Source organism: Silene latifolia, chromosome 11, assembly GCF_048544455.1.
Source record: "Silene latifolia isolate original U9 population chromosome 11, ASM4854445v1, whole genome shotgun sequence".
NCBI classification, from domain to species: domain Eukaryota; kingdom Viridiplantae; phylum Streptophyta; class Magnoliopsida; order Caryophyllales; family Caryophyllaceae; genus Silene; species Silene latifolia.
In genome coordinates, this window is record NC_133536.1 from 204,610,836 (window position 1) to 204,682,924 (window position 72,089).

General features: G+C 36.8%; 6 protein-coding genes and 2 long non-coding RNA genes across 9 annotated transcripts in view; 1 reads left to right on the forward strand and 7 right to left on the reverse strand.

Annotated features, from left to right (window-relative positions):
* Positions 1-1,045, reverse strand: part of LOC141615369 (glycerol-3-phosphate acyltransferase 5-like) — a 2,098-nt gene extending 1,053 nt beyond the window's left edge. The window contains exons 1-2 of the mRNA XM_074433758.1: positions 488-1,045; positions 1-108 (exon numbers count right to left, since the gene is read on the reverse strand). The exon at positions 1-108 is cut by the window's left edge and continues 1,053 nt beyond it. Coding sequence (XP_074289859.1) covers positions 1-108; positions 488-1,045 — 666 coding nt within the window. The remainder of the gene's footprint in view (positions 109-487) is intronic.
* Positions 1,046-9,443: 8,398 nt separating this feature from the next.
* On the forward strand, positions 9,444-18,766 carry LOC141612405 (pumilio homolog 1-like). 2 transcript variants are annotated; one of them, XM_074431172.1, is made up of 10 exons: positions 9,661-10,378; positions 11,632-11,726; positions 11,811-12,926; positions 13,025-13,166; positions 13,271-13,378; positions 14,466-14,678; positions 14,763-14,873; positions 15,788-15,982; positions 17,197-17,371; positions 18,246-18,766. In XM_074431172.1, exons 1-10 carry the CDS (start codon positions 9,875-9,877, stop codon positions 18,293-18,295), a joined length of 2,709 nt encoding a protein of 902 aa, XP_074287273.1. In that variant the 5' UTR covers positions 9,661-9,874; the 3' UTR covers positions 18,296-18,766. The 2 variants fall into 2 exon arrangements, with proteins under 2 accessions (XP_074287272.1, XP_074287273.1); XM_074431171.1 differs by having other exon boundaries at positions 9,444-10,378; positions 11,632-12,926.
* Positions 18,767-18,863: 97 nt separating this feature from the next.
* On the reverse strand, positions 18,864-22,143 carry LOC141612406 (ribulose bisphosphate carboxylase/oxygenase activase, chloroplastic-like). The gene is made up of 7 exons (XM_074431173.1): positions 21,944-22,143; positions 20,760-21,079; positions 20,348-20,447; positions 20,168-20,253; positions 19,587-20,059; positions 19,219-19,501; positions 18,864-19,088 (listed from the first exon to the last, which is right to left on the reverse strand). Exons 1-6 carry the CDS (start codon positions 21,995-21,997, stop codon positions 19,221-19,223), a joined length of 1,314 nt encoding a protein of 437 aa, XP_074287274.1. The 5' UTR covers positions 21,998-22,143; the 3' UTR covers positions 18,864-19,088; positions 19,219-19,220.
* A 2,958-nt stretch (positions 22,144-25,101) lies between these two features.
* On the reverse strand, positions 25,102-26,861 carry LOC141614734 (uncharacterized). The gene is made up of 5 exons (XM_074433480.1): positions 26,857-26,861; positions 26,383-26,447; positions 26,130-26,263; positions 25,906-26,052; positions 25,102-25,789 (listed from the first exon to the last, which is right to left on the reverse strand). The coding sequence occupies exons 1-5, from the start codon at positions 26,859-26,861 to the stop codon at positions 25,496-25,498; spliced, it is 645 nt and encodes a 214-aa protein (XP_074289581.1). The 3' UTR covers positions 25,102-25,495.
* Positions 26,862-29,154: 2,293 nt separating this feature from the next.
* Positions 29,155-34,427, reverse strand: LOC141614735 (F-box protein At4g09920-like). The gene is made up of 3 exons (XM_074433482.1): positions 34,237-34,427; positions 32,102-33,145; positions 29,155-29,270 (listed from the first exon to the last, which is right to left on the reverse strand). The coding sequence occupies exons 2-3, from the start codon at positions 33,135-33,137 to the stop codon at positions 29,155-29,157; spliced, it is 1,152 nt and encodes a 383-aa protein (XP_074289583.1). The 5' UTR covers positions 33,138-33,145; positions 34,237-34,427.
* Positions 34,428-39,566: 5,139 nt separating this feature from the next.
* On the reverse strand, positions 39,567-41,745 carry LOC141612407 (uncharacterized). Its single transcript, XR_012529084.1, has 4 exons — positions 41,499-41,745; positions 40,964-41,002; positions 40,641-40,726; positions 39,567-39,823 (listed from the first exon to the last, which is right to left on the reverse strand). It is a non-coding gene; the product is annotated as an uncharacterized LOC141612407 (long non-coding RNA).
* Positions 41,746-44,020: 2,275 nt separating this feature from the next.
* On the reverse strand, positions 44,021-46,105 carry LOC141612408 (AT-hook motif nuclear-localized protein 20). The gene has a single exon (XM_074431174.1). The coding sequence runs from the start codon at positions 45,347-45,349 to the stop codon at positions 44,393-44,395; it is 957 nt and encodes a 318-aa protein (XP_074287275.1). The 5' UTR covers positions 45,350-46,105; the 3' UTR covers positions 44,021-44,392.
* Positions 46,106-53,132: 7,027 nt separating this feature from the next.
* Positions 53,133-55,572, reverse strand: LOC141615370 (uncharacterized). Its single transcript, XR_012529821.1, has 3 exons — positions 55,455-55,572; positions 54,646-54,732; positions 53,133-53,207 (listed from the first exon to the last, which is right to left on the reverse strand). It is a non-coding gene; the product is annotated as an uncharacterized LOC141615370 (long non-coding RNA).
* Between the last annotated feature and the right edge of the window lie 16,517 nt (positions 55,573-72,089).

The following is a 72,089-nucleotide window of genomic DNA, read 5'->3' on the forward strand; positions in this document are numbered from 1 at the left end:
AACTAAACGTCCGTCATGAAAAATCACCGGCATTGGACGGATGATGTCGCGGTGGTCGTCGAGATACTCAATTGTTGTCTTGGTAGTGAATGGTGGGTGGCATTGTTCCTGAAAGAAGGACGTCCAAACCATAAACTTTATTAGTTAAAGGATAGTTATACGTACAATGTCATCCAACTACATAATTTAATTAATATCAATTTATTGTATTAATTCTAACTTTATTAGCCATTTTACCTAATTGGGATAAAATTTATGTAACTATGTTAATAAAAATTTTAGTACCATTTAATAGTACAAATTATAATGACTAAACCATGCAATAATAATGTTAATATTGTCTTCTCTTCTTTTCCTAGTTTTACTTCTTGTTATATATAAAACGTAAACAAATGGCTGATACGGAAAGAGTATATATGCTAAATTAATTGAGACATAAACTTAAGAGTTTTGAGTATAATACAACAAAAAGACATTATGTACTAACCTTGCAAAGTGACATGAATGAATTAGACCCATAACTAGGATTATCAAACATTCCCAAGCCTAAAGAAGGTTTCTCATCACCAAACAACCTAGAAACCCGATCTGAAACCGAACCAACATCCTTAACCAAACCGGTAGCAAACCCGAACCTATTAACATCCAACTCAATCCCAATAACCTCATCAACCCTCAAATGTTCCTTAACAAACCTCTCCACCATAACCCTAGGAGTTTTACTCACCACAACTCTTTTATCAAACTTGCTAAATATCCTCCATGCATCCATATCAACCTCATCCATATAAAACTTCGGTAAGACCGCCCTAGCCACGGATTCTATCTCCGATATCCTTAACCCAGCTACCGCGACAAAAATAGTTAGTTTTAGCCCGGCTTCCTCCAAACCAACCAAATCCATCAAACGGATTATCGGCCATAAAATGAGAAGTAAACTAAAACGAATCACACCCGATGCCTCGAATGCAATAAGCATAAAGTATGAAAACGGGTCCGGATCCTTCACTAGGGTTCCCTCTAACTCTGCCACAACTGACTCCATAGGTGGTATACATGTCTTCATTTTTTATTTTCTTTACTCGATTTTTTTGTTTCGTAAATTCTCGGAAAAAATGTATGTTTTGATTAAAATGTAGGATTGTTTGAAGAGATTTAAAGAGATTTTAAAAGTTTTAGTTTTTTTTTTTGTTTGTACAAAAGTGTACGTAGTAGTTTATCGGTTTACAACTACCATGGGTTATTTTCTTTGCATGGTTGCGCTGCTTTTTATATAGTCTTACGATATGAATTAAAATAAAGATAAAAATTAAATTAAATAAAAAATGTTACGTAATTTCTTTGGTAGGATTTCAGGAACAAAGAAAGTAGGCCACGCTAACATATTAGATAATCAAATATTGTTGATTACTTAACTCCAACAACCATAATTTAAATTGTATATAAAATTAATTCATAATACGTCGGAGTATTATTTTTTAAGTCCACGTAGCGGTCCAAGTAAGCATACTAGAACCATATTATTAGGTTACTAACTTACATATTTATGATATTTACAAAAAAAAATGACAATCAAGCTAGTATACAAAAATAAGTTTATGTTACATAATTTTACAAAACTCGATATGGATTATATACTTATATATTACTATACGTACTCAAACGAAATTTTGGGTTTTATATTTTATAAATGTTATGCAATTAGTGTATTAGTCTGAATATAAAAATTCGAAAAAATTTCTTAAGGATGTTGTACGCTTACAACATCGTGACAAAAACTATCATAAATATAACCCCGGCCATAGTTATTTAAGCTTACACCGGTTATAAGTGAGATTTTGCGAATAATGTCATTTGTATGTTTAATGTATTCTATATATGAATATTTGTTTCTTGAGGAATTTGTTAAGAGGAGTGTCGTCTTACGGTAAGAAAAAGTTGTTAATTCATCATTAAAGGTAGTAATTGAAAATTGATTGATAGTGAGCGGTTGTGTTTTTTATATTGGTTCGGAAGTTTATGTAGTTATTAGTTATACAATGACATTTAGCTTGTAGCTATAATTTGAGTACCCACTCTATCATAGATTGCAACGTTCATTTGAGGGTTTACGAGCACAATAATCGAATAATAACTGTTTACGTGTGTGCAAAGCTGGTTAATACGTATCTCGATTTAATTCAGATGTCGACTAACCTATTAGTTGGTAAAGTCATGAAACATACTACGGAGTATAATATTTATGCTCTGAATTCAAATCCGGTCAACATTAAAATTATTTTTAAATCTTTCTTGTGACTTCCTTTAAACCCAGAATCTCAAAAGTTTTTGGTTTAATTTGTTAACTATAGAAAATCGTAGATTGGTTGTTCTTTAACATTATCATTTAAATATATTTTGAAACACTAGTTTGTTCTTTAACATTATCGTTTAAAATATATGAACAAATACTATGAAAAGATTTATCATAATAAAATTAACTGTATAATATAGTTTTTATAATTTTCGGACTAGTATTTTTATTTTGTTAAATTTGAACTTAAATATGTACCTCAAAAACTAAAAACGTCATATATAAAAAACACTAAACATTTTTTACCAAAAGTTTAAACATGTAGAGACGTTATTTACAAATTACGCAAGTGATCCACGATAAAAGAAAAAATGCGAGAAGAATACATTAAGGTGATTAAGCAATGTTACTTTTTTTTGTATGTTTTTTATTATTTGATCACAAATGAATTATTTAGGTAACGTAACCCTTGTGTACCAAAGTCATTATTATCGTTTATGATGTTGATCAAATGTACACGATAGTTCTACGTTTGCATCTACAACTTAAAACATCTTACAACTAAATGAATAAATGTGCTAGCTCGACATTGTCAATATCGCAGTTTCCATCAACAAGTTCCTCATACTAAAGTGAAAATATGAATTATTGATTCATAAATTAAAAGTTGAATCGCTAATTAATGTGAGCAAATTACTTGCATTAATTAATTAATTAAAAGGATGACTTGGTTGACAAATACATAAAATGAAAAATGAAAAAACACATTTCGAAGTTATATTAATAAGTAATCTATCTCACTATTGGACATGAGATATACCAAAAATCAAAGCGTCATAAAATATGAAACCATCTCAATCAAATGCTTATATTAATGTCAATAATTCATTTTATTAACCTTTTATGTTTTAATCATAATGTACACTCTTGCAAAGCATCATTTTGATAGTTTACAAATTAATTCATACGATATGATTTTAAACTTGAGACCTAGACGTCCCATAGTAAAATCAAGGAAGGGCTAGCATGGACGTTTCCCCCACGATCCCATTGAACGATGAAAATTTTAAAGTTTTGAGTAAAAAAATATTTGAACATTTTTCAAATTTTCCTTATACCATAAACCGCTTGTCCTGTTGAGTTTAGATCCTGCATCCGCCACAGTCGATGTCATGAGAATAACTTTTCATGTAGGCCCTAAATAATCCAATTCCCACCCATCTAATTGGCTATCCACTTTGCATCAAATGAAATGCCATGGAAACTTCTTTTTGTTTGCTAAAATGACATGTGAAAGTTTAAGTAGGTAAGAAAAAGTCGGTTTCTTGTTCAAAAAACATGCTGGTCTCTACTCTTCTTCTTAAAGTTGAACAAAATTGAGCTTTTTGTTTACCGCGATTATTGCCTAATCTTATCAATAATAATTTAGAGAAGAAAGTTATTGTTTGCTTTATTATGTCTTTCACAATTAGGTGTTGGTTGTTAAGAAATTTTATGCATGAAGCCAAAAATTATGTTACAACTTGTATTCAACAATATTGGATAATTGGATCAATTTTCATTATGTTTGACTTTTGTTTAAGGATTTAAATGGGAAAATTATAAGTCAAATGGTTGAATTTTACCAAATTAAAGTTTGTGTATGTATGTATTTGAGAGTTGTGATTTACTTTCTTTCAATTATTGGTTGTTGGGTTTGATAACTTAACTTTCACAAAATGCAAATTCTAATTTATGACAGTCGACAATCCTAAAGTACGACGAGAAAAGTGTTACTCCCATCATTTTATAATAAAAACTGACAATTTTATGATAAAAAAGTTACAATTAAAATGGTCACTTTCTAATACTGTAATAAAATAACACTAATGCTTGTATCGTAACTTTTTATCACTAAAATAGTTAAGTTTAATCCGTCATAACTTAAAACCGTTGCAAGGGAGACCAATTTTGACAAAATAGTATGGTGCCTTTACATACAGTGTTTTAAATTTTTATTTTCCTTATAAAAAAAATACAAACTACAATAGGTTTTAGACATTAGAACATCAATATCAAAATGATCAGTAGTTTTGTATATTTAAGGGAGAAGATGACCAAACAACAAGTCAATCAACAATTGATTATAAGACGGATTATCGTATTGATTTAAAAGATATTTTTAATGGACCAAATTAAATGTGTATACTCCTTCCGTTCCGGTCATTTTTTTACCTATTTCATTTTTGTGGTGATTCAGTCAATTGTTTACCTTTTTATTTTGAGAATATTTTTAATGGACAATTTGATTCTCACATCCATATTTAATTTGGTCCACTTGTCATCAGATACTTGATCATTTCACTTTTTCTTGGTCTTTATGTCAAAACGAAAAATAAACAAATGACCGGAACGGAGGAAGTTTGTGGAAACTAATAGGACCCCTTCTGCGTTGATCCATTTTTTGGGCCCATGTTTCAACTTTTGAACTGAGCCAGAAGTTGTTTGGTCACTTGGGCCTATCTTGTAAAATCCATAAACTTTATGGTTGAGATTCTTGAGAATTTGATATGCACGATGCAGGCATGCAGCCCTATAATTCAATATGCTTAATTTAAAGGGTAATAAACAAGTTAGTCTTGTGTATAACAGTTTTTTTTGTTTATACTAACATAATTGTAAAATAGATTTACACACATTTTTTTAGTGAGTAAAAATAGTCACTAAAACATCATGTTTTACAATATTAAATCGCTTTACACAACTATTTGTGTTATTTATAAGCAAAGGGCAAAGGAAGTTATATGCCAATATGAATTTTTAATAATACAAGTAAACGGTATTGCACTAATACAACTTTTTTAGATTATAAAATAGTTGAATCGTATAATCGAATCATGATTCTGATACCTGTACAACTGATAACTAGGTAATAAAATCTTGGAAAGTTCGAAGTACTTCAAACATAAGGTAGAGATTTCACTCATTTCAGTATAACAATTTAAAAAGTTAGATAAGGTCGACAGTGGCGGATTTAGGGGGTTAACATAGTAGGGGCGCTCGCCCCCAATGGATATTCAAAATTTCAGTTTGTTTAGTTAAAATTTTCGATTTTTTTCGAGATTTACTTTACGGCATTATCAATTCACTCTTATTGAGATTTTTCGCCCTTCCTAATGGGGAATCATGGCGCCGTCACCGATGGTGTGAAGAATCACATGTAGGTCTCCTACATCGGAAAAATAGAGAAAGTGATCTAGCTTATAACCCAAGGTTACTCCACCCATTGTCAATTGGTTTTGGGATGAAACCTCCTTGGACTTGTAAAATGGACACTCTCCCTCCTCAACGGGTGCGGCCCAAGCCCATGTGCAATCTAACATGGTATATCAGAGCCCAAGGTTTAGTCCTGGGTTGTGAGGCGAAGACGGGTCCGAAAAGCGACGACGTTCCCGCCCGACGAAAGAGGTTCAAAAAAACGAATGTCGTTCCTGTCGTCAATCGAAAAGGAAACTTTACATGTGGGGGGCATGTGAAAAATCACGTGTAAGTCTCTGTATCAAAGAAATAGAGAAGGTGATCTAGCTTATAACCCAATGTGTTATTTCACTCATCCTTAATCTTGTAAAATGGATCATCTCTCCTACTCGACGGACACGACCGGGGCCGAAGTGCGATCTAACAGAAGGTAGAGATTTTAGTACAACAATTTAGAAAGTTTCATCACTCTTTAAGTTTTAAACTAAGGGCATTAACGACATTGCTCTCTTAATAAGAGATGCTTGTGTAAGGGCGTGGTGTGTTCATGCGTAAGCGGTCCCAACAACTATAGAGCATGTCACGTGATTAAGATTAAAGCTCTTTAAATATGTCAGTTAAATATTATACTCGTCTTATCCATTGCTTTTATTACATACGCAATCATGTGCAGTATATTGACCTTTTTTTTTCCTAATAAATTGCGTGCAATTAATCACATTACATAAATAAAAAGAGAGATTTGAACCTTAAGTTGGCCAAATTCCTTACAAAAACATCTCAACGAGGGTTGTTTCTTAGAATAATGCCAATAGAAATTGTCATATGAGATCAATTTTACGAGTATTTGTTGAATAAATTTAGGGATGTTTGATTTAACAAATCCAGGGATTGGGGTAGGTAGAATTCATTGGGTATTTAACTGCGTTCCAAAATCACCCAACCAAACACTTGGATGCACTCGATTCATTCCATTCCATTTGAAAGTAGCAACCTATCACCCCCTTAAAGGTTTATTAGGCTTTCGCCTATAAATAAGAGCGGGATATGATATACAATTTGGGTAGAAAAACGTTTCTAGTCAAGTAGAACCGTTAAACTAGATTTATTATTACATTGTACTCTGTAGTCCGTACTATGTAATACCTCTGTCCCAGTAAATTGTTACCATTTGCTTTTTGGGCATTATTCATACGTTAAATAACTTTTCATATATAACATAAAATATAGTATTATGTAGGATTTTGTTCGATTCGTCTTAACGAGTACATTAAGAATATCACAATTTTAGAATTTTTACAATCAAGTAAATAAAGATATTAACGAAATAAATTGATCACTGACAAACGGAAAAAGCAAGTGATAACAATTGAGTATAAAATTATTTGGGTAGCAAAAATTGATCTTCTTAACCAATTTTATGGTGATATCATTACCTCTTGTTACTAGGTAGCTTTTCCTCTATTTATAAAAGGTCTAGAGTGTTTATACATAGAGAATCTATATTTATACTTGAATGACCATCTCATAGATTTATGACAAAATTGCCTCGAAAAATGACGGTTCTTGATATATTTATATTTGTATGAATATGGTTTTGGATTTTTGGAGGAACGAGTAGTATGTAATAAAATTGGATACTTGAAGTTATATTTACTCCGAATTAATGTTTTTATAACTATTTCAAATTATTAACTCGTTTTCAAGGAAACAAAATACAGCCTTTTAAACTGTCTTTGAATAATATCTACCACTCGAAAAGTAGAAATAAATAGAGTAGAGACTAAATAAAAGGATCCCAATGAAGAATACACATACATTACCAAGTTTTTTAGGCGGGACAAATTCTAAAATTGCATACTACTTCCTCCATTCAACTTCACTCTACCATATTTCCTTTTTCATCCATTCAACTCCACTCTACCACTTTCCATAAAAAGCAAGTAAAATGACCCTTTTATCCCCATGACAAACAATTATTTACACAAAATGCCACTAGTTGGCCCACATAATTACCCACTTTATGGACAAATTAATCATCCATCTCATTTCCCATTGTACTTTTATTATTACTTTATTATTTTCTTAACATTTGTGCAAATTGTACTATGATAGAGTGGAGTTGAATGGAGGAAGTACTACTTTACATCTCCAAAGAACATGGGTAGAGTTAATAATAGAAGCCTTTAGATTATAGACACGCATCACTAATCCACTACCTAACATACTCCCCACATAACTAGTTAACTACTATTGTCATCTTCCCAATAAACCAGTAGGCAATTGCCTCCTTACATGACGTTATTCGGTTTTACTAAAAGAAGATATTAAAATCTTTTTTTGATATTAAATAAAATAAATGTACCAAAGAGAAAGCTTAAACAAACTAAGCAGAAATTCTTAATCTTTGACATTTTGCAAGAAACGCAACTTTTTTATTCTAAAAATTTTAAGAGGCCATGAGTTTAGTAAATGACAAGTTTTTCAAATTGATCATTTTTTCGAGAAACACAATTTTTTAGGAAAAAAAAAATATCGTCACAATTCCGTGTTTTAGGAGTTTTTGTATATTAAAGTTTTTTACCGAACAAACTTTGAGTGACCATATCTCTTGTTCCCAAGTTCCAAATCCGACAAATTTTTTTTATATATATTTTTCAAATTGTAATTCTTGGAAAGATGATCGATTTGGAAAATAAAAATCGTCACTTTCTGAACTCGTAAACATGAGTTATTGCCTATTGAATTAAGTTTCCAGTTAACAAAAATGGTATTTCTTGCAAAATGTCAAATCTCATAGATTACGGGTGAATTTTCCGTAAAATAAGATATAAAATTCAATAAGTACTAGTACAAATTCTAGAATAATGAGATCTCATTCAAGAGATCTGTTGGATTAATTTACAAAGTGATCAATTCAAAACTTGAAACATACAACTTTTTACTTATTAGACAGTTCTTTTATGTCATTAATAATTATCTCACTCTTTACTTATTAGACAGTTTGTCATTAAAAATTATCTCACTTCCCTACAATTTTATATAAGTGTATACAAACAAAGGCGTGGCATTATTCCACGGCCTAATAAGCTAATGCCACGAAATCCTACATGAAGAGTAAAAGGGTTTTTCCCATTGCAGTACAGATTGTTGTGGCGTTAAAACAAATAGTTGTGGTGATATCAATCCCTAAAACAAATATCCATCAAGTATATGACATTATAATTTTTCTACTCCCCAACAATTTGTATATATAAATGTATAAAAAAAAGGCATCAAGACTTTGAAACAATAATATTAATTTGTAAATAAAAGCATCCACATTTACCATTTACAAACATGAATAATTCCTTTGACTCACGTTAGAGCCAACATATTTAATCTGAATCGCCAAAAAGTCGGCCCGATAGAACCCGAAAATTTAGAAATTTCCAAACCCGACTCGACCTAATACTGACTCGATAAGATTGATGACAAGACAATTATGAAGCTTAACATTAATCCAAGTGAAAGCGGTTTAATGTTTAAGTTGATATGTTGACTCAATAACAGAGTAATTAACTAAATAATGGTCGAAAACTAAACTTATTGGTAAAAATTGAATTAATATGATAAAGTAGCTAGATCCAATAAGTTGCAACTCGAATCCGAGCAGTCTTCACACATCAACTGACCTCAAACGACCCGACTTGATATAGCCTGACCCAAATCCAACTCGATCCGAAAGGGTACGCTGATTGCTCACTCAACTAGTGTGATCCAAGTCTAATACGACTATATATGGGTTGACGGCGAACAATGACCATGCTCGACTCGATTGCCACGTGAGTTCTATCTAAATTTTTATTCTCAGAAATACAGTACAAAATATTAACTTAATTTTAATTTTTTTTCTTTCAAAAATTACCTTAAATTTATAATTAATTTTTATTTTTTCTTCAACTCAAACCAAGAAAAACCCTAAACTAGTAATGAAAGAAAGACGCAATGAAAAGCCCAGCCACCTTTACCGTTTGTAATAACAAATCTCACTCACCTTCTCCTTCAATCTCAATCGTCCATCTCAAAATCCAACGGTACAGATTTTCCCTTCACTTAACTCCTACTTCACTCCCTTCCCCCCTCTTCTCAAGCTCACTAATATAACAACCTCAAAACAACTGCAATGGCGAAAACCCTAAATTCAAAGGATTTATCAAAAATCAATTAATTTAATTCCTAATCTTAACTTCGTTTAATCTTCGCCGTTAATTTATCTTTTGTTTCGTCTTAAAAAGTTTCAATCTTCAGCTCAAAAATTCGATCTTTTTCAAAAACTTTGATTTTTTTGTTTTATGGAATAATATGATGTCGATCAATTACGGTGATGAATTGATGGAAAAGTCTAGTAGTTACGAGATTTTTCGAAGTCCGTCGGCGCCGCCGACGGCTGCCGGTAGTTTTTACGGCGGAGGAGAATCTCTGATCGCTGGAGAAAGGAGAGAGGTTATAAGTGAGGAAGTTTTGAATGATCCGAATTACGTAAATTATTACTATTCGAATGTTAATTTAAACCCTAGGTTACCGCCACCGTTGCGGTCGAAAGAGGATTGGCGATTTTCGCGACAATGCGGTGGCGGACTTGGTGGAATTGGCGACCGTAGAAAATCGATGAATAATAATAATAATAATAATGATAGTAATGGTAGATTAAGTGAGTTTAATGGCGGTAGTAGTTATAACAACGGAGTCGGAAATGGTAATGGTGTTAATGGTGATCAAAGTGAATGGAATGGTGTTGGATTGCCTGGGTTAGGATTAGGGTTAGGGTTAGGAAGTAGGGAGAAGAGCATTGCGGAAATTATTCAGGTAAAGATTTTGTAAGTAGGTTGTTTATATTTTGAAATCGTCGTTGGTAGAATTCCGATTTGTTGTGTTTTAGTTGCGGTTTTAACGAATTAATTGTGTTTGCACACGGTAAATTTGGATTCGTTGTGTTTTAGTTGCAGACTGGCGGTATTATTGAATTAAGTGTGTTTGCAAGATAAATCTGGATTTGTTGTGTTTCAGACGCGGTTTTAGCGAATTAATTGTGTTTGTAAGGTGAATTTGAATTTAGGTTTGGCGGATTAATTGTGTTGATAAGGTAAATTTGAATTTGCTGTGTTTTAGTGGCTGGTTGTAGCAAATTAATTGTCTTTAGAAGGTAAATTAGGGATTCGTTGTGTTTTAGTCCTGTTTTTGCCGCGAATTTATGATATTTGTATGGTAAATTTGAATTCGTTGTATTTTAGTCGCGTTTTTAGCGAATTAAATGTGGTTGTATGGTAACTTTGTTTGAGTCGTGATTTTAGCAAATTAATTGGGTTTGTAAGGTAAATTTAAATTCGTTGTGTTTCTGTTGTTTTAGTGTATTAATGGTGTGCTTATAAGGTTATTGGTTTTGAGTTTGGTAAAGATTGTTTTTTGGGTGGTGTTTTGGTTATTTGATTGATCAAGTTGTTGGCTTATTTTGTTTTCTTGCCATGTATGTTTGATAGTGATAGTTGGTGATTGGTTGTGATTGTGATTAATCGACGTTAATTGTTTTTTGAACATAGAAAACGACATGTCAAAATTATATAGAGTTGATTTGGAGTATCTTTTATTAATATGCCACAAGCTATCTCAAGGCGTTTGGTGTTATTTTTGCAGCAATTGAAGACAATGTAGGCAAAATTGTTACGAGTAAAACATTAGAATAGTCAATCAATAGCTTTTGGTACTAAGTCTTTGGTTCGTAGTTTCAGTTTTGACTTACAGGGAAGGACTGAAATCATAAATTTTATCGGCTGCAGAGTGGCTGTAGTTTTATGGCATTGGTGATGGTTGATATCCTATTTCTTAAACCTTGATGCCGAATTAATGTTATTCATGAATTTGATTTTTATCTCCATGTGAAGATGTAATTTGACGACCTTGTAGTCCAAGTATTTCTTTTGCCTCCAGCTCTAGTGTATTGCCTGATTTCTTCTGTATTTGTTAATTTAAAATCTGTGTTCGTGTATGGAGTTGTCTTTATGTTGGATGTCATCGAGTAAGTAATCGAGTATCAATATTTATGGAATGATTTTCTAAATCAGGATGATTTGAATAATTCCACCACTGCTTCGAGACTTCCTTTACGTCCAGCTAGCCGCAGTGCTTTTGACGAGAACATTGCAACTTCCGAGGCTAAGTTAGCTCCTCTTTCATCGTCAGATGCTGTACATTCTGGTGGAGATGTACAAGGCACTAACACTAGTGTCTCTGCTTCTCTCAGTTATGCTTCTGCTTTAGGTGCTTCATTGTCTAGGAGCACCACTCCCGATCCCCAACTTGTAGCTAGAGCGCCAAGTCCTAGGATACCGACAGCTGGTGAGGGAAGGGTCAACTCTATGGATAAAAGGAGTGTCAATAGTCCAATTGCACTTCATGGCTCTTCAAATGGTGGAGGGTGTGCTGCTGATCTTGTAGGTGCTTTGTCTGGCATGAACCTTTCTGTTGATCCTCATATGGACCATCAAAACCTTTTCAATGTACATGGTGATTATAACCGTATTAAGACAAATTCGCAACTAAATTCTATTGGTTCATATACCAGTAATGGTAATGGTATGGATCAGAACTACTTTATGAGGTCCGATGGGTTAGTTGATCATCACAAACACGGTGGGCCAAACTCCCCTTCATACTTTCATAGCGTTGGTAGCCCAAGCTCGGCTATACCCAATTACAGTTTGAGTGGGCACAACATCAACCCTGCTCTTGCATCAATGATGGTTGGCCAGCTTGGTATGGATTCTAGAGCTTTGGACGGTGGTCTATCTTCACGTGCAAACATAATGGCTGCTCAGCTGGAAAATTATAGTAGAGGGAGTCACTCTCCAAGGAATGGTCTTCAGCTATCCCGGTTGGATGCCTTGTATCATCACTATATGTCGTCAGGTGATTATGCTGCTGCCGCTCAGCTGGCAGCTTTTGGCGACCCTTCCATTGATGGAGACATTTCTGGCATGGATCTGCTGACACTTCAAAAAGCATATTTAGGCACATTAGAGTCTGGTCGACCATACTTGGGGAAATCTGCTGGAATGAATCCTGGTTATTATGGTAATTCGGCTTTTGGGATGGGGGCAGGGTATGCTGGAAATCGTCAAGCAAATCCACTTCTTCATAGCTCTCATATGGGACCTGGTAGTCCTTTAAGACATGAGCGTAACATGAGGATGCCATCTGGGATGAGGAACTTAGCTGCTGGCATGATGGGGAATTGGCGATCTGAAGTTGGTGCGTTTATGGAGCAGAGTTTTGGATCTTCCCTCCTTGATGAATTCAAAGGCAATAAGACTAGGTGTTTTGAGCTCGCTGAAATTGCCAATCATGTTGTTGAGTTCAGGTCTGCAGTTTCTTACTTTCTTTTTCTGTTTCTGTCTGTTCAATGACGTTGACATAGTTAACGTTGAAATATTAATCCGTTTATATAAAATGTTTCAGCGCTGATCAATATGGGAGTCGTTTCATCCAGCAAAAACTTGAAACCGCCACTTCAGATGAGAAGGATATGGTTTTTCACGAAATCTTCCCTCAAGCATTGTCGCTAATGACAGATGTTTTTGGTAACTATGTGGTCCAGAAGGTAATCTTTATGTAATTTGTCTTTCTATACTGGCATTTGTTAGTTTTTGGAGCACTAGATCCGAATAAGACCTTACAGAAGTGGTGAAACTGTTTTCTTCTCAGTTTTTTGAGCATGGGTCTGCGTCGCAAATCAGAGAACTGGCAGACAAACTGACGGGTCATGTCTTGACACTTAGCCTTCAGATGTACGGGTGTCGAGTTATTCAGAAGGTATAGTGCCGATGATGTATTTTTAAGCTTATGGTAACACTTCCTGTAACGGTTGAATAATTATTAGAATATGGTTTGCTGTGAGTTTTCTATCTTCACTGTTATGATTTTGGAGTATTCAGTCTATCTATTAATAATAATAATCCTATCCATGCTTGCTTAAAAAAAAAACGCACGTGAGCAAAGCATGAGCCCGAGGCTGAGTGACAGAGTGAGGCTTAAGCCAAAACTCCCCCAGGTGCACTTTGATAGCCTTTGTAGACAGGGCGTAGCTACTAGCTAGCAAGGCGTACTACAATTCAAATTCGGTAGTTTTTTGGTTCTAGTTCTATTATCCCTTCTCTGCGCTACTTTATCCTAGCTTTCACTCATCTACATGTTAGTCCTTTTTCATTCCAAGCTGTGGTACCGTTGCAAAAAATTATTTTAAAAAAATATATTTGTTCGCAAAAATAGCGCATCTCGTATCTACACGGGGAGATTCTAGTACCTAGTCACCAGTTACCACAGAGCGTTTAGTATCCATGCCAAAAAAGGAATTGTTTTCAAGTGAATGAAGTGATTCACATTTTTTGTCTCTTAATGGTTGGATAAAGTATCATTTCTAGTCCTCGGATGTTTAGGAGGGGTGTTTTGTTTTTGTTTTACTAGGTTTGTATTTATTTTTCAAAAAGGGCTACAGGTGGTAACAAAGGTTACTAGGGTAAAGCTATTTGGCTCTCTTGTAGCTTAACTTGGCAAAACTGACCTGTCCTGAATGACACAATCTGTTGAGAAGTACAACCCAAGGTAGACTTGAACCTAAGACAACCTGATCGTAAATGACCTGATTGTGAAATAAGATGATGTTGAATTACCCAAAAACACCCCAAATGACTACGGAGTATTTTGTTTTCTTAATAATCATTATTCAAAGTAATGCCTAAATGAAATGACCAGACCTGGCTTGATTGCCTGGTCTACCTAGAGGTATCAGATGCAATACGGTGTTAGATTGTAGGACGCGACTATTTTTGTGAAAAATGCTTTCATTAGCCTAAAAAGTAGTGTCATCTGACATCTATTGCCCGTTCATTTTGTATTATAGGCAATTGAAGTTGTTGATCTGGACCAACAAAAGAAGATGGTAGTTGAACTAGATGGGCACATAATGCGTTGTGTACGTGATCAAAATGGAAATCATGTGATTCAAAAGTGCATTGAATGCATACCCGAAGATGCGATCCAGTTCATCATAACAATATTTTATGATCAAGTTGTTACGTTGTCAACTCATCCTTATGGGTGTCGTGTTATTCAGGTTAAGCATTTAACCTTGTTTATTTGAAGTTAATGGTTACTAGGAAAAGTAAGGTTTTGTAAGTAGTTCTGTTTTGGTGTACAGAGAGTTCTGGAACACTGCCATAGCGCTACAACCCAGCAAATAGTGATGGATGAAATCATGCAGTCTGTTTGCATGTTGGCTCAGGACCAGTATGGAAATTATGTTGTCCAGGTATGTTAAAACTTATTCATACCTTAATTCTTGAGAATTAATAGAGTAACAATCTAGAAAGTTATGACAGCTATCAGATCGTAACTGCTTAATTCCAGAATGTCTGTAACATGCAATTGAAGTTTGAATGTGCTGGATTACGGGTAAATTGTTCCCTTTTCTGGATGCTTTTTTTGTCTTACCTTTTGACAATGAGATCGTATACTAGTTGTCTAGTTTGCCTCAAAACTTATCATTTATTACTGCATTACTTGGGCTCATGGATTGGTAGCAAAAAGCAAATATGGTCATTCTCTAGCGTTTCCCTAAACACTTGGCATTTATTACTGCATTACTTAGGCTCATGGGTTGATAGCAGCTAGTGGAATATGGTCATTCTCTAGTGTATCTTGACATCCTGTTTACATCTAATGAGATATGAGTACCTTTTTTTCTTTCCAAGTATGAGCCCATATACGCACTCGCACACTCATGTAATCTCCCAAACTCGTGCATTGTGAAAATATATACTCATATATTTTGGCCCTGAATACTAATCCTATAGGTATGCAAATTTAAATGTCTGTAGTCCTCTGATTTTATCATTAATCATTACGGTCCTTTCTTGGGTAAAAATCTTTCGGGTCAAGTTACACAATCTCCTTTTGTCGATCGCTCACCATTCTGCAGTCCATGTATTAGTCTCTGGGATACTCATATAGTTGGTGATGAGATGTCTATCCAACCATGTCTTGAGGATCTAGGTCATAGCTTATGTCTTTAATCTAATTGGTCGTAAAGTTTTTACTAAAGTTACTGTCCAAGTTGTTACTTGATGTGTCTTGATTACTTGATTGCATGGGGAGGGGTACACAAATTCATGCATTAACCCATGACCTTGAGATACGCTTGACATTGACTTATTAATACTACAGCATGTACTGGAGCATGGAAGGCCGGATGAACGCACTGCTATTATCAACAAATTAACTGGGAAGATTGTCCAAATGAGTCAGCAGAAGTTTGCTTCAAATGTTATAGAGAAGTGCCTAGCATTTGGGGATGCAACAGAGCGGTGTAACATAGTTAATGAAATGCTCGGATCTAGTGATGATAATGAGCCGCTTCAGGTTTGCACCTTTAAAATCAATCATCATTGATGTCTCACTCTGTCTGTCCCACTACGTTCTTTTTTCGTTTTTTTTTTGCACAGTAGCCTACGTATATAATCGAATAGTAAAAAGTATAGAGAATAGCATTCATAGTAGGATAATCCAAATTCAGAAGAAAATTAATAGTGGGACAGAAGGAGTAATTGTGTCTGTGGACCTTTAATTTAAATGTGGAAACACTACAGGAAGTGCATTTTTTCATATTGGGAGTTTAATTAAAGTAACAAAACTATATTATATCGTCGGTTTTCCTAACGTATATAATCTTTATAATTAAATTACGGAAAACTCTTGGAAAATTTATATAATTAACATAATTTTTCTCCCTCCTATCATTTAGTCACCTCTTAGTCTCTTACCATCCTATTTCCCTTTTCCCCTGTTGTGCGTATACAGTATCTTTTCTCTTACTCCATTACTTCCTCCTCTTGGCTAGCATCCAGCATCCTACATACATTCAGCCATTCCCTTTGTATGCCTATGATTTCCATTTCTGTCGGCGTTCCGACACCCTCGTTGGTGTCCACTTTTCTCAGTTTATGTTATGGGTTGCCATTTGCCAAGAGAGGTCTTAGGGTTCAATTTCCAGGGCAGAAATTGAAACCTAAGCCCTTTTCCGATAGTTTCTGACAGTTCTGCGACCGTAAAATTTCCAAAAAACATTACTTTAGGTACGAATGAGGTCGTTGAGGTGGTAAGAAATTACATCTCCGTACAATTTTGAGCCAGGTAGGGTCTGATTCGTCGAGAAAGTGATGGCCATGGTCGCCGTGTAAGCATAATAGCAGGTTGGTAGGGGGGAGGAGACAATTAGACGAAGATGCCGTAAATGATTTTAAATTGTGTCAGTTAAAATGACAAGAGATAAGTTAATAATTAGAAGAGAGGTGACCGGAAACAACCAAGTAAATTAGGCAAAAAATTTGGAGGTTCTTCATTTAATTTTTTTTTTATTTGAAAAGATCTTTATTTTAGTTAGATGATTTGAATTTGTGTTGTTATCAATTGGGTAGACGATTATTAGCGTGTGGCCTTAGCCTTAGGGCACACGTTAGAAAAAAAATGTTATACCACAACCTTGGCATTCGTCACAAGTTGGTCCTCTAATTCTCATTCAGTGAGCCCTTTACTCAGACTATTTTTTGTGTGGGGTCGTTTATTTTTTTGTTCAGGTGTTGATGAAAGATCAGTTTGCGAACTATGTTGTTCAGAAAGTGCTGGAAACTTGTGATGACCAGCAACTTGAGGTTATCCTTTCACGAATAAAGAATCACTTGAATGCCCTGAAGAAGTATACATATGGAAAGCATATTGTTGCTCGTGTAGAGAAACTTGTTGCTGCTGGAGGTAATTACGTCAACTTTTCTTGCATGTTAATATTTAAGCTAAGAGCCCTTTAGCTGACGTACGGAACTCTCTTCTTAGAACTGCTTACCTCAACCCCTGAAGTTAGCGCAATTCTGGGTGAAATTGGTTTAAGAAACATATTTGGTAGATATTGAATCCTGTGATAAACCCACAAAACTTTGGTACCGGTGTCCAATTAAATCTTTTAATAATAATAATAATAATAATTAATATTAGAATCTAGATTATTTACCATATTAATTAGGCAACGTGCACGGGCAAATTAGATTTCAGTGTCCCAAGGACCTCATGTACTATATAACATGTCTACTTCTGTACAAAAACATATGCATAGAAATTGGGCAATATCTCGTTTTGAGACTGATTTCAGAATGCAGTTGTGATAACCTTTGTAACTTATTGAACTTGCGATTTACTATGCGGCGGATATCGAGGTAGCACCAAAACGGACACGGACACATGATACGACATCCCATGAAATTTCGAAATTTTTAGTTAAATTTTTCGAGTTTTTTCGAGGTCCCCTTATAATATTACCCTTTCGCCCCCGCTGACTTAAAATCCTGACTCCGCCACTGTTTAGGCGTGTGTCCGACGAGTGTCGGGTGTCGGACACGGCGTCGGACACGGGACGACTAGTTAGGAGTGCCCGTGCTACCTAGGCGGATATTAATATCACGATTAGAGCCCTATGGATAATCGATTAATCGCCCTCCTTTGTAATCTCGTATTAGTCTTTGTCAACCTGTCTACACGACAATGTTTCTAGCTAGTTCGGTTTGACCTTTCTACTCAAAATTGTCGATAATGACACTACTTTGTCGATAATCACAACTCCCATGTGTTTTTGCAGAGAGAAGGATCAGTTTGCAGAACGCGTACCCTGCTTCTCCAGTGGCATAGGAGAGAAAAGGTGTTGTGCAGCTAACTAAGACTCTCTGCACTTTTGTGTTCTTTATGAATGTTGTGGCTCTTGTCTATTTATTAAAGGTTGGACGAGAAGCCGAACCGAGAAATAAAGTTTGTTAGTTGTACTTTAAAACATGTAAATTGTAGTTTTATCGAGGATTATACGTATACCTAGAATCAGGTTAGTTTTGAGGCTCCAAATGGTACAAGAATGTATCGAATGCCCCCTCGCAACTTACTGTATATGGTTCGAGGGTGTATAGAGAAATGGAGAGGTTAGTAAATTTGTGACCGGTGAGGCTGTACAGAATGTTACTAGCTGCAGAATGAGGGAGCCTTTGTTAGAACTAAGAGAGGCTGTAAGTTTCCCATTTCCCCGTAATTTTCTCCGTCAAAGAACATTTTTCTCAGGATACTTTGATGCTGTATTTCTATGCTTAATGTCATCGGACAACCTTTTGGACATCTTTTTTCTTATGCTGTATTTCTATGCTTAAAGTTATTATTACGGTCAATTTTTGCGTTTTAGTTTAAGGTAGAAGTCGGTTAATGGCTTTGCGACTTTAGACTAAAATTGACACAAATATATTTCACAACGGTTTTAGAAGGCGAATGTGAATTTTGACACAAAATTACAGGACAATAATTCACAAAAACAAGAAAACATTACTACAAATTGAAAATCCAAAGACACAAAGAGCACATTTTCCTGGTCCCTCAAAACGTTAATAATTTTCGGTCAGTACACCCTTCTGGCTCTCGAATTTACCTTGTTTAGATGCTTTTCCTGCAATTTAGAAGACAATTTATTTATACCATCAGTGATAATATTGCAGTAAATATTTTTTTTCGGAATTGGTTAAATTATTAATTAGATAGATAGATGTGAGCCTGGGGTTAGACACAGAGACACTTACTCCTAAAAAGTTCCTCTTTCAATGGCGTCTTGGTTAGCATCTCCGAGAGCGGCCTCACTCAAGTACTTGTCAGCAAGTTGAACTCTCTTCACATTCTCTTGTTCTTGGACAAGCATGTTTCCATACTCGAGTAGCTTGCTCAAGGTCATTTTGGGTTGCTCGAAGGTGACGGGTCCATCCCTCGAGTTCACCAGCTTTTTCCCAATATTGTCAATTCCAACGCTGTTAACCCAGTTCCTCACCTCGTCATCATACACCCTAGCCCTCAAGGCACCGAAGAAATCTACACGACGATACAAGCACCATAAGAAACTGTAGTTTTCGATAGAATAGGTGAAAACTCGATAATATTGATATTATGGACTTACCAATGGATTGGCCAGGGAAGGCGTCAACGAGCTTGACAACATCTTCCTCAGAGACATTGTCAGTCCTAAAGATACCAGAGCAAACACCAATACGGTCCTCACGAGTAGGAGCCCAGTAAAACTTCTCCATACGCCCATCACGAATAAGGGGAGCGTACAAAGTCGAGAAATCATTACCAGTGACGATGATGGGAACACGGGCATTCTCCTGTTTGTTATACATACCCGGGAGCTGGACATTGGTAGGGTTGTCAGCAATGTTCATAAGCGTGGCGTTAACCATTTGATTGTTGACAGTGTATTGGGTTGTTCCGCCCATTCGACCAGCACCAGCATCGAGATCATTGATGAAGAGGGCACACATCTTTCCCTTGGCTATGATGTCAGCCGCCTCACGGTACCTTTGCCTGATCAACTTAGCTGGCTCTCCCGCGTTTCCACTTTCCAATTCTCCGGCACTCATCATGATGGGGCTGTTTCAAGTACATTTGGTAAGCAATATAATTAGATCAATTTCTATTTTTAATAAATTAGCGTATTCTGATTGTTTGATTGATTGATTGATTGATTGACGGACTTACTTGATTCCCATCTTGGCGAAGGCAAGTTCACATTGGAAGGATTTACCTTGACCTTTGCCTCCCCAGATACCCAAGATGAGGGGAACCTAATAACAAATTTCACAGAAATTACCTTAGTTTACAGTCAAAACTCGAAAGATTGAGAATTTGAGATCGAAATTGGCTTAACCGATAATATACCTTAATGTTTGGCAAGCTCATGAAGTTTTTGGCAATGTGAACTACAAGCTTGTCCATGAAGGCCGGCGCGATATAGAAATCACCCACTCTATTGTCCAACCTATATAAAACAAGCATGAATAATCAGTGCCGGAGCCAGGATTCAAGTTTGGGTGGAGGAGGGGGGCGAAGTAGTAATGATATAAGGTACACTCGAAAAAAAATCGGAAATTTTAACTGAAATTTCATCTGACGGGGGTGGGGGAGCGCCCCTGCTAGCCCCCCTAGCTCCACCACTGAGCAGGATGAGTAATTTATTTATTTACATTTTCTTTTTTATTTGCGAGGGTTATTTTAAAGAACGTAAAGAAATATATAAGAGCCAGTATGATGAAATTGGTAAAAGTCGAGGGAAGAGGGGAAAAGAACATACTTTCGGAGTCCTAGGGACTCGTACTCCAAGGAGGACATAATCGGAACATGAGTGCCAGAGTTCATGGGTGCTTGGAAGAGACTGTCAACATGACCTTTGGCATTTCTGATGTCGAGCTGATCATCAGAGAGGTCAGTGGCTAAACCAGCCCATCTGTCCTTGGTAGTCTGCTTTTCCTCGCTGTAGTCGGCCATGGCTCGAATGCTCATGGAGGAGGCCTTAGCACTTGGAACCCGCATGCTTGATATCTTCTTTAAGGTGCTTCCCATGAAGGCTGAGCTTGGGAGTGATACTCCGGCATTTGAGCCATTCAAGTTCAACTGCAGATTAAACAATTGTGTCGGGTTAAATAGGGTCAGGTCAATATGGGTTTCAGGTTAGATTATTTCGGTCCTCAATTTAGGTGCGGGTAGGGTTTGAGAAAAAGGATTGTACTACCTCACACTTAATGAATTTTTGAGTTTTTGTGTATTTTTTTTGAGTTGTATAGAGTTTATAATTACATTTTAGTTTTATAATGTCAAAAATCAAATTTTCCTGAGTTTATATGTAATTTTTTTGAGTTATAATGTAACTTTTTGAGATTAATTTTTAAATAAATAAACTCAAAAACTTTATAATTAATAAAACTCAAAATTTTCAAATTAAAACTCAAAAACTTTAACTTAATGCTCAAAAATTATACCATCTGATGTACTACATCAGATGTATAATCCACTTACTGGTAGGGTTTGGGTCGAGTTATTTGGTCTGACCCTCGAGCCGGGTTATGTAAAATCGTCTTTTAGCACAAAATTTAAGTTTCGATTATAGTGTGTTACTCTGAGTCGACACTCAACGTGACTAAGATAGTTAGAAACTCTGCTTTAAATGAAAAATATAGGCACTTTAGTAAAATAGTCGAGTACGAGACTTGAACTCTTTATGTATGCACATCGGTACAAGATTCTTTATAATAGTCGAGCACAACACATTTTGAGATTGTTTCATACGAAGTAACAACAAACAATTAGCGAGTAATATACAAAACAACCAAGACAGAGGAAGTATTAACTAAGGGATCACATGTCCCAATCTCAATTTTTTATTAAAAACACAAAAAGACGGTTTTCTGATACGACATAATGTTCCAAGAATCCGAACTTTAGAGATGTTTAACGATAAATTAAAAGGAAAGGACTTACGGGTGCCCTGTTAACGGCCCCAATGGTAGCAGCAGTGGCAGCGGAAGTAGCCATCGATAGTGCTAAGGCCAACGACGAAATTTCCGAGAAGTCGAAAAGTTAAGGAAGTACAAGGGAGATTTTGTATGCTACGTTTGAGCTTAAACAGTTTGAGGGTGAGAGGCAGAGTTGATAGTGTATGGACTTTTATAGCAAAAAAAATGTTGTGTACCATATATTTGCTGATGTGGCATTTTGGATTAGCCTTGGGATCCCAACTTCCACACACTCAAGATTACTCTGTTGCCACGTGGCATCATTGGGTTTGTTTAGAAATTTCAATGCTTTTAATTGGTCACAAATTCTCATTTCTGACGGCCGATATCCGTCACAACTCACAAGCTTGTGACGGGTCAAATAAAACCCACATGGGAGGATAAAGACAAATTATTTGTGATTCCCTATGCATTCTACTTTTTGTCTTATTTACCCATATGGGTGATACTTGACTCGTCACAAGTAAGACCTATTGTTAATTGGTAGCTCTTTGAGGTTGGAAATTTAGTTTCACTCCTCTCCACTTGTTATGTTTGGTTAACTTGTGGAGTGCTTGTGTCTCTTTTTGCTTTTGTTGATCTTGCTTTGCATAATACAAATTCTTAATTAAAACTGTCTGAATTTAAGACGGTTCTCATACACGATTATAATAGAACTGGGAATAAAAGATAGTTGTAGAAGGTTTTAAGTTAATACAGTCTTAAACAAGACTAATTATCTGCATAATTAGATGCAATTGATCTTAAGTAAAACCATTTTATCGAACTACAATGCAGTGCATAACAATATAACATAGAATGAGTTCGTTTTGAGTTTCGGTCGTTTCAACGTACTTATTGTTGTAACTCATTCGGGAAGAGATGGTCTTAGAATAAAAATGAAGATGTCAATCTGATTTCGTACTTACATGTTATAAGATTTACCTGAATAAGCTTAATCTTACCCAACTTTAACGAAGTATGAAGATAAAATGCATCTACATATGAATTATTTTCAGAAAGGAATGAGAGTTGTACCCGATCATGAGTAACAGATCATGAGTAACAATGATAGATTTCTGTTGCTTTGAGCGGGAGCTAAGTGCCTAAAACTTATTAAACGTATATAAAGATTAAAATAATCAATACTTCAGTTTATAAATTTTATAAAACACACTCGAATAATTTTTCCCCCCTTCAAAATTTTTCAAGTTATGCTATCAATTTTAAACAAAGTTCAACATAAACCTTGTGGGATTAATTAGTCTCTTGCTTTGCTAACCACAAATTTGCATTTCACTTCAACATAATTAGACTAGCCTTGTTTGATTTCATTTTCACTAGTGTCATTGTTTTGCAAGTTTGTCATACAATAGGAATCTAGATTTTATCCCATCTCTAGAAATTTCTGTTTTTAGCTCTTCCTATTTGAATCTCTCGTTTTTGCTTCTTATCCCCCACATACACAATTACACATAATAATGCCAATGAGCTTTGTCACATTATTGTGGCCCTTTTTTATGTGAGCCTTCAATTTTCTCTCTAGTTCTTTCCAAGTCCCAATCACTAAAAACACACTATTAATTAATTTCCTTAGCTATTAATTTTATTTGCCTTGATAAATCGCTATTACGGAGTATTTTTTTTATTATTATATTTAGATTTTAATTTTATTTTTATTAATCGATACTAAAATATTTAAATATGAAAGTTATTAGTATAAATAATAAGTTGTCAATATATAAATGTTCACAAATTATTGCGTAGGACCATTTTATACATAAGACCAGCCCAATAACACAAAGCCCAAGTAATTAGTGAATATAGTTGTACAAAAATATTTTATTTTGAGAACTCAGTCATTTATTTTGATAACTTGTACATTTAAATATGTCGGTATTCATCATAAGATATCGGATTGTCAAGATAAAGTTCAAATATACATAAAATTATATATTATTTATGGACTATTCTCCTTTTGGGCCAGTCCCATGCTATTGGACGGTCCTATAGAAGAATTGTTGTATTATGTTAGTCTTAGCATGAAATTGTATTATGCAATAGTTTGTGTTCATATAATATGGGTTTGGCTCGGTCTATGATAATTTGTTGTTAAATTGTTACCATTGGGCTATAATCTAGGTAGCACGGACACTTCTCTTAACCAGTCGTCCCGTGTCCGACACCGTGTCGGACACCGACACTCCTCGGACACACGTCGAAACGTGTCGGACACCTATAAAGCCGTGTCTAACTTTCTACATTTATTCGGGCACGTGTCCGACGCGTGTCCATGGTATTTCGGCCGTGTCCGACGCGTGTCCATGACATTTGGATATCATTTGGGGTGAATGATGTTCTTTAAGCGTGAAATGAGCTGTCGAAAGAGATTGATTAAAATTCGTTTGGATAGTAAATGAAAATGAGTTATAATCAAGGCAAGTTTTAGCTTCACTTATTTAAATTTAATATCAAATACTTTTATAAAAATAAAATCGAACGTTTATAATTATAAAATATATATTTTATTAAATTTAAATAACGTGTCCCGTGTCCTAAATTTCAAGGGATGCCGTGTCAAGTGTCCGTGTCCGTTTTGGTGCTACCTAGGCTATAATTATAGTATCCATTTAGGATTTAGGGGTTTCAATCTCAAATGTACCCAACAAAAAACAACAATCTTCTACAGTATTATTATCACTTTTGAGTATTCCACTACGATGAATCACATGACCTTTATTTTTTTTTTTTTTTTTTTTTTTTTTTTTTGGCAGCTGTGAAAAAAGAGTTTTAGATTATACTGGTACGGCTCACTAACCATACCTATAAACTACAACATAAAACAGCATAGAGCTACTAATAACATAAACTAAAGCATGGTAACAATTGCATCGGTAAACAACAACATAAAACAGCATAGAGCTACTAATAACATAAACTAAAGCATGGTAACAATTGCATCGGTAAACAACGTCGTGTTGATGGCGTAAGACGGAAGTCTGAACACGCTCTTCAAACTCAAAGTCCACCCCAATCTCGAGAGGATGAGCAACGCTGACCAAAGGAAAACACCCATCTTTGCTTGTCTTGATTGATGTAGCTTAAGAGAAATACCTACAACAACACCCAAGTGTTATACTCGCAATAACTAATGATCATCATCAAAAGAAACATAATACAAAAGTTTGAGTAACCAATTCAAAAGAGCTATGTTACTCTGACTTGGTTTGAACTTTGAAGGGTCAGATACTGGTACGTGCCCAAGTGTCGGACTCAAGTCTTTTATAAAAAATGACACGTTTTTGGTCGAAGAAGAAGTGTCCGAGACTCACACTGATGTCCTAAGGGTCGAGTGTTGGACACGGGTAAGTGAGCTCATAAGTCATATGTAGTGTTGGAGTAAACATACTCCGAACATATATGATTTCAACATTAATGAACGATCATAACAGCGACTTCAGTTCTACTTTCTCTGGCAACTTAGCAGAATTTACGAGGAAATTTCAAGATAAGTGATGTACCGATGACTGCAGTGAAATCAATCCCATGGAGGGATTGCACTAATTAGTTCAATACAACAGTCTTTCGAAGCCTTTGGAAGTGTCAACAAAACCTTGCATATACGCAGTTCTTTCTCCATGTCAACAGTGTGAAATTTACGCAAGATCAATTTCTTCAAGGCTCCGGCATTTCTAAGAAGATGCCCTACGTATAATAATGCATACTCGGAGCCTACGAAGCGATTCACTTCAATCACTTTGGCATGACATGAAAAGGAGGGTAGTGGTTCATTCGGAAGTGACTGGGATTCATGGTCACAGTCTTCAAGGCCCTGAAATAGAGCATCACGAGTGAGAAAATTCCGTAACATTTGTTAGATGCTTAACTGTTAAAAACATGACAATTTCCACGAAGACGAAAAAAAAGCTATATTTAGTTGATGCTAACCCATCCAAAGACGACAATTTCAAGTTGAGGAGATTTATCTAGCAAGCTTATCATGTATTCCCATGCATAATGACAGTTACCCAGGTACAACCTTGACAGTCTAGGAAAATCAGGCGTTTCCTCAGGCTCGACTAGCTTAAGAAGAAGCTGTACCATGAACAAAAGATTAGCAACGTGAATGATGACTATATGTGAGCAACACAAATCATATACTCCGTATATACCTCAAAAGCATATAAAGTAAGTGTTGGAAAAGATGGCTGTAAAAGCCAACTTGGTTTATCCAAGTTTTCAATACTTGTCCCACATCGGTGGGTTAGTGTTGCCTTGGTCAGTTTATATTGACTATTGTCTCCCACTAGTTAATTGTGTGTAACAGTCAGGCTTTTGTTGGAAGTATTGGGCCTGTGGGTTTGGGTCCAAACACGCATGCACGCGCGCGCTGGCCCGGTTCGGGCTCGGGCTTGGGTAGAGCACCTGTGGTGCGGGCCAAAGGCCCCTTTTTATCTTTTTGGGCTTGTGTGTGAAGTGGGCTGTCCAACCTAGTTGTGTGTGAGTAACAGTCAGTCAAATGTGACTGTTAGTGGGTCTTGTTAATCTTTCCACTAAATACGTCCCGATCGTCGCTTTTATGGAAGCGATTTTTTGGCTCCGTCTGTTTGCTCTATTTTGCTATAAATAGAGCGATCGCTTTCACTCTTTACACACAACTACAAAGATACTTCTTCTTTCTTTTCTTTTCGTCTCTCTAAATATTCAGGTAAAGTTCGATCTGTTCCAGTCCTTCGATTCGAGTGGGCGATTCGAGGGGCGCAGAGTGTAATCCTTGGGGAACTACCGGTCGTTGCTGATCGCCACCACGATCGTACCGGAATAATAGTTTTCAAGGCAGTGGTTCCGCACCACGTCACTACCTTCCGTTTTTGGTATTTCTGGTCCTTCTCTAGTTACTGCATTTACCTTTCTTACAATTTGAAAACTATTATATTATTGCAGTAGCTATGTCTGTTATCTCGAAAATTGTTCCTGAATTAGCGAAACTAGAGTCGTTGGATGGTCACAACTATAAGCGTTGGTCCCAGAAATTATTGATGTATTTTGAGCAGTTAGAAATTGATTATGTGTTATTTGCTGACCCGCCTAAACCTATCACCCCTACTGATGTTGAGACGACCCCTCCTGCTGCTAAGGATGTTAAGTCTAATGAAGAGGATATTGCAAAATTTGTTAAAGACAACAAAAGCGCTAGGTGGCACATTTGAATAATATGACAAACACCTTGTTCGACTTATTTCTTTGTGAATAAGTCTCGCTAAGTTTATTTGGGAGTCTTTAGAAACTAAGTATGGGGTGATGATGCGGGAAAAAGAAATATGTTGTGGGAAAATGGTTGGGATTTCGGATGGTCGACGGAAACCTATCATGGATCAAGTCCATGTCTATGAAAACTTATGTGCTGATGTTGTGAATGAAGGCATGAAACTTGATGATATTTTCGTAGCTAATGTTCTGCTAGAGAAATTCCCTCCCTCCTGGTCTGATTACCGAAACCAACTTAAGCACAAAAAGAAAGACCTGTCTCTTAAAGAACTTATAGGACATATGAGGACCGAGGAGGCTAATCGCCTTAAAGACCTTCCCGCTAGTCAATCGTGATACATTCTCTTTATTCTTCTTTGTTAAAGCTAATTTGGTTGAGTCGGTGGTCCGTCTAATCTTTGAGAAATATAAGGGTAAGGGTAAGGCCAAGGTTGGTCAGGGTAAGAACCAGGGTCCTGCTAAGAAGAATGGTCCAGGGAAGCATACCAAACCGGTTCCTAAGATTCAGAAAGCTGCTAAGGGTCCTATTGTCTGCTATGTCTGTGGAAAACCTGGACACAAAGCCTACCAATGTTCTTAGAAGAAATCACTTTGAGGCCAATGTTCTTTGTGATGATGATGTTATTGCATTTGTGGTTGTGGAAGCTAATCTGGTGGGTAATGTTCTTTGAATGGGTCTTGATATCTGGAGCTTCGAGACACCTCTGTCTTTGATAGGGGTTTATTTTTGAGTTCGAGGAAGTTCTTTGATGGGGAATGCGTCTACATGGGTAATTCTTCATCCGCAAAGATCACGTGCAAAGGCAAGATCTTTCTCAAACTCACCTCGGGAAAACACTTGCTCTCAGTAATATTTTATTTGTACCCTCATTGCGTCGAAACCTTGTGTCCGGTGCCTTGTTAAACAAAGTGGTTTGAAACTTGTTTTTGAGGCCGACAAGGTGGTAATGTCGCGTAATGGGGAATTTGTGGGCAAGGGTTATCTTTTTGGGGGTCTTTTTGTATTGAACACCGATTCTCGCTATTAATAATATTGCATCCTCTTCTCGCTTATATATCGAGTCTATTGATGTTTGGCATGGTAGATTAGGTCATGTGAATGTGGATTATATTAAAAAACTTAGAACTATGAGCTTAATTCCGAGTTTGACGAGTCAAGAATTCTCTAAATGTGCTAGCTGTGTTGAGGCTAAGTTTACAAAGAAGCCTAGTAAACCTGTGACTACTAGGAACACGAGTCTTCTTGAGTTAATTCACACCGACCTAGCCGACTTCAAAAATGTTGCAAGTAGAGGTGGCAAGAATTATTATGTTACGTTTATAGATGACTGTTCTAGATACACCCGTGTCTATTTGCTTAAGACTAAAGATGAAGCTGAACAATCTTTTATAATCTTTAAGAATGAAGTTGAGAACCAACTTGACAGAAAAATTAAAAGGGTAAGGTCTGATAGAGGTGGTGAGTATAAATCCAGTTATCTAGCCGACTTTTGTGCTGCAAACGGTTTAATACATGAGACTAGTCCACCTTACTTACCCCAATCCAATGGTGTAGCTGAACGTAAAAATAGAACCTTAAAAGAAATGATGAATGCTATGCTTTTAAGTTCGCCTATCTCGACGATATGTGGGGGAAGCAATACTTTCTGCTTGTCACATTCTTAACCGTGTACCTCATAAGAAAATTGACAAGACCCCCTATGAGATTTGGAAGGGCTATCCTCCTAACCTAAGTTATCTTAGAGTGTGGGGGTGTTTGGCTAAAGTGGGCTTACCTGATTTTAGGAGACCTACCGTTGGACCTAAGACCTATGATTGTGTATTTATAGGTTATGCTCAAAATAGCTCTGCTTATAGATTTATGTCTTTGAGTGACCGTTCTATATCTGAGGCTAGAGATGCCGAATTTTTTGAGCATGTTTTTCCTTTTCATAAAACTGTTGTACCATCTCCTAGTTTACCTGTTGCATCGTCTGATATGTCTTCACATGCTAGTGCTAGCACTTCTAGTGATGTTTCTGTTGAACCTAGAAGAAGTAAAAGACCTAGATGCCCAAAGAACTTTGGTGATGATTATGATACAACTATGTTGTCTGAACTAGGATACACTTTGTCGTGCTAGTGATGAGTTTGTTTCACCTTTTTAATAGAAGATGACCCAAAAACCTATAGTGAGGCAATGAAATCCATTGATGCTAATTTTTGGAAAGATGCTATTAAAAGTGAACTTGACTCTATTGTGTCAAATCAGACTTGGGAGTTGACTGATTTACCTAAAGGTAGTAAACCCATTACAAGTAAATGGATCTTTAAAAAGAAAATGAGACCTGACGGTACAATAGAGAGGTTCAAAGCTAGACTTGTAGTTAGAGGCTTTACACAAAAGAAGGGTATTGATTACTTTGATACTTACTCTCCTGTGACCAAAATTTCGACTATTAGGACTCTTGTCGCCTTAGCTGCTATTCATAACCTTGTTATACATCAGATGGATGTTAAAACTGCCTTTTTGAATGGTGAACTAAGGGAAGAGATCTATATGTCTCAACCTGAAGGTTTTGTGATTGAGGGTCAAGAGAGTAAAGTGTGTAAACTGAACAAGTCACTTTATGGATCGAAACAAGCACCTAAACAAAGTGGTATGAGAAATTTAACAACACTTTGATAAGTAATGGCTATGTGGTTAACAATTCTGATTCATGTGTTTATTCAAAAATAATGGGATCTGATTGTGTAATTATATGCCTATATGTTGATGACATGTTAATACTTGGTAATAATTTAGAAGTGATAATTAGAACCAAAGAATTTTTGTCATCACATTTTGAGATGAAGGACTTAGGAGAAGCTGATGTTATCCTAGGAGTTAAGGTCATCCGAAACCCCAATGGAATATGTCTAAGTCAATCTCATTATGTTGAAAAAGTGTTGAAAAAGTTTAACTGCTTTGATGTTGTGCCTGCTAGAACACCCTATGATTCTAGTATACATTTGTGTAAAAACTGCAATGAGTGTTTCCCAAGAAGAGTATGCTAAAATCCTAGGTAGTGTGATGTTTCTGATGAACTGTACTCGACCAGATATTGCATATGCAGTTAGTAGACTGAGTCGTTATACACATAACCCTAACATTGAACACTGGAATGCTCTTCGTCGCTTGTTAAAATACCTAAGAGGAACAGTTGATCTGTGTTTGCATTATGGTAAATTTCTCTTTGTGTTAGAAGGATATTGTGATGCAAATTGGGTTGCAGGTAACGATGAGATATGTTCTACTAGTGGTTATGTCTTCACCATGGGTGGAGGTGCCATATCGTGGAAGTCTTCTAAACAGACTTGTATAGCACGCTCTACCATGGAGTCGGAGTTCATAGCTCTTGAGTTGGCAGGACAAGAAGCTGAGTGGTTGAAAAACCTATTGGCTGATGTACCAGTATGGGGAGGACGGCTTACACCGGTCTCCATCTTTGTGTGACTCGAAAAGTCGCTATTGGCGTTGCAAAGAATAGTGTCTATAATGCGAAAAAGAGACACATGCGAATAAGGCACGCTGCAGTTAAACAACTCCTTGAGAACGGAGTGATTACTGTGGACTATGTGAAGTCCGAAAGTAATCTTGCCGATCCCTTTACTAAGGGGTTGACTAAGAGATTAGTCGTTGACACGTCGAGGGGAATGGGGCTTAGGTCCTTAAGTCAAGATTGATGTCTGACTAGGTCCAAAGTTTCTATTCCTATGGCGTAGTATGATTCATAGCCTTTATGGTGGTGCTTTTGAGACGCACTTGATGAATTATACACCAGGTTGGACTTATGTCCTTAATGGCTCGTGTGAGAAGTGCTACTGGGAAGCACTTGAGCCACCTACGTAGTTGTGATGATCCCAAGACTATGAGAAGTCTTGTGAACACATCTATTAGTACCAAGGTAACGCATAAGCTCTAAAGAGCGCGTTGCACTCTGAAATCGCGGAACGATCAAATTCGAAGGTATGATATGTGTTGTGGGGGGTATCGACTGAAGCTCAGTTAGGAATTCAAATCGCAAGATATTCTCTCGCTGTAAGTAAGTTGTTTCCTCACTTCACTAAAGTGTCAATTCAAATCGAAAGATATTGATACCTAAGTGTCCAAACTTTCCTTTACTCAGAATTTTCTTCTCTTTGCTTTTCTTCGCCATCTGTGGGGGATTGTTGGAAAAGATGGCTGTAAAAGCCAACTTGGTTTATCCAAGTTTTCAATACTTGTCCCACATCGGTGGGTTAGTGTTGCCTTGGTCAGTTTATATTGACTATTGTCTCCCACTAGTTAATTGTGTGGACCAAGGAGGCTTTTGTTGGAAGTATTGGGCCTGTGGGTTTGGGTCCAAACACACACACGCGCGCGCGCGCCGGCCCGGCCCGGCTCGAGCTCGGGCTCGGGTTTGGGTAGAGCACCTGCGGTGCGGGCCAAAGGCCCCTTTTTATCTTTTTGGGCTTGTGTGTGAAGTGGGCTGTCCAACCTAGTTGTGTGTGAGTAACAGTCAGTCAAATGTGACTGTTAGTGGGTGCTGTTAATGCTCCACTAAATACGTCCTTGACTGCTGCTTTTATGGAGCAGTTTTTGGCTCCGTCTGTTGCCCTATTTTGCTATAAATAGAGCGACTGCTTTCACTCTTTACACACAACTACAGCATACTTCTTCTTTCTTTCTCTTTCTCGTCTCTCTAAATATTCTGGGTAAAGTTCTGATCTGTTCCAGGTCCTTCAGTTTCGAGTGGGCGATTCTGAGGGGCAGCAGTAGTGTAATCCTTGGGGAACTACCGGTCGTTGCTGATCGCCACCACGGTCGTACCGGAATAATAGTTTTCAAGGCAGTGGTTCCGCACCACGTCACTACCTTTCGTTTTTGGTATTTCTGGTCCTTCTCTAGTTACTGCATTTACCTTTCTTACAGTAAGATGTAATTCTGTGACTTTATGTGCAGCCGCTTTCAAAACTTCAAAGTCATACCGGAGAGCACCTTCATAATTGTCATCTTCTGTATCATAGCAAAAATATAGCTCTGCCTCAGCAAGAGAGCAAGAGTCTTTCCATGACGGAACAATTTTTATACCAGAGTTGAATTTGTGGGTTAAATGGGTCAAATTAGGGGCATCAATCTCAAATACACCCTTTTCAAATGAACAACTTTCTACTCTTAGAATTTTAAGTACTCTGGTCGAAAGCATAACATGACGGTGAGTATCACATTTGCATTTCTTGAGAGTCAATTCCTCAAGCAATTCACAGCCAGAAAACAATCTTTCCACTGAATCATCATCATCATCATATTCGAAGATACTGACATCATCGAGATGAAGGATCTTGAGTCTTGGAAAGCAGGCTGATAAAGGAATTTCAAGAATATATTCCCCAAGACCAATCATTTTCAATCTCACAAGTGTTTCACACTCAAAAATGTCATCGGGAGGCTCGTGATCCTCCTGCACATTAACTTGATAATGAAGATCTTCAACTCCCTTTCGCACCGCAAAACTAACCCAAGCGTTTATATCCGACTTATCATAGTCACCTTGACAGACTAGACTAAATTTTTTTATGGGAACGATTTGATGCAATTCCAAAACCTTTTCAACAAACTTCCTAAATCTCCTTTTCTGACCTGCGTCTATTTTCTTAATTTCCCTACGCCTAATGGAACCAGGAAAATATGGTCCACCATCAAAACATGGGGTATCGTCAAAACAAAGAGAAGTCGACAGTGTAAAAAGGTGCCGCCATCTAGTTGAGAGAACACTTGTGCTCACCGCACATCTTGTTGGTAGAAAAGAAAGCACGTGAGCAAGGAGTTCATCAGGTAAACTGCTGATCCTATCCAAACAGCGTCTTCTTGTATAAACGACATACTTACCACGTTCTCTAGATGAGCTCATCCCTCTACCTGAAATGTACATGCAAAATCAAGGAATAACTTTACACATACAATACATTCATATCAAGCGGATAGCCTGGTAATCAACACTTTCCCCACCCATTTTCGTAGTTTTGGAATGTGTGAGGCGCACTGAGGCGATGACGGCCTGTGGCACTGAGGCACACTGTTTTTGCTAACTAATCTGTATTTTCAAAACAAAATTTTGTCCAACAATTCCCAATTTTCCAATTTGATCATACAAAATCTAAGCATAAGATACACAATAAAATAAGTGTCAAAATTGCATCATTGCATGCCTCCCTAGTCACCTTATCTACAAGGTGCAATTAAGATATACCGAGGCGTTTAGGCTAGTGTCTCACTGAGCAATAGGCGCACCCGAAAAGCGTTTTTGTAAAGTACTCCCTCTGATTCTCAAAAAATGCCCGCTATGCTCCATATTTCGTTTTGGGCCTATTTACGACTCCCTCCGTCGCGGTCATTTGTTGTCCTATTCCATTTTAGGGTGTTTCAGTCAATTATTGTCCTTTCTATTTTAGAAATGCATTTAATGAACATTTTGATCATTCCCACTCAATTTGATCCACATGTCATTTAGTAATTGGTATCTCCTCTTTCCTTGGTCTTTGTGCCAAAACCAAAGGAGAACAATTGATTGGGACGGAGGGAGTATAACGGTTTTTCTAACAAGACACGTTAATAAGCTAATTAAAGAATGATTCACAAGAATGCATTATGGTAAAAATGCGTTAACACCTCAATTTATGATGATAAATTCTTTTAAATCTTTCTATAATTAACTTATTAATATTTGCCTTCAGGGCACACGTAAGAAAAACCGTTTTTGCAAAAAGTAAACGATGCATTTCCAAATAATCGGAGGTAGTATACTAGTATAAGTAGTATTATTAATCCATACTCAAATGATGAACAATCAAAGCCATCAATTTAACATTCACCCAATTAAAACCAACAATAAAGGAAACGTTTTATCAGTGGAGTTGATGCTTACATTTCAGGGAAATGAACAGAAGTCAGACCTCCACATATAATATTGACCATATTGAAAAATAAAGTAAATAATAGAAAGAAATTACCTCTTTTTCCTGGTTGAAAATTGGAATGGATAAAATCTTGGTTTTAAGGGTTAAATTGAACTGCTGGAGTGCTGGGAAAATCTATGATTAGCTTCCCTCACCTTTGGCAATTCCCAATACTAAATTACACTCATCAGTGGAAAATCTATGATTTTAAATAAAAAAGTTGTTTGATTGCCATATTGATATGAAAATTACATGGAAGCGGTTTAATAGAATAACAAATAATAATGAAAAAGGGATATTTGACCGATCTAGACCTATAGATCATTCAATGGTGATCAATTTCGCAAAACCTATTGTTAGTTGATCGAGTTAATGTTTGAAAACACGTCAAACAAGAACTAGAGTTGGAACGAAACGCGTCGATCCGAATAGTACAATTGCACGTAGCAAAGTTTCTGTTTTTCTTAATCAATATTCAATAATCTGACTAATATATTGGCAGTTATTCGGTCTTTATAGGACTCGAAAAAGGCTGTCTTTCAGGTCACACAAACTATCTTCTAAAGATATTATTTGCTAAATAAGATAACATAAATTAAGGAAGAAAATAACTGTAACACCCTCATACACCAAGTGCATTACCAAGACCACCTAATGCATGAGAATGCTACCATCTCGATTACCCGAGGCAATGTATATCAAATAGACTATAAAAGAACGTATTTTAATAGATAAGGTTAAGTGATTACATAACAAAACCAACTGTAAGTAAAGTACAACCGTTCTAAAACCAAACTACAACTAAAGTAACAAAAGTATTATGACAACACAACGGAAGACTACTATCAGACTCGTGGCAACTCCATCCCCAACTAATCCCGCGCGCATCCATAGTATACCTGTTAGACAATTGCTCATCACCCCCGAATGGATCACCACAGTTTTTAAAATATTTAAACGGGGTCAGTTACTGATTACACAAAATACAATATATAAGATACAAACACATTACCCAAACTCCGTCACAACTCCACACACCTGACTACACACTAAAGTGTGCAGCCCTGTCAGAATATCCATCGCAACAGATATTCCTCACCGCCAGTGGGGGACCGCAACCGTTCCCACCTAAGCCCCGCTCATCTCATCCGAGCGATAACCCATGTTCCTTAATGTACAGATCCCCTCTGTGGCGGGTTCCACAGAGGGCGAATCAAGGGCGTGAAGCCACTCCCGCAAGTGACTCCACTCAGCCGAGAACGCACCTCGCAAACCACGGACAAACAATCACAATCAACCACATTATACAACATTAATTACCAACCACCGAATCCAATACGATATAGACAAATGTTATTAATCAACAACCAACAACAATCAATCAACCAACCAACATACATATAACCAATAACTGAGTAGGAAATCCTACCTGGAATAAGCAAATAACCAAGATCGTTACAATTAGCTAATCAAAACCGTTCTTCAACGCAATCGCCTCCTATAATCACACAATCATACAATTACTATCTAATACACATCATACTCCCCAAAACCCCCAAAATACCCAATTAGGGTTTCAACCAAACTCAATGAAGCGACATAAAAACTGTACAAGGATCTTACCCACAATGCGACGGTCTCAACGGCGTAAAGAACTCAACGATCCGACGACTCTAACCCTTAGGATTTGATAGCAATTTGAGAAGGGAAGGCTACGTAACATGTGTTCTCTTGTGAATAGTTTAGAAAGAAGTAAGAGTGAAAAAGAAATGACGAAATATGTTTTTATAATCTTCTCGCGTTGCTATCAAACCCCGACAATTAACCCGTAAAGAGTAACTTACTCGATCGAGTAAGTTACTTACTCGATCGAGTGCCCCCTAATCGATCGAGTGACACACATACTCGATCGAGTACCCATTAGACAGGCTACTAATTCGTAACCAAAACTCACTTAATCGACAGAGTAAGCCCCACTCGATAGAGTACTAAAGACATAGAAAACCGTAGTATTACAATAACAACTAATTGCATAATAAAATAACACTAGATAATTGAGATCTCGTTTTTGTAGTAAGAAACATGCACCAGCAACTTTATTTTGTATCACATATTTCACTGAAAATGTAGGAATCGAAATTCATGTGGAACTCAATTCCTTCATTGAAAACCAAACGAGTTTGCTAAATTTACCTGAATTAAATGACGGAACTTAATAATTCATATGAATTTGGAGTAGATAGAAAGTTGAAGTTCCTTAATTAAACCAAACGATTCCCATTGTTTTTGTGCAAAGGGAGCTTTAATGCAAATATATTGATAACGAGTATTGAAACGAGATCATGAGTATCACATTTATCACTTTACCAGTCAAGTTAGTTGCACCTTTTGTTTTGATCTAGACTACTATGGTTATTTCTCACACGTTGTAGTTTTTTTTGTCAAACACAACCTTTAAATGGTGTAAATAGAAATATTAGGGAGTTTTCTCTCTCTAAAATAATTATCTCCCTTCTCACTAAACACCAAAACCTAAAAACCTAATTTTCTTTGCTTCCGCCGCCGCCTCCTTCCACCCTCAGTCCCCCCCCCCCCCCCCACTTTCTGCGACCCCATCGCCGGAGATGGGCTCATCCCTTGGCTCATCTCTGGCGACTGATCGTCTCACCCTCTGATCACTTTTCAAATCTCTGATTCTGCTCGTTCCCGGGTCCTATGGGCTGCTCACATGATGTTCTCCTTCTCCGGTGGTGTTCTGTGATAGTCGGTTTGGTGTTTTGTGGCTGTCGGATTGGTGTGACCCATCTGTCCCGGACGCTCCCCTGGTTCCCAGTTGCTGCATGTGTGTTCCCCGGCTCCTGGCTCCTTCCCCCGCCCCCGGTAAGGCGTTTTGGCCCGGGTCTGCTTAATGTTCGTCGGTTTATGGGATGGGTTTAACCCATTTTGTTTGTGTCATGGTGGTTATGCTCGTTTTCTTTGGGTCGATATGGTGTTCCCCTTCCCCTCGCCCCTTCCACGACCTATCTTGTCCTTGGGATGGACATAATCCATCTTTCTGTCATTGTCTGGTGTTACATTTGGAGTGATATGGTGTTGCCCTCCCCTCGCCCCTTCCCCCACTTATGGGCTCCATTTTGCATTTTGAAAGGTTTTAGCTTGGGTTTTAGTTGCTTAGTGTGGTTGCATGTAAAAGATCGGTTGTGTTGTTGTTGGGAATTCGTCGGGGTGTTGTCAGTGGTTGTCAATGGTGGTCGCGTCCGTTGGTGATGGCGATTTGTTTTTTTTTTTGCTTTGGTTGGTGTGGTGGGTTTGCCATGGTCCTTGAACGGAGTGGGTTAGTGTTGGTGTTGTGTCTTTGAGGGGTGATCGGGGTGGTCTGAGTTGGGGTGGACGAGGTGTTTAGTTTGGATGGCTTCAGTGGTCTAAATTTTAACATTCATGCTGCTGCTTTCTTCTCTTTTTTTATCAATAATAACCCCTTTTTGGTTATGGGTGTCCGTCTCATAATCATTGGGTTTCCTCGTCTTGTCCAGTTTTTAATAATAATATCTTATTGGCTAAGGGTGTCCTGTCCCTTACCCATTGGGGTGGTAGTTCGTTGGTTTCAAGGGGTCTTTTTCTGTTTTTTGTTAATTCAAATAATAAGCTCTAGTGGATGGTTTGGGGTGTCATGTCCCCTTATCCCCGAGGATGAATGGTACTTTGCATCGGGACAGTGTTGAGCCCAACTCACTGCTGTCTCTTGAGTTAGTTTTGGTTAGGGGATGTTTATATGGTTTTCCCCTTTGTTTTCTACCTTTTTAATCGCTTTTCTTGGTTATGAGGTTCTGGTCAGCAGGAGTTGTGTCCTAAAGTGTAGGAGTTTGCTCTCCTTTGGAGACAGATTTTTGTGGTCTGTTTTCCGCCTTTTCTTTCTACGTCCTTGGGGCGTAAGTGCACTTTGTTCTCTCTCATTGGGTCAAGGGGCTCGTTGGTATTCAGATGAGATGTATCACAGCCAAGGAGATGAATCTCCGAGACGCTCTCTTAGGTCTTGTTGCAGGTATTTCTCCGAAGTTGTATCAATAAAGATGAGTAACAATGAGTTTGTGGAGGTTCGTTGGCTTTCTGAGGAAGATTTTCACAGCCAAGGAGATGAATCTCCGAGACCCTTTCTTGGGTTTTGTTGCAGGTATTTCTCCGAAACTACATCAATCAAGACAAACAATGATGGGTATTTTCTTTGGCCGGCGTTGCTCATCCATTAGCGATTGGGGTAGATTTTGTTTTCGAAGAGCGTGTTCAAACTTCCGTCTTACGCCATCAGCACTATGTTATTAACCGATGCAATTTTTACCTTGTTTTAGTTTATGTTAGTAGTAGTACTCTAGTGTTTTATGTTGTAGTCTATAGGTATGGTTTAATTAGCCGTACCACTATAATGTAAAACTCTTTCTTCACATCTGTCAAAAAAAAAAAAAAGTTTGTAAAACACAAACTTTAATAATTATTTTTTTGTCAAACACGACATTTTGGTCGGAGGACTCAACATTTTGCAATGGGGTAACTTTGAGTCGATGTTTGAGATAGCAACCGTGGTCGGTTTGAGGTGTTCTTGGACTCGTTGGAAAGGTGGAAATACAAGTTTTCCAGGGGTTATCAACATGATTGTCAAAGGTGGCCTTACGTGTTGTTTCATTGAATTTGCTTCATTAATAGGCTCGCGATTCGACTTTGACCGTTATGGGCTGGTACCAAGATCGAGCCCTAGACAAGCGGACCTAATTTTAACAGCCGGTATAGTAACAACGAAAATGGCGCCTTCTTTAGTGAGATTATATGAGCAAATGCCCGAACCTAAATATGTTATTGCTATGGGAGCGTGTACAATTACCGGGGGGATGTTCAGTACCGATTCCTACAAAGATCTTGTTCGGGGTCGATAAACTAATTCCCGTGGATGTCTATTTGCCGGGCTGCCCTCCAAAACCGGAAGCAGTTATAGATGCTATAACAAAGCTTCGTAAGAAAATATCTAGGGAAATGCACTAGTACAAAAATGACATACGGCCACGGTTAAAATTGACATAAAGCTACGGTTGTACAACCGTAGTAAATCAGGGGGTAGCCTTAAGTGGAGAAGAAAAGGCTACGGTTGTCAACCGTAGCCAAAAGTATACATAAGGCCACGGTTCTTAACAATTAACCGTAGCCATAACTGTATAAAAGGCTACGGTTACAAGAGTACAACCGTAGCCAAAACCACATGCTTTTGTATAAAAAAAAAAAATGCCCATTTTTTGCCCCTCTTCGCCTTTTGCCCCTATTCAACAAACCGTAGTCGCAAACAGAAGCCACCGAATTGCAATTAATAATCTCAGATACAATTTACATTGCACCACCAATCGAAGCAAAACCACTTGGATTAATAGAGAATACGAAACCAATTACAATTAGTCCATTTCATAACATAAACTAACAAGCACAGTAACCATACATATCTCAATATATAATTCAACTTGCTCAACAACATAAACTAATATTTCACGGTCACAAAATACATCCGAAAAAATGATAAGTCTATGTTAATAGATCACCCGTCATTTATTTTCATGCTTCTCTTGAAAACTTGATGACCTTCAGCCGTCTTGTTATTTTTCACCTACAACATTGAAAAAATATATGTAAAACTACGTTTGTTAAAGAAACAAAGTCTAATACATGCATGAAAACAAAAAAAAGGAGAAGGAAGGGCACGTATGCAAGGCACACATCAATGCAAAACATAAGACTTGCATTATGCTACGGATAAGCAGCATGCATAAATTTGGACAACAAAAGAATTTATTTCTGCTGAGATGAGGAAGATCAAAGTTAATGAACAATCTACAAACAGCAACACAAGCGTAACCAACAAACAGCAACACATAATTCAAGAAATAGCACAAGGAGTTCAGAATACAATCATATAGAAGTATACAACAAATATTACTCCAATTACGAAATCCACCCCTGGTAAGTTCACTTGATGTCATAAACAAAATTAAGGCAAAATAATTAAGGCTATGTGACTACAATACTTTTCTAGCAATTACTTAACACGATTAAATGATCATAGTCACTGAGATGGAATGAATGGAATGAACAAACATACTGAGATGAAATGAGGGCAACAAAATAAGCATAAAAATTGCACCAAAATTGGTGACCCATTCATCATAAGCTAACAAAACTAAATGATCATATTCACTGAACAGTGACGATGTATCACAATATGTGAGTAGGGTGTTTACAAATTACAATATGACTAAACCTCAAGTTGGTCTTGTGAGAGACCATCTGATGGTAAACATAATACCATTACTATCATTAGAGGAGTTCGGGGGATAACATAGCTAGGTACTAAACTCATTACCAATCAATATCATAAACAAATATATACTCATAAAACTCCACTTCTTAAGACTTGAGAGGGAAACCTGACAAGCATACGAAATTTCAGCAATGCAGTTTTATATTTCACCATAGATAGATCGATTCTGCTTGTCTAACGCTGAAGTCCCTACTGCATGATTTGTATATTTAAAAGATGTCATCAGTTGCATAGAATAAAAAATAGAAATTTTGTATTCTAAACTCATTTATTTTTCAATAAGGTTCTAAATCTTCTATAACAATTTGTCAATGAGGATAAGAAGGAAAGCTAATGCAATTCATTTATTTTTCAATAAGGTTCTAATCCCTACTGCTTGAATGCGAAACCAACAACCAAAATTAAAATGATATAAGCACGATGTCGTACCTGAACAAGATAGCAACCAAGATTAGCAGACAAAGACACCTTTGATCAAGGAGAAATAGACACTATTAGAGACTAACTTTTACAAATATTGGATATAGACTGATCCCAATTGAAAAACACTTCCACAACACCAAACTCTAGTAAAGTGATGCAACAATTGCACAATGTTAAAACTAAGAAGGATTCCTGTAATAATCACGAAATGAGTAACGCACAAATTTATGGTATTTTCTTAACCAATTCATTAAATTACATATCCAACAACGACAAGGATTGGAAACTATCAGCAATTAAGTAAAACAAAGAAACCCTGATTTTTAAATAACAAGGAAAGCTAATTGCAATCTCTAATACTGATCAAATTTAATTAAAAACCCTAACTAACTTAATCGTACCCTAGCATGATAAAAATAACTGAATCACAAAGCGCAAACATCATACAAAACCAAAATTCAGTGAAAAATGAAAAACAAAATCCTCGAAAAACATATGAATTTCGAGAACTTTAAAACTTATTGAAATAAAAGAATCATACCTGATTGGGGGATTGCGAACTGGAAGGTTGACGAATTGCGCCGAGATGGATGTGGGCCGTCGGTGACGAGATGGCTGCCGGCGATAACACGGTGGAGGTCGGTGAGAGGTTGGTGGAGATAAGGTCGTTAGTAGGTCATGAGCGTCGTAATTAAGAGTTGGTTTTGGGTGATAAGAATGAAGGGAATGAAAGGTCGCAATAAGAGTAATACGGAGCATACAAGAACACATGTGTGTTGTACTGTTGTGTTCCATATTTACTTTTTTTTTTTAAAAATTATTTATATTTTTATTACTTAAGGCTACGGTTCATTACCACAGTTAATATATTATACAACTGGTTGTATATACAACTTATTCAATGTAGTTGAACTTTGTTATAAAGTTATCGAGCTCTACTAACAAAATTATCGAGCTATAATACAAAGTTATTGAGCTTAACAGAATAATTATAACCTCAATAACTTCATAAAATAGGTCAATAACTTGTAAAATAGCTCAACAACTTTGTGTAAGAGCTCAACAAATTTGAGGCGGTTGCACAATGCTACTATACAACTGGTTGTAAGATAGTATTTGTGTTCATTACCATGACCGTTGCCTTTTATAAGCTTTCATATATTCGGCTACGGTTATTTGCCAAGAACCGTAGCCTTTTATAAATGGCTACGGTTATTAAGAACAACCGTAGCCTTTTTAACTTGCCTAATGTCATTTTTCTACTAGTGGTGGGGTCTATTGTTGTATAAAGTAAAGCTGGTCGGAGAGGGTAGCTGTAAAGCGAGTGGTTATGCGGTTTTTCATGGGTATTTAAATGGGATTAGGATGTTTTGTTTGGTCTAAAATTTGGTATGTGGGTAGAGGGGAGTGCAACGCAGGTCTTAGTTGTGTTGTTTGTGGTGGTTGGTTTCAAGTGGTGGTTCGAGGGGAGTTGAATGGAGGTAAAAAACAATCAGACTAACGTAAAAGAAGGATTTTTTTTTCGTGGGTCAATTCACTCGCCTCAAAACACCACTTGCAACCAACAACTACCACAAACAACACCACTACGACCTACCTTACACTCCCCTCTACCTACATACCAAATTTCAGACTAAACAAAACATCCTAACCCCATTTAAAGACCCACGAAAAACCCCTTGACCACTCGCCTTACAGCTAGCCTCTCCGATCAGCCTTACTTTACACGGCAATAGACCCCACATAAGGCCACCATTGACCATCGTGTTGATAACGTCTGGAAAGCTTGTATTGCCACATTTTCAACGAGTCCAAGAACACCTCAAACCGATCTCGCTTGCTATCTAAAATATCGACTCAAAGTTACCCCATTGCAAAATGTTGAGTCCTCCGGCCAAAATGTCGTGTTTAACAAACAAAATTTTATTAAAGGTTGTGTTTTACAAACTTTTTTTTAAAAGGTGGTGTTTGGAAAAAAACTTTTTTTTAAAGGTTGTGTTTGACAAAAAAACCCTAAAAAAAATTACAACCAGTTTTTGTACGACTGATAGTGTAATTTCTAAGTTTTATAATAAAGTTGTAGAGTTTTTGTACGACTGATTGTGTAACCTTTGGTCTGGATGGGAGGAAGTACAATATAGTTAAAAACTATGCATATAAATTCAATTAATTCCGAGTTTTAATTTCAAAAAAATTCAAATATACTAACCTATAAACTTTAAAATTTCAGATAAATACATGTAAATTCAATTGCTAGAAGGTTTGATGTATTAGTCTCATGTAAAATACATTAGATACAGATTCTTTTTTTTTCCATTATTAGAGTACTAAGATTTTAATTAAATCATCAGTTGATATCAAAACAATTTCTATTAGTCTGAAACAATCCTCCATAAACCCGTTTCTCAATATTTATACTTTCTCCTTCCGGTCATTTGTTTGCCTAGTCAAATCTTAGTTCCGCCACAGTTAAATACGGAGTATGAATATGTATGGGATTCATTTTCCATATGTGTATCTAGATTCCTATCCTTATGGATGTGATAAAACAAATTAGAAATAAGATTAAGGTTGACCATTACTTGTACTCCTCTTTCTATATCCATCTACTCCCGCATATGACTGAAACGGAGGGAGTATATGCTAGGGCAACACGTACCATGAACAAGAGCTCTCAGCTCAAGCTAGTTCCATCACACAAAGAACGAATCACCTTAACACCTCCCATATCCATCTACTCCCGCATAAGTCAGAACCTAGACAAACACTCGTATGATCCCAGCAAGTATCCTTAATGCTAGTGGCGACGCGGACTAGCCGACCACATCAATGCAATGTCGCAATTTACAAGTGCCCAACATGTCTACATTTGATACAAAAAACAAACACTACGACTACAATGGAATGCAACACTTTATCACCAAGTAAATCGACCATAAATATCGTCAGTTCACCATATTCATCTTCAATTACTCGCGCTAAGCTATCCCAAGGAACACAAACTGGCAATAACAGCGGTACTAGATAGTTGTCAATTCAAGTAGTAACAAACTAACAATGGCCTTGATTTGAAACCCGCCACAACTAGTTTCATTAGTGATTCATTAACATGCACTAGCTTAGTCCAAGATAAACCAGAGAAAAAAAATTCATACTACATTACACCTCAAATTATATGAAAATAGAGTAACAATCAAAGATTTTCCTAATTAACTTCCGTTCTACTTCTTACACACCATCAACTACCCAACTACTACTACGACTAAGTACTGATTTTAACTTCCGACACCAAATTAAGCGAAACAATCTAAACTAAACCAAACCATGTTAGTCCATCACTAAACTAACAACATTCCATCCATCCATGATCCCTCCCCCAAAATTCAAAATTCATTCTTCCTCATTACCCACATTGCATGTAGAACTTGAACAACATCAATACGATGGAGGTGGACGAGGAGGCGGTCCCCAAAACATATCAGGAGGCATTTGACCATTAGGAAGCATATTTGGAGGAATGTTATACATTGGCATCGTCATTGATGTCTCCCCACTTGCATCACCCCCACCACCACCACCACCGCCACTAGTCTCAGCAACCGCTTGCGATTCCCCACCATCCCCGGCCCCACCAACAGCACCCTCCTGTCCACCACCACCACCACCACCGCCACCACTAGTCTCCTCCTCAACCGGGAGACGCTCATAAGTAGCATTAGTAAAAGTAGCAGCAATAACAAGAACCGGCCCAGAAGCAACAAGCGGGCCCACAACTCCACCTCCAACAATCTGCCCTTGTCCACCAGCAAGATAAACAGTCAACCCCGTCGCTCCAGGCGGAGACGGAGCAGGTAAAAACGCACCGGAAAGCGAAAGAATCTCAAATCTACCATGAAGAGTAACAACACCACCGGGAGCAGCCGGTTGTCTCAGAACAACATTCGTAACAATCCCGGTCCCACTCAACACCGACACACCACGGTGTCGGCGTTGCGCAAATGTAGACAAACATTCAACCACGTCAGCACCAGTACTTATCTCCAAAACATGACTCCGTAACGCATTCGGACTCTCCTTCGTAATAATAATCGGCGGTTTTGGTTTATTCTTCGAACCGGCCGGTCTACCTCTAGGTCTCCTACCTCCGCCTCCTCCGCTACTGCCTCCGCTTCCATGTGCTACTAACTCCATTCCTTCTCCTCCTCTGCCTCTGGCTCCTCGTCCTCCTCCGCTTGCGGTTTTCTGATTATCCTCAGATTCGTGAAGGTTATCTCGACTATCATCCGACTCCGCTTGATGATCTTCATTGTTGTGTTGTTTCGGCGACGGAGATATTTGTTCATTTCCTCTAATAGCTACATTACCGGCCCACCATCTGTTGTTGTTTGCCATTTTTTTTGTGTTGGTTGTTGCTGTGTGTTTTTAAGTTCACACTCTATTTGGTTTTTACTTGAATAATAAATCTAGATGTTTTTTTTTTCCCAACCAAATTATTGACAATTTTGGTAGGTGAACTAACAACAAAGATTTTTTTTTTTTTCTTTTTGTTAGATTTGAATGATATTTAGGAGGTAAAATAAAATAAAACTATGTAATATGGGAAACCAATAAACTTGTTGGTTCTTACCAACAAATTCAAATTTCAAATCTTTTTAAGATTTTCTAGGGAAAAAAAAAAAGGAAAAGAAAATTATTACACCAAAAACAACAAAGTTTTTAAAATTTTGCAAGAAATTAAAATAGATCAAATTTGAGAAAACCCCAAAGATGGAAGCAGGTTTGAACAAGGGAGTCAAGAAGAGGGTAGTGGGGGTAAAAGGGTCATTCTCTCTCTATGTCTAACTTTTATTATTTTGAGAAAAAACAAGGGGCAAGGGAAAAGGAAGAAGAAAAGGGAAAGTTGTTGGAGAATAAGTATAAAATATTGAGAGATTATAAAGAAAAGCGGTTTTAGTAGGATAATTTGGTGTTTTGAAGTGAAGAAGAGAAGCGTTTTAGGTTTTCCTTTCTGGGGAGGTCTGCTCTTCGCCTCTTCTTTCCCTTTATGACCCTTTAAGTTTGTGGGGCTGTTTAGTGTTGGTCTTTTGTGTGTCTTTAAACTTTAGGGTATGTTTGAGCTTAATTGTTCGATTTCGCTTTTTGTACTTTGAGTCTTTGAGGCCTTGAGGGTATATGGCCGGACCATTATCTATTTATTTACCATCTATCCCTTTTATGGAGCCCGGATGGGATTTGGAGTCGTCAGATGCGGGTTTGAGTTGGATATAGGATGAGTAATCGTGGATATACAAAATAGGTACATGAGTTGAAAATATTAGTACTATATGGACTGATATTGATGACTGATTAGCGTTATGTGAGTTATATATGTAGAATTGATGAACTCTTGATGAGAATTTGTTTCAACTTTCTTTAGAAAGCGAATTAAAATCGATTTATTGATAAGCAATTGAACTTATGAAAAATTTAGAGACTTAAAGCAAGTATACTTGTTCCGGGTGTAATTCCAGAGCAGGTTTGTTACCACGTAAGCTTGTAGAATGATGACTTTGCTTGACTCTTCCTTTCGGCCTCTCCTGAAACAATGAACAAACTGAGGGCTCGGCTTGGTACCGAGCGAACTCACTCCGACGCTCAAGTCAGTAAACTTAAAAGGGATTAAGTTGTGTGTTACTTGGCACAAAGTATATTGTAGAGAGATAAGGGAGTTTATACCAGATTAGTGTGTTTAATTGATTATTTTCGGATCCTTTCCTATTTATAGGTTTTCACCTTTTGTCACGTAGTGGCCAAGTGGAAAGACTGTTCTACCCTCGGCCGGGGGACCCATGGCAGGCCGGCGGGCCCTGTTGACTCCATGCCGAGGGGTCTTGGATGTGAGTACGCGGATGTGTATCCCGGCTGGCTAGTTGCCTAGCCGAGACCCAGTGACAGCCGACCGGGTCGCGCGTCGGTTAGGCTGTCCAAGGTGTTGACTTGCTGTGGATATTTTTGACCTTGCTCAATATGTTGACTCGGTCAGCGGGTGCAGAATATGCCCCATCAATACTTATATTCAATCCACAAATGCTAAAGCTACATCTATATGGCTATGTAGAGGTGGCCAAACGAGTTAGACTGGTGGGTGGTTGTACGAGCTAGGCTGCGATAAACTTGTTCGAGCTTAACCATGTGGAGAGGGTGCGCTGGATTGAGCTCTTTTTGTCTGGCTTAGCTAGCTGGGCTAGTGAAAACTGAGCTCGATGTGGTAACTAGAGCAAACCTGGCTTGCCACGCTGACTGACCAACTCTTAGCCCTCTATTCCAAGATCATAATTATACAGTGGATTATCTTAAATACGGTTTTAACACGTATGTAGCTTGGTTTTCATGACTTAAAAGCAAGAGGATAACGAAAGAGTGAGTAAACTGAGTTTTTATATAAGGGTTTTTCTAAAATGTGCACTAAGAGCACATGTTAATAACCTTAATATAGTAGGATTGACAACATATTCTCATGAAATATTCAAATATAAACTCATTGTTACCATAATTAGTAAGAATATATTGTTAATCTTACCCTATTAAGGTTATTAACATCTGCCTCTATGGCACATTTTAGAAAAACCCTTTATATAAATCTATAAACCTATAATAATTATTCAACCATGAAATAGTTTCCTATAAACAACCTTATTCTATATTCCCATGAATTCATTATAGATTATTTAAATTCTAATAATGGATAAACGTTGGCAGCATTTTGCACATGATAAGTCCTTAATTTTATTTTAGAAAAAAAATATATATATAAAATCACAAATTGTTCTTGACTTGATAAGAAGTCCAAGTAGTTAGTAATTGGTGGAGAAAGCGGCGAATGTAGAGGGGCCCAATGGCCACCATCACAGACCAGTATGAAAGAAAATGAACGGCTGGGATTAGAAGGAGCATGCACTGCTAAATTAAATAGTGGGACTGTGTTTATATGTCTCCTTTAATATTTTCTGATTCTATGTACTTAATATATCAACTTTCTCAGGTAGGGTAACATGCCCATGCTAGTCGACTACATGTCCCGACAACCACTCCAGTCATTGTGTTTGGCCTTTGGACTGTGGAGGCTGAGGAATTGCGGATCAGGTAGTACCGAAATGAATACGGATATGAAATTGACACGTGATATACATCACTGTTTTATGAAACGTAGTATGTTGGATAGACCTGGACATTAGATCAGGTTAAAGTGAGAAGCCCCGAGGTTACACGACGGTTGATGGTGGACGGGCTTAGGCGGGCCAAGTTGGGGATGTGGTGGCTCTGATCCGGCCCGGTTGTGTTATTGGACTTGAGGGCCTTGAGGGCCTTGCGGGCTGGGAAGGAGTGAACCTGAGCCTGACTCGAGTAGGTGGTACAGGCTATGCAGGCGAGGGCAAGTTGGCAAATGGCAAGTTGGGGGAGGAGTGGGCGCGCTTAACGGGCTAGGCTAGTATGGGCCGAGATAGCCCGCGCCGATGTCCAGTAACAGAAGTCGTTAATATACATATATAAAACCCTCTAAATCCGTCCACCTTACTTTTTTTTCTTGTGAAAAAAACGATAAGAATATAAATATATTAATAAACAGTCAATTGAAGCACAATGATCTTACATTTTAACTACTTTTAAGACAGGCTATCAAACCAAAACCTCCTACCCACAACATAAATACCACTTTTCGTAATTTTACTAAGATCCTGTTCTTTCTGGCTTTTTAGAGCTGAACTGAACTGAATGGAGCTGAACTGAACTGAGCTAAATAAATCTGAGCTGAACTGAAGTGAGTTGAAATTAAGGCAGAAAGAACAGGCCTAAGTTAATTAACATCTGTATTACGAAAAAAGAGTATAAAAGTCTCCAAAGTATACGAAGGCATGCCAGTTACAAGTAGAGAGGAATAACATAAGTTTGAATACATTTCCCAATGTGGTAAATGGCAACACCTGGCTCAAGTATCAGAAGTATTCGTAACACTTTATTTATTGAAATTTTCATTCTTGTGAAGCACTACACTAAAATGGTCTTGAAATCTCCAACATTTGTCCCATTTTAGCTTAGCACAAAGCACCTTCTACTTTCTTTTTTCTTTTATTAAATACTGCACCTACACTTAATTTTGATAGGAGTAATTTATTCACATCAGACTGTAAGAAAAGGTACAAAGTTACAGTGAAAGGTTAAATCAATGTAGTTGTTGATGACTTGAAGTAGATTGAATTGAACATGCTAAATTCAAACAAAGTGAATTTATTCACAATTGGTCTAACTGATTGACGGACACTATCCGTCTACAACTTTAAACGGATAATGATCCTATTACAAAATGCAAATGGGAGGGCAAGTGGGGGTATCCATTTCTCAATTCCCACCCGCTAGCACTATTCACTCTTATTTTGTGAAAGGGATATTATCCGTCTACAACTTTAGACGGATAGTCTCCGTCTAGAGTGAAAATTATCTATTCATGAGAGAATATCTATTCATGAAATGCATCTTGAAAAAGACTAGCAACTTTGACATTTTTTATCAATAATTATCTTATTAATCATACTGATTTTGATCCTTATGATCATTGGACGACCTTAAACAAGCAACTTTATTAGTGGTGTGTGTACTGGCCTGGTGTTATATGAAAAATTCAAGTTACTTGATATTCTTCTCAAATCTTACACTTGATTCGTGTTTGGATCCTCCCAGTAAATTTAAAATGGTTAAATAGATAAAATAAAATTATAATGCATTGATAAAAGTAACAGATTTGTCTTATACACAAGGTGGTTGATACTTAGCCCTTTTGAATGTTAGAACAAATATATCCATTTTAAGGGAGATTAAACTGTACCTGGAGAGGATTCAAGTACAATTGTTTCCACTAGAAAGAATCTATAAAAATGTTTGGTCAGGGCGGATCCACTTGATAGTAAGAGTCCGGCTCCTCTCCAGTTCATGAAAAGAACTGGACCTCTAGTACACCCTTAATCTGGTGCCACGTGGCAGAAGAAAAAAACAAGGGCTGAGATTACCTCTTCCCATTCGTCCTATTATTTCTACAGATTTTTATCATCTTCTCCCTTATCTACCCTTTTTAATTTTTCAACTTCCAAATCCATAGCCAACAATTACTAATCAAATTCTCTCTTTTATGAAATAATTATCATCCCTTTTATTGAATCTGATGATTTGGCCTTTATACTGCTTGAAGAAGACAATTAAAGCGGAACTTGAATAAGGCGGTTCCGACATAGCTAACCTATTGCCGTGATGGTGACGATTACGGCTATGGATCATGAGTTGATAGGTTGAACACGGATTTGGTGGTGGTGGTTTTATGACGGGAGAGATAGAAATAAGTGGTGGGTAACGATAGCTTCTCAGTGTAACGGTTCGGAAATAGGCGACGGTACGGTAAAGGTGGCGGTAGGAAAACTTTCATCCGGATTTTAGGGGTGGGTATTTGTGCAAGATATGGCTACAGCCTACATGCTACAACCTTGGATCACCATGAATCAGGGATATTCAGGCTGAAGAGATGCTGTATTTTTTTTAAAAAAATTGTCATTGGAATATAATATGGGCCATTAGATTTTGGAAGACCAAGCAATCTCGGCCGTTGATAACAACTGGACCCTCCAGTACTTTAAGGGTACTGGAGAGGATCCACACACGTAGTAAGGGGTGCCGGACGACGGCAGCTACCCCAAACTTGAAAAAATCGGTTAAGGAGACGAACTTTTCTACCCCAAAGACTGCTGAATAGAAGATAACTAAATATTAGTGCATTAAATATACCACTATACCTTCGTATGCTATGCAAACTGCGAGACTTCCTCGTGCTACTTGTGATGAACTGGACAAGAAGGCACGTCGTTTTCTGGGGGGGGGGGGGGGGGGTGACCCGGAGAAACGGGGTCTCACTCTTGTGTCGTGGGATGTGGTCACGAGGGGGAAAGAAAGGAAGGTTTAGGATTGAGGTCGATGCGTCAGGTCAATGTGGCGTTCATGGCAAAACTTTTAACACCTCCTAATACCAAGGTACCTTAACAAGGACTACCCTAGTATGAAAGGCTGTTACCATCTCGGTTGCCCGAGGATAGTATATCAAAAGCAACAATCCAAAACAACTTTATTAAAGTATAAGGGTTTTAACGATTACATAATCTCAGACCAACTCAAAATAAAAGTGTAAGGAACTCAATACAATTGAAATTAAAGACAGCTAAACTTGTAACAACGGAAGCTAGACTCAAGGTGATGACTCCCCATGACTGTCCCATAGCTAAACATCTGCATTACCTGTCGCAATCTGCTCATCATCCCCGAATGGATCACCGCAGGTTTTACAAAACAACAACGCGGGGTCAGTACCGTTCAATCAAGATAAAACAAACAAACAATGTAACCGGCTGATCATCCTCCATCTTCAGTCTCCCGATCTCACACAATAACCGACTACACATCGAAGTGTGTAGCACTGCCAGATTACCCATCGCAACAAGTAATCCTCGCCGTCAGTGGGTGACCGCAGCCCATCCCCACCTAGTCCAGCTCATCAACGAGCGACTAACAATCCCTGTCCCTTAATGTGCACATCCCCTTCCGTGACGGGTTACACGGAGGGCGAACTAGGGTGTGGAGCCACTCCCGCAAGTGACTCCACCACAATCACACACAGCATCACAGCTGTCACAATACCACAACCGTCACAACACAACCACACCAACACCGTCACCACAACACCCAACCTCCGATGATCAGCAGATAACAACAATTATGAAACATATGCAATCTCAATCAATTAACAGTACTGAGTAGGAGAAACCCACCTTTTCGCAATCCAAGCACACACAAGCAATCAATCATGATCCTTCACATATCTATCACATACATAATATAATTATATATAATTACCACCTACTCAATCAATTAATCATGCACATAACCTAGACTCACCATAACTTAATAGGAATATCAACTTAAAGAACAAACACGACTTTTCCTGATTTTCCAGCACATGGCAGACTCGGTATAAAATGCATAACTAATTCCATAAAACTCTAATTGATGCAAGGCCAATTGTATTGGAACCCCATGAGTCTTAGATACAAATAATATCTAACGTATTTTTCTCAAGTTCCAAACTTATAAAGGATTTTCAGACTGATTTCCAAAAACTGACAGAAACCGTCGCATAAAAAGTATTGATTCATAAAACGAGTTTAAGACATTATTTTTCAGTAATTCCAAATCCTATTGTCATCTAAACTATACAAAGATGATGTATTAAAAAGCCCCATAACTGAATCGATATATAAATTAGGGTTTAAAATCATTTTCCACAACCAAATCAGATTCGCGGACTTTTCAGCGACATGTTCATAAATAAATCACCTAGGACAAACCATAAAGAATTTGACTACGTGATTTGATATGCATAAACTAGACATCAAATAAATAGGACTCTCTTTTCAAACTTTTTGAAGATGAAGATTTAAAACAGTATACACAATGTAATGAAATCGACTTACAAACAGGGAAATCGAATTAGGTTGAAAAAAAGATGAGAAATCTCCAATCCAATGAAAAGCTCGACACTCTTCTTCCTCTCCCTCTCTCTAGGTTTAGAAAATGGTTTTTAGAGATGTTAAAATGAACTAGAAATGATATAAGCATTATAACGATATCCTTGGTCAAAACATAAAAGAAACCGTCAACTTGCTGAACCGAATTACTCGGTCAAGTGCACTCGGCCGAGTAACACACACTCGGCCGAGTACCAACCAAGTATTCGACCGAGTACTCCCACTAAAATACGGAGTATTGCAGTCTTTCCTCCTTAAAAAGAACTTCGTCCCCGAACTTCCAACCCAACCTGTCACACCCTCATTTATTGCGGAAAAGTAAACACGTAATTCTAGAATAAAACTGCATGGATATGTTTGTAATAGGTTCATTTGGGTAAAAACCTGTAATTTTTAAAACCTGAACCTGTTATAAAGATATCCAAATTGGAAGGTGTCAAACATACAAGGTCTAACTAGAAGTTTCATAACCTAACCATCGCTAAAGTCGCGAATAACAAATTATACAACCAAATGTAAAGAGGGAGACATATGTCCCTAAAATGTATGTGACATAAAAAGGGTTTAAGGGTCACCATAAATAAAGCCAATCTAGGTCCCAAGGTTACTTTGCTCGCTAGCTCGTCCATGTACCCCATATATGCATCACCTACCTGTCATTCACATTTTATACAAATACGAAAGCCACAGTCAGTGGGGAGTAACTCCGAGTTCTCCCAGCCACGAAATGTCATAATTAATATAACATGTAAACATAAGAATATGAATACGAATCACACACTGCCTTAGCATATAGATGCTAAGGCAATCGTGCTTATCATGTCAACAACAATATAACGCCACATAGTCCTAGCATGTGAATACTAGACCGACTCATACTACACTATCATGTGAATCACATAACATCCAGGAATCCAAACTCTATCAACCATAGCCGGCTTGCATCTCACCTTCTATGATTCATAGAATCATCAAACAAGAAAGGACAATATATCAAAGACAGGCATAAGTTCTTAGTCCCGTCAATAGTCACTTTGTAACTCGAGTCTATACCATGAGGTAGGGAAGGTAATCGAACCGGTATCTTGGCTCAGCGGTTACTATTAAGAAAACATGGCCAAGAGACAACACAACCCTAGCCTAAAATCTGCGCAGACCTAGACATGCGGATACACACCACCGCACCCAAGACCCACAACTTTTTTTAAAACAAAGTGAAGTGAGTACCCTAAGGACACCACCGAAGGGTTGGCTAGTACTTAAGCTGACCCCATACTATCAAAATAAGTACCGAGGTCATGCCCCAACTTGGATATAAATCCACTAGTCAGGAACACAAAGGCTATCAAGCAGTGAACATATACTCGTCAGAGACTATAAAGACCTATCTATGATGAAGGCCGAAATACTCACCTAGGACCTAGTCACAGCTAGTCCCAGCTTGAATACTTTAGCCCACACCACACAAGACTCACCACACAAGTCAAGTAAGACACCCACTTAACCTTAAGAGGGCAAAAAGTCCTACTTACCAACCTAAATGCTAACATTCTATCATGTGAAAGGCTATATAAATGTCTATTTACAAAGATACAATCCAACAATATCCTCTATATCAATAATAATCCAAATTCCAGCTGACCGTTAATCTCATAATTCATGAGAACAAGCTAAAATGACAACAAGGCAAGAAGACTCAAGTATAAGGCAACCAATTCATCCAACAACCAACATGTGAAAAGATAATTACCAATATCAAGGCATAACATAAAACCTACAATAACAACTAATCTTACCTCAAAGACAAACCCTCGACCCGAGTCCCGCGACGGGTCATCGGTCAAATCGAGGTCGATTTGGTTTAAACCTAGTTTGACCAAACTCGTTCGGTCAAACTGCCCACTCGAGTCTTGGCCTACTTTGGCCCAAATTACAAAATTTATCACAATATTATTCTCATGCCATTTCCAATTTCTATCATGTCAAAAACGAAAGTAACACATTATCAATCACCTAAACACTTAACAAACAACAAACACCACATTAACTACTAATGTGACATTAATTCGTCGAGTAACTCGGAATAGTTACCTTAAGCTAGCAAAGAGACAAGCAATAAACTTGAGAAAGCTTCTAAAACCCAAAATTACTCTTCATCTTCAACCACATATGAGTCACCTAAAATAATTATGTGAAGGGACGATATTAACGAATTATCGTTATATAAAAATATGAGACGGAAATTAATTTAAATCAAAACATGTAAATCATATTCATTAGCTCTTTGTCTTATGTTCATAAACCATTATGACCCTCCCTTTTGACAGCATACCAAGAAAATTGTCACAACTTTTACGCCCTAGAAACAGTCCCATAAAGCACCATTTTATCCGTCCCAAAATCGAGCCCAACTCGCTGTCACGGCTCCTAAAACCGAGGCCAAAACAGCCCACACGGCCTCCATTTCAATCGTCCCAAAAGCGATCAAGGCCGCACAAAAATCGGTACCAAAAAAAGAGTTCAATCTATCCTAAACCGGTCCTAAACCGAGTCAAAACAGTCCCAAAAATGTCCCAAAGTACTTGCAAAGCGGACTCAAAAAAATTCTAATTTTCGCACAATACCACAACTAAACAAGATCCCAAAACTATCCATACATGTCAGCATACACCGTCTTAAATATACCACTTACTAGCTAGCATCCCAAATGATCCCTAGAGGTTAGTATACACCGTCTCAATCATCTCCACATATCAGTATACACCGTCTCAACTATACAACTGACTAACAAATCTTCTACCAGACCGTCTATTTTAGTACATACAACCGTCTTATAATAAAAAAAACTGAAAATATAAATGGGTTTGTAAAAATACATGACGAAAATGAATTTTACTTACAACGGATTGACAGGAATGATGAGAGCAGCACTATGGAACGAAAATCATTGATAACGGATGACAAACGGAGGAACAGAATCAATTTAAAATAAAAAAAAATTGAAAAAGAATCGTAAAAGAAGAAAAAAAGAAGGGAGAAGAAGAATGATACGTGAGAAAATGAGGGAGCAGCCTGCCTGCCTGCCTGCTATTTATTATACGTACGTTTCTTCATCGTTAAGTAACTTCGATCGTTATTAAAACCGTTTCGAGTTAAATTTAACCGATTTGAGTAAAAGTTTCAGTAATAAAACGGAATCAAAAATAAATAAATTTAATGAGTGAAAATAAAATAAACTCAGCTAGTTAACGTAAATAATACAATATCAGCTTGAATCGGAATTATTAGCGATTTTAACAAAACTAACGGATATTAATAAAAATTGCTAATTTAGTGAAATAAGCTCAAAATAGCTAATTGGACGGTTTTGTTCCCAAAATCCATCTCGGGTTTACTTAAAACAACTTTCATAAGGACTCGTAAAGAAACGGAAATTATTAAATAAATAAACTCGAACTAATTTCAATAAACTCGAACTAACTTTAAATAAACTTATTAATGATTATTAAAATTAACGTATCGAATTATGATGAAATTAATTAATTAGCTAAGCATATATATATAAATCGTTAAATGATGTAATTAAATTCAAAATAGCAATTAAAAGAATTTTATCCATCTTAATAAAATACGGGGTGTTACAATCACCCCACCTTTTAAAAAGTTTCGTCCTCGAAACTTGAAAGTAGAAATGAAAGGTTATATAAAACAAAACTGGAACTTTGGAATCGGTAACCAAAACATTTTAAAGGTTATTTATCGTAAGAATCAAAATTCTTTCAAAAGTTTCAAATAAAAGTTTAAAAAAGAACCATATTCTCATCAAGGGAACGGAAGTGTTCTCGTTACGTATTCAAGAACATCACATTCCAAATCAAAGATAAGGTAAAAAGGCAAATCATTTATATAAATCAAAATCAAAATACCTTCAAAAACATTAATGAAGAGTTTTCAAAAATATAAGTCTCATTCATGGAACGGAAATGCTCTTGTCGTGCACACAAGAACGCTAACTTTCCAAGTCAGAGACAAATTTAAAACAAAAACTATTCGCCGACAAGCGTAGAACAAGTTATCAAACGTTTCCAATAACTAGTTCTAACATCCGATCAACGTTAAAATCAAAATAAGAGAAAGGTAATCTACTCAAATTTTCTTTTGCAAAAAGCCAAAATAGAAATAAAGGTTTCACCTTTAAACTAAAAGGGGAGTTAAATTCCGGAAATATAATATTAGACTTTGACAAAGAAGTCATAAATAGATCAAGGTTAATAGAAATTGGATAAAATTTAAAGAAATTTCGGTTCTAGTAATTAAAATTACGATAAATGAGTTTATATTCAAGGAAGGACTAGGGAACTAAATCAAATTTTCATTTTCAAGTCTTCAAAAATAGGTTAGGTTTGCAGAAGTGACATACACTTTTAAGAATGAATCGAAACTGGTAGCTTGAAAGTTTAGAAGTTGTACAAAAAGGAAAGTAACTTAGATAGCATAAAAACAAAGTATGTTAAGAGTGCTCAAACTTAACCAACAAAAGAGCTATAATGACTTTCATAGGGTAAAAATTGAAGTCAAAATTACAAGGATGTTAAAGATAGAGTTTCACAAGATACGAGTGTCAAACTTAAAGGAGGAGCAAGATGAAGTGAGGAAATGAGGTATGAACGGTAACACTTATGATCAAGGAGAGAGGGAATTTAGACAACAAGGAAACGCCAGACACTCTTATCTCAAACAACAACATCACTCAAAACGGTTCCGAAAACTTCCTAACAACAAAACTCATAACCACATCACTCCCAAGGGTTTTCTCAATCGCTTATGTTACCTCATCCTAATCTATTCCCTGAAACAAGGTACTCCATTATAAGTGTGATCTCATCGCTCCAAATCCTCAAACATCCAGAAACAACTTTCACAAGCCTAAGGTCAAGGCTTCCAACAAAGCTATATTCGTATCCAACTAGTGTCAACTATGGATTCCTCAAAAAGGTAAACCTTCAATCAAGAATCCCAATACCAAGCTCTAAACTCCAAGAGAAGGTTTCTCTAATATTCCACAAGGCTCTCATTTCAAAACAAGGTAGTATCATATCAATCCCAAAATTTGAAAAATCAATAGGATCTCAAGTTTCTCTACCCTTTTACTTATTAAGGATTCCCAAAAGCGGAACTACACTCAGCTACAACATCATCCCATCATCTCAGTTACTCAATACGACCTCAAGGTCTATAAAACTATAGGGTTAACAAATTCTTCTCAATACTAAGTCTCTCTCAACTCAAGAACTCTCATACCATACCTCAAGTAGTAATCAATATCACTCACTAAAGCCAACTAATAATCCCACATTTACCATTTCTCCCATGGTAACTTATACATTATCAAACCCTCATATCCAAAGTGATTATGGAAGCCAATCACAAACTCGACTACTTAGTCAATCCTATATCCTCAAATCCACCATTCAGTTTCATCCATTTTAAGTCAAGCACTAAGCACTAGTATCCCAAACATAAACAACAATGCCATGTTCCATAACCTTAGTAACCAATGCAACTCACACTTGACACACAAAATCCCCCAATCCAACGTACTGACTTTATCAAGGATCAATAGGTATAAGAATCACTAAGTATGTCTCATCACATTACCTAAGTCTTTCCATCATCAAATCCTCTCAAAACCAGGAAAGGGTCAAACACAAACAATCTCCTCAAAAGTCGAATTTTCCAACCAAGGTCAACATTCCTCACAAGAAAGAGTACTATCAAATGGCGTTAAGGGAGGATAAACAAGGAACAAAAGACAAGTTAGGAGTACAAGCGTAGCTTTTAAAGTAAAACAGAAGGGAGTTTAGAAGGAGGATAAGCACAAAGAGATTAAGAATAAGGCGAGATACAAAAAGAACGAGAAACATCTTCAAGGAAGTAGAAGCATTCTTCAAAGGTTGAACAAATCTTCAATCCTCAGCAATCGGCACTAAATCTTGATCTTCGTAAAATATAAGTGTCCTTTCAATGGAACGGAGATACTCTTGGCGATCACTCAAGAACATCAATATTCCAATTCAAAGACATAAAAATACATTTTTACACCAACAAATGATAAAACTAATTATCAGACGTCTCCAATAACAAGCTTTAACACCAGTGAAAAACATTAAAATATTTTCAAAACCTTTAGTTCAAAATTTTTTTATAATAAGGGTAATAATTCCATTAGCTATAGATAAGCTCACGGTCAAAGATCCAAGAACGCAACAATTATTAAATAACAATCAACAAACATGTTAGTACCTAACAAAGAGCAAACACAAAGAGACTACAACATAAGATCCTAAATCTACCCATCTTACCCATCTCTCAAGTTTATTATTTTAAGGTCAAGTTATTTATATTGGGGTGCACAAACGTGCGTCGGGAGCAAATATGCTCTGATACCAACTTGTCACACCCTCATTTATTGCGGAAAAGTAAACACGTAATTCTAGAATAAAACTGCATGGATATGTTTGTAATAGGTTCATTTGGGTAAAAACTTGTAATTTTTAAAACCTGAACCTGTTATAAAGATATCCAAATTGGAAGGTGTCAAACATACAAGGTCTAACTAGAAGTTTCATAACCTAACCATCGCTAAAGTCGCGAATAGCAAATTATACAACCAAATGTAAAGAGGGAGACATATGTCCCTAAAATGTATGTGACATAAAAAGGGTTTAAGGGTCACCATAAATAAAGCCAATCTAGGTCCCAAGGTTACTTTGCTCGCTAGCTCGTCCATGTACCCCATATATGCATCACCTACCTGTCATTCGCATTTTATACAAATACGAAAGCCACAGTCAGTGGGGAGTAACTCCGAGTTCTCCCAGCCACGAAATGTCATAATTAATATAACATGTAAACATAAGAATATGAATACGAATCACACACTGCCTTAGCATATAGATGCTAAGGCAATCGTGCTTATCATGTCAACAACAATATAACGCCACATAGTCCTAGCATGTGAATACTAGACCGACTCATACTACACTATCATGTGAATCACATAACATCCAGGAATCCAAACTCTATCAACCATAGCCGGCTTGCATCTCACCTTCTATGATTCATAGAATCATCAAACAAGAAAGGGCAATATATCAAAGACAGGCATAAGTTCTTAGTCCCGTCAATAGTCACTTTGTAACTCGAGTCTATACCACGAGGTAGGGAAGGTAATCGAACCGGTATCTTGGCTCGGCGGTTACTATTAAGAAAACATGGCCAAGAGACAACACAACCCTAGCCTAAAATCTTGAGACCTAGACATGCGGATACACACCACCGCACCCAAGACCCACAACTTTTTTAAAACAAAGTGAAGTGAGTACCCTAAGGACACCACCGAAGGGTTGGCTAGTACTTAAGTTGACCCCATACTATCAAAATAAGTACCTGAGGTCATGCCCCAACTTGGATATAAATCCACTAGTCAGGAACACAAAGGCTATCAAGCAGTGAACATATACTCGTCAGAGACTATAAAGACCTATCTATGATGAAGGCCGAAATACTCACCTAGGACCTAGTCACAGCTAGTCCCGGCTTGAATACTTTAGCCCACACCACACAAGACTCACCACACAAGTCAAGTAAGACACCCACTTAACCTTAAGAGGGCAAAAAGTCCTACTTACCAACCTAAATGCTAACATTCTATCATGTGAAAGGCTATATAAATGTCTATTTTACAAAGATACAATCCAACAATATCCTCTATATCAATAATAATCCAAATTCCAGTTGACCGTTAATCTCATAATTCATGAGAACAAGCTAAAATGACAACAAGGCAAGAAGACTCAAGTATAAGGCAACCAATTCATCCAACAACCAACATGTGAAAAGATAATTACCAATATCAAGGCATAACATAAAACCTACAATAACAACTAATCTTACCTCAAAGACAAACCCTCGACCCGAGTCCCGCGACGGGTCATCGGTCAAATCGAGGCTGACTGGTTTAAACCTAGTTTGACCAAACTCGTTCGGTCAACTGCCCACTCGAGTCTTGGCCTACTTTGGCCCAAATTACAAAATTTATCACAATATTATTCTCATGCCATTTCCAATTTCTATCATGTCAAAAACGAAAGTAACACATTATCAATCACCTAAACACTTAACAAACAACAAACACCACATTAACTACTAATGTGACATTAATTAAATCGAGTAACTCGGAATAGTTACCTTAAGCTAGCAAAGAGACAAGCAATAAACTTGAGAAAGCTTCTAAAACCCAAAATTACTCTTCATCTTCAACCACATATGAGTCACCTAAAATAATTATGTGAAGGGACGATATTAACGAATTATCGTTATATAAAAATATGAGACGGAAATTAATTTAAATCAAAACATGTAAATCATATTCATTAGCTCTTTTGTCTTATGTTCATAAACCATTATGACCCTCCCTTTTGACAGGCATACCAAGAAAATTGTCACAACTTTTACGCCCTAGAAACAGTCCCATAAAGCACCATTTTATCCGTCCCAAAATCGAGCCCAACTCTCAGCTGTCACGGCTCCTAAAACCGAGGCCAAAAACAGCCCACACGGCCTCCATTTCAACTGTCCCAAAAAAATCAGAAGGCTGCACAAAACTGGTACCAAAACAGAGTTCAATCCATCCTAAACCAGTCCTAAACCGAGTCAAAACAGTCCCAAAAATGTCCCAAAGTACCTGCAAAGCGGACTCAAAAACAGTCCTAATTTACTGCACAATACCACAACTAAACAAGATCCCAAAACTATCCATACATGTCAGCATACACCGTCTTAAATATACCACTTACTAGCTAGCATCCCAAATGATCCCTAGAGGTCAGTATACACCGTCTCAATCATCTCCACATATCAGTATACACCGTCTCAACTATACAACTGACTAACAAATCTTCTACCAGACCGTCTATTTTAGTACATACAACCGTCTTATAATAAAAAAAACTGAAAATATAAATGGGTTTGTAAAAATACATGACGAAAATGAATTTTACTTACAACGGATTGAAAGGAATGATGAGAGCAGCACTATGGAACGAAAATCATTGATAACGGATGACAAACGGAGGAACAGAATCAATTTAAAATAAAAAAAAATTGAAAAAGAATTGTAAAAGAAGAAAAAAAGAAGGGAGAAGAAGAATGATACGTGAGAAAATGAGGGAGCAGCCTGCCTGCCTGCTATTTATTATACGTACGTTTCTTCATCGTTAAGTAACTTCGATCGTTATTAAAACCGTTTCGAGTTAAATTTAACCGATTTGAGTAAAAGTTTCAGTAATAAAACGGAATCAAAAATAAATAAATTTAATGAGTGAAAATAAAATAAACTCAGCTAGTTAACGTAAATAATACAATATCAGCTTGAATCGGAATTATTAGCGATTTTAACAAAACTAACGGATATTAATAAAAATTGCTAATTTAGTGAAATAAGCTCAAAATAGCTAATTGGACGGTTTTGTTCCCAAAATCCATCTCGGGTTTACTTAAAACAACTTTCATAAGGACTCGTAAAGAAACGGAAATTATTAAATAAATAAACTCGAACTAATTTCAATAAACTCGAACTAACTTTAAATAAACTTATTAATGATTATTAAAATTAACGTATCGAATTATGATGAAATTAATTAATTAGCTAAGCATATATATATAAATCGTTAAATGATGTAATTAAATTCAAAATAGCAATTAAAAGAATTTTATCCATCTTAATAAAATACGGGGTGTTACACAACCTATAAAACATGAACACCTAACACTAACTCACCAACCACGCTTACTTCCACACTATGGCTCATAATATCGTCTCAACTACAGCATAAACTCTCAATGCTAACTCCACAGTACTATCGGATACTCACAACATATGTGTTGCCAACTCTGTCTTACTTCCATAACGCTCACTAGCACCCTCAATACCAAGACAATCCACCAAATAAGATCAACCGTCAAAACGGAATGTTACATTCTACCACCCTTAAAACGAACTTCGTCCTCGAAGTACTTACTCACACTCGTAAACATCATACTACTACAAGCACTGCCATTACCTGTAATAAAAATCAACCCCAACACAAATCCATCCTTTACTCTACACCAACACTCAAACTTCCAATTATACTATAACATGTACAACCATCAAACTCTCTTTGTCGCATCCTACTCCTCTTAAGATAAACTAGTGTAGATCCCGCGCAGATGCGCGGTAAATATAGGCTTTTTAATTTTTAGTGTATTAAATATAGATTTTAGATTTATATCTCGCAAATTCTTATAAAAAATAACTAGTATTAAAATTAATCAAAAGAATTGAATAATTCCATGAATTGTGTTTTTTTTATGAAAATATTATAACTACATCAAATTTTTTAAAAAAAACTTTTTTCGTCACGAAGTTAATAATAGGAGATACAATTTTTATGTATAGATTATTTTAAATGGAAAATTAGTTTAATAATTGAAAATCTAATTTGTTTCAATATATAAATTTGAGCATTTCAGAGGGAAAACATTAGAGAAGTATATATGAGGATTTATACTTTTAAAATTTGCACCTCATTAATATTTATCAGTACACTCCATTGTATTTTGATATGAAACAAAAAAAATGAAATGAAAAACTAATAAAAAAATTTATTTAAGTTGTGATTTTTTTTAGCGAATGTTTTTTTATCACGAAACTAATAGTAAGCATGTGTCAAGTTATTCTCAATAGTAATAATTATTGCATTACTGAAAAATTTAGCAACTTATACTTTATAATTTAATGGCTAAATCATCAATTACTCCCTTTTATAGTACACTTTTTCAAAATTACTCCCTTTTATAAAAAAATTTAAAAATTACACCCAAAAAATTGCTGAAATTTTTAAATTGCTCCCAAATCCCTATTTTTGTACATTTAGGACGAAAATGCCCTTGATTCGCAAAATTGGGTCATTTTGTTTGCTTCATATCTAGAGTTTTACATAGACAAAAATTACGTTCTTTATACGGATAGAATCTTGAAGAAGTCTACTTTCCAATGGCGTTGGAATCAATAAGTTTTACCGTGTGAATTTTGCCCAACAAGCCTTCAAAGATTGATACGATTTTAAGACCGAAATTCCTGTTTTTCCAGATTCGTGTCTGATATTGAGGAGCCATTTCCATGGTGTTATTTTGATTTAATGTAAACGCCCTTTCACATGGTTGTAGCCCTTTGAGTCTAGTTTCCGAATTGGTAAGGTAGACTTCTGGGTGATTTGTAGTTTGTCGGGAATCGCAATTCTCGTGGAAAGACGCAAATCTGTCTTAAAATCGTATCAGTCTTTGAAGGCTTGTTGGGCAAAATTCACACGGTAAAACTTATTGATTCCAACGCCATTGGAAAGTAGACTTCTTCAAGATTCTATCCGTATAAAGAACGTAATTTTTGTCTATGTAAAACTCCAGATATGAAGCAAACAAAATGACCCAATTCTGCGAATCAAGGGCATTTTCGTCCTAAATGTACAAAAATAGGGATTTGGGAGCAATTTAAAAATTTCAGCAATTTTTTGGGTGTAATTTTTAAAATTTTTTATAAAAGGGAGTAATTTTGAAAAAGTGTACTATAAAAGGGAGTAATTGATGATTTAGCCTAATTTAATATCAATTTTATTTTATTTAATGAAAAAATCATAATTATGAATTTAATTAAAAAATTAGAGTTTATTTATAAGAATATATTAATTGAAAAGATAATAATGTAAAAAGGAAATTTTATTTATTACCTTATTTAGCTATATGCTTTTTGGAGGAAAAACTAAGAGAATTTTTATTCTCTTAGTAGTAGGGGGATGTTACGTCCTCGTAACTCTCACTAATACTAGATCCTTAACTATATATTCTCATCACTTCCGCATGTCAATGATATCCGCCTATAGCCTCGACACCTACTATATCTATTCCTATATCCAGGGATCTCTTACTCTAGTTATTCTCATACCTCAATTCATTCGGCACACCACATAACCTATACCACAAACGACATACTTCTTTATACATGCACTTATCTCCACAATCATAACTCATGATCCACGATTATTACACACACTCACATTAGCTTCTCAAGTTCACTTCTTTTTGAAGGAAAAGTAGATCTTTATACTTAACATATTCATATATGTTATAATTTAATTCGTCATAAAATTATTGATTGATCTTATGCATGCAAACATTAAAACAAAATAAGGAAGAAACATTGTTCTTACATTGGATTTTCGGTTCAAATGGGCACAAAAGAGATCTCCTTCTCTTTTGTTCTTGAGCTTTCCTTTTGGATGAACAAAGATCCAAGTGTAGGATCTCTCCCAAGGAATAATACCCAAAGCTTACTCTTAATTAAAATTAATATTATAGTTACTAGTACAATATTAATCTTGTAGAAAATGACCCAAAATATTATATATAACACTTAATATTTCGGTTTTTGGAGGAGGAAGAATGAGAGCTTTTTATCTCTCTAAAACTCTTATTTTAGATAAGTGAAAGTATGAATGAATAATACAATTACATTATTGTATATTAGGTAAAATTAAGAGGAAAAACCAAGTGATTTTCCTCTTCATAAAACCGGGTGGGAGAGAGGCAAAAGGGGAGCCAATGCATGCTCTTGTTTGTCTTCACAATGCAAACTAGGGTTGCATGGCTAGGCTATTAGGTAATCATTGTGTTTTCTATTAAATTAAACAACACAATATTAGCCTAATACCCCTTTAATTTCGGTACACTTATAACATGGAGTCCATATTATTTTTGTCAATTTGTCAATATGTAACATGTCACATGTCACATAAAATTGTTATGTATTTTTTTAACATATTAAAAATCAACGCATTAATAAAAATACGTCACATACAAAAATTGACTTAGTAATTTCATAATTACTTGTACCAAAATATTTTACCATTTATAAATCACAACAGATTGTATTTATAATAATTCATTCAATTTCAATTGTTACCTTAAACAATTATTTCATCCGAGTAATGAAACGATTCAATTACTCGCATCAGTATCTCATTTAATCACATTTCAATGAAATACGTAAATATAACTTCCAAAATCGTCCGTCAATTTTCAAGTAATTTAATTAACTCGTAACATTATACGATTAATTAAATGGTCAATTAAGAGTGTTGCCCTATAGGTATGACCTAGGGGGTCAACTGATCACCACCGTCGCACGACAGTAATGTCAAACTCTAGTCAGCCAATCATTACCGATATATGTTGACCAGTTGACAGTAAAAATATTACTTCCCAATTGTATTCTTTATAATGAGATTTAACATGTGATCATCATGATCAACAGTCGTGATCGCATTATTGTCGGAGGACACATATTCCAACACTTTTATTACCACAAAACTCACCCTTGGCTTGACATGATACTAACTCCCAAAACTCTATACTCACTGTCCCAATAAAAGGTGCTAAACCACTTGTAGTTCCAGTTCAATATCACACATGCTCCACAATTCTCTTGCCACAACTACGTCCACCAATGCCTCATCTAAAACAAGATCAAAAGTACTCCCACAACCTCTCACAACTGTGTCCCATTAACAGAATATTAGTATACCATGACAACAATAGAACCATACCCAACTCTCTTTCATATCATACTCTATTCTCACTCCCATGTCGACACTGGTAAGAAACATCGGGAAACAAAACAACGGTCTATATGCCCCGACCGACACTGATAGAAAATAGCAGTAAACAAACAACAATGTATGACAACACGAAAATACCGTGTCCAGATCGCCACTCTAGGCACAACAACCATGTCGATAGCCATCATAAATTTTACAACCTCATAACACTGACTGAGTAACACTTCCTTGACCAGAAGACTTTCTAAAAAACGCTCTACTAGATCACGATGCAACATAATAAACGGAATCACAAATACCAACCTTCTGAATATTATCCAGACCATGACTCATGAGGTCAGAACCTCACACAAACATCTACACATATCAAGGACCCATAATCAAATGTAACTAGCCAATCCTGAGTACGTAAGTTACCACTTGATAATGAATACCTCTCATCCGGACTTAACTCAGGTGCTCTTCATAACATATCCTCTCATACACTCAATTATCACCACCCGGCGAACGTAGCCATATCATCAGTACCCAATTACCAGTGAATACCTCATATATCCACATTTTATACTCCGTCCAATCCACACATACCAATCAAGCTTCCAAAAAAATAATCTTTTTAGAACGACTAACTTCTCTATTTAACCTCATCCTTAACCACTAGACAACATTATGACACCACCATCTCCCATGCAACTACTCTTTTACTATCACTTCTTAATATAACAATTCGTTTCCTCTTTTTGGTTATCATCCCAAATAACGAACATCAAATCCATCAACAAAATCTACCTCATCATTATTTCAAATTCTACCTTTTACTGCATCGTTACCTAACTCTCCACCAAAATCTCATATCGTGTAAACACTCTACAAGCTTCTTATTCCCTTAATACCTCGAAACTCACGGCTAACATATCGTCCTGCTCTCATATATAACCATTAACTCACACCCTTTAGTGAGGCTATCGTACATTTCCATAATTGTCTACCTTCATGCTCCTTAACTCCGGTCAACGTTCTCTCAACTTACTTCCATCCCTCTTTCTCCCTTTTTACTCAATAATACCAATTAATAATTCATCTCCTTGCTCTTTCTACCTAAATATTTAGTAATTTGTTTATTTTCCCGTAACTCCACAACTCTAATTCCATTAATTCATATCAATATCTTATCATTCTTCTTATCATTTATGTAATACCCCGAATAAAATTAGTTTTAAGATATATAATAATAGGACCATTAGAAACTTTATAAACTAAACTCGTATATTTTTCTGTATACATGAAGACGGCTCCATTTTAGTAAATTGTCTAAGAATATATAAGTCGGGATTTGTTATGAGCTTCATTTTTATTACTACTCTATTATTATTACAAAGGTTAAGAGATTTTAATACAAATTGATGGTAAATGTATAGCATGCTTTTGACTTTGCAACTAAAGTTAGATATACCTATGTAACATGTGTGTAGTGACTAATGACTAGACTAAGTAAGAGACCATCCTAATCTAATTCTAAGCCGACATATATTTTCATACACTCCTCCATATAAAAGCCCCTAAGATTTTTATCTACCATAAAACATGAATAATTGGCAGTCGAGTAATCCCTTCAATCATCCACCCGTAACTCATCCAATTACATTAAGGTATGATTTCAGGACCCTTCGTCGATATAAGTAATTGTTTACATTTGAAATAAGAGATTAGAAATAATCAGTTATATTAGTTTGTTGTTAATTTCATCTTATAATGGTTATACTGCTCACATGTTATATTAATTACCGTCTTATGAATGTATGCTGTGATAAGGGTACTTCTGTTGTCATATTGCATAATTGGCCAATTGTAACATTCAGGATACGATTATTGGATTGGGATGACATTATTATATAACCTGTGTACACATGAGGGGCGTTGGCCCCAGAAGCAATAGCTCCAGGAGCGTTGGTTCCATATATATAAAGAGAGGGGCGTTGGCCCTACGAGCGTTGGCTCAATATATAAACTAAGGGCGTTGGCCCATGGAGAAAAACTATTTAGCTTGTGTACACGGAGATGGGTTCTAGACCCGGTGGGAGATTTACTCCGTAATGTCTATTCTTTTCAGTAATGGTATACCGGTATTAGTGTCATATGAATATATATATCTTGTTGGTATGGTAGTCATATAATGTTTTTGGTATACCGGGTTGGTTCTGGGCATGGAATGCTGTATTTTGGTAAGTTAATTTATTGGGTGATATATGGTAATAAGGCTTATTGAATAAAGGATATGACATAAAGCCGGGGGAGGGAACTGGAGTCATACTCAGCCTGTGGTTGGCTGATTCCGTTACTTTCACTCTTTTTCAGGTACAGGTATCGGGGAAGGTCAAGTGTGAGGATTTGGCATTATAGATGATAATAAGTATAAGTTGTAAATAGTTTATTTATTTTAATTGTTTAGCCTTATATTCTCCGAAGGGGGAATACGGCGGTGACGCCCTTGTATTTCCGCTGCTGTCTTTTATTTGTAAAAGAGCTATTTTGAGCTGTCTGCTTGTTTTTCGGGGCGTTACAATTTATCATCTCTCATCTTGCTTCTCACTCACCTTTGTCACCAACAAGTCCACACACTAACGGTTACTCTTCAATTAGTCGTATCTCCCTTTCGTATCTCTAGAAGCCAAAATTCACCTCATACCGTTAATTGTCCAAAGAATTACACACTAGGCTCACCTCTAGATATTCCAAATTCCCAAACTCGACCACTATCTACCCATCGCGGCATAACTCGATCTCATTCATTTCCATCCCTCTATAATGACCTTTCATTACATATATCCCTAACCAACAAATCCTAACCGTCTCCCTCCATAAATCCTTACACATCCCAATATGCCACTATTCGTATCCCTCATCTCAATCTTTAATTCTCACGTTTCTTTAAACTTACATTACCCTGTCCATATACTCTTACATTTATATTAATCAACACACGACTATAACATTCACCATATTTCACAAAACATGTTCCTAGCCTCATTTAGCTCATCAATCTACTCTTTTCTAGGTCCACTATCCCTCAGAACCACATATACTTCATGTCCTTTATATCCAACACGTATCCCTCATAAGCCGGCATTGTCCCTATCATAGCATTTGGTAACTTACGTATCAAGACCGTCACATATATAAAAGAATGCTTTAAGACCCAAAATATACATGTGTACCAACCCTATGACTCAAAACAAATGTAATAACATAGTCATCGATTCAAAATGACCGCCCAAAGAGGTACTCGGTCGAGTATATGGCGTACTCGGTCGAGTATAGTATAGATACCTCATTTCTGCACCTCCCGCAAACCACCCGGTGATGATTGGGACGCATGTTTGGTACGCGGAACGATTTGTGACAATTAGTAAGATTATCGTCAAGTGATCGCTCAAATATTAATATCTACCTCTTAGTTGTCATCTACGCCCCGATACGGTCGTTTTGACAGTAATTAGAGTACATTCGTAGTCCGGGCCTAAAACCGTCTCCATTTTCTGATAACCGTTAAATCCCGAGTCAGAATGTTCTGGAATGTTCCGGATATTTCTATTCCATATTTCATAATTTTTATCTTTTGGTAAACAATTTCCCGTAATATTCACATAATATATTAAGGAAAACCGAATTATTTTCGTCCTACCATAACTCAAACACGGAAATCTTTCTTCCGCAGGAGGAAATCCCTTGGGAACAGACGCAGCAGGTGAGAAAAGTCGTTAACTCAGGGATATCATTTGGTCTGATTGTTAGAAGAGTTATAAGCTTAATCTCGATTAAGTATTATTGTACTGTAATTTGCATGGGTAAGATTTTGTATATTTATACTAATATTGAATAGTAATATAACTCGGTTTGTAAATATCGTCGACGTTTTTAGTAAAAAAGACGCCGCTACCCCTACCATCTCACTAACAAACACAAATTCTCTCTAATTCAAAAAACCCAAAAATACCAACACTTCTTCCACCACCATTGCCAAGGCCGCACGCCACCACCGCCACCACCTTTGTCACGCCGCCGCCACCACCATCAAGTCGCCACCAACACCACATGGCCGCTGCCACCACTGCCACTAAACGAATTAGGTGAGTCTTTTTTTGTTAAATTTGTATAGTAATATTAGAGAATATATTATATATTAGGAAAGATATTAGGGTGTTGGGTTTTTGGTCTGAGGAAGATGACGGCAGGGGAGGGGTTTTGTGGTTTATGAAACCGACACCTTTTTTTTTAATTATTTATTAAATAATATTAAATACTAATATCTCTCTAATATTATGGAGGATTCTACGGGAGAACTTTGTGTTGCCCGCCGGAGATGGTATAATACCGTCATCTACCATCTCCGGCCGACGGCGTAAACACAAGACTGTAGCAAGCGAAAGGGTTTTTGAGAGGAACGATTTTAGGCTGATACCATGTAAATAATAGAAGGGAGATATAACTGAATGACTTGATTATTATTAATGAGATCGGTTACAATATATAGGAGACCGTCTTGGAGGATACTCCAAGCATATTCCTAAATAATATTCTATAGGATATTATTATGATACCCATAATAATATCTTTCCTTATATATAATATATTCTCTAATAAGTAATTGAAGTTAAACTATGAAATTAAATTGTTTATAATTGTATTTTTCCCTTATTGTTGTTGTTAATCGATTATATGACTCGGATTTGGTTATTTAATTGCATTAGGTTTAATTAGTATATGTTTTAAGATGTATCCAATTTTTTGAATTAATATTGAATTAGTTAGCTGTTTCTTGTTAAATTGTTGCTAATTTATTGTTAATTAGTTGAATTAGATGAATTGTAGATTTGTAGTGTTGTTGTTGCGAAATTGATGTCGATTTGTGTTGTTGTTTGTGTCGAATTGTGGAAGGGGAGGTGAGCCATGGCTCACACATTGGGTTTCAACGTTGTACCATGTTGCCCACATTCAGGTTCATCGTGTGTACCATGGCACACGTTGGGATTCATCGTGTGTACCATGGCACACGTTGGGTTTCTACGTGCCTACCATGGTTCACGTTGGATCTCAACGTGTGGCCATGGCTTGCACCTTGTTTCTGCTCGTTTTGCCATGGTCGTATGTTGAGATACAACATTCGTCCATGGTCAAACGTGCAATTTTCCCGTGTGTTCCATGGTCTGTTGTCGTATCTTAACTTTGCGTTTTTTTTTTCAATTATTTAAGTTTTATAGTCGATGTTGGTTAATTTCTAACATTGAATTCTCGCCAAAACTCTCCCACGAATCCTGTTTCAAGCAATTCGGACAATAATTAGACAATAAAAACGATACATAACCTAATAAATTACATTAAACAAGAGAAAAACAAGCGAAAACGAGTTTATTGTCCGACCACAAATAGAAAGTTGAGACCGAACAATCACTCCATGGCCAAACCACGACGCTCAACGTTCAACCATGACCGAACAGTGGATCTCAAAGCCCGACCATGGCCAAACGTCCAAATCTCACGTGGACCATGGGTCACACGTTGGATCTCAACGTGATTCCATGGGTTACACGTAGAATCCAAACGTGATTCCATGGTCACACGTTGGATCTCAAGTTCTCAACGTGGTGCCATGGTCACACTTTGGGATTCATCGTGCTGCCATGGTCACACGTTGGGATTCATCGTGCTGCCATGGTCAAACGTTGGGGTTTATTGTTTGGTCCATGGTCGTACGCTTAGTCTTAGTGGTTTGTCCATGGTTTGCACAATGTCATATTTTGCGCAAAAAAACCGCAATGTTTA

Excerpts from the sequence above, each read along its gene's own strand:
- LOC141612406 (XM_074431173.1), bottom strand. The coding sequence starts at position 21,997 with ATGGCTACTTCCGCTGCCACTGCTGCTACCATTGGGGCCGTTAACAGG. Across the intron at positions 21,080-21,943 it reads GGGCCGTTAACAGGGCACCC|TTGAACTTGAATGGCTCAAA; the intron begins GTAAGTCCTTTC and ends TTTAATCTGCAG. Across the intron at positions 20,060-20,167 it reads TTCGCCAAGATGGGAATCAA|CCCCATCATGATGAGTGCCG; the intron begins GTAAGTCCGTCA and ends TACTTGAAACAG.
- LOC141614735 (XM_074433482.1), bottom strand. The coding sequence starts at position 33,137 with ATGAGCTCATCTAGAGAACGTGGTAAGTATGTCGTTTATACAAGAAGA. Across the intron at positions 29,271-32,101 it reads AGAAATACCAAAAACGAAAG|GTCTTTTACTTCTTCTAGGT; the intron begins GTAGTGACGTGG and ends TTGGGCATCTAG.
- LOC141614734 (XM_074433480.1), bottom strand. Across the intron at positions 26,264-26,382 it reads GCCTTTGGCCCGCACCACAG|TGGGAGACAATAGTCAATAT; the intron begins GTGCTCTACCCA and ends ACAATTAACTAG. Across the intron at positions 26,053-26,129 it reads TTACTTTATATGCTTTTGAG|CTTCTTCTTAAGCTAGTCGA; the intron begins GTATATACGGAG and ends TTCATGGTACAG.
- LOC141612408 (XM_074431174.1), bottom strand. The coding sequence starts at position 45,349 with ATGGCAAACAACAACAGATGGTGGGCCGGTAATGTAGCTATTAGAGGA.
- LOC141612405 (XM_074431171.1), top strand. The coding sequence starts at position 9,875 with ATGATGTCGATCAATTACGGTGATGAATTGATGGAAAAGTCTAGTAGT. Across the intron at positions 12,927-13,024 it reads AATCATGTTGTTGAGTTCAG|CGCTGATCAATATGGGAGTC; the intron begins GTCTGCAGTTTC and ends AAAATGTTTCAG. Across the intron at positions 15,983-17,196 it reads ATGATAATGAGCCGCTTCAG|GTGTTGATGAAAGATCAGTT; the intron begins GTTTGCACCTTT and ends TTTTTTGTTCAG.